Raw genomic sequence first — 72,089 nt, forward strand, 5'->3', positions numbered from 1 at the left:
CTAACCACTGCACCACTTCACTGCCTACAGCCTTTACTCTAGGTCAGTAGCATCACACTCAAATAGAAATGGGGGCCATTAAATACCTACGGGTCACATATTGACTTAGAAAAACCACATGTGTTTATATGTTTCTTTTTTATTAAAACATTAACACATCAAAATCTTATAGGAAGTACATTTTAATCTGGTTTGGGCTACACCCAGGAGTGTTGTGGGTCGTCACGCATTTGACACCTCTGCTCTAAATGACTTGTACTCATTCTAAATGACCAGCCCACCTTCTCTTCCAGTCATATCCCATTCCAGTCTTCTGATTTCAATTGTGAGAAGCTGAACATAGATTGAGATTCTCAATTAAAAAAAAAACCATTTTGGATGCAATTCAACTCCAGTGATAATGATTACTCACTGACCCTTGGACAAAGATCACAAATTAATAGCCCTAACAATTAAATTAATGTTTACAAATGGTGTGATTCTTAGCTCTCTCTGCCTGCTTTTTATTCTACTAAGTCATCATCACTATGGAAATAGTAATAAATAATAGCCAGCATTTATAAAGCCCTTACTATGTGCCAGGCACTGTGCTAAACACTTTATAAATATTCTCTAATTTCATCCTCATAACAATCCTGAAAGGTAGGTACTATTATTATCACCATTTTACAACTGAGGAAACTGAGGCAAAGAATCCATTTTGCTGTTGTTGTTCCTTCTTTGTTTTTGAAGAGGAGCACTGAGCTCAGGAGTGATGTCTTGACTTGCTGGTGAATCGGATTTGAGTGACACAGCTGTACACAGTGGCCAGCCTCACTCTGTCCTCCAGAGTCATCGAAGTCCAGTAACAAGACAGAAGTCAGGACAACTGGCAATGACCTGTGATGCAGTGGGTGACCTTGGCATCTTCAATGTCTGACCAAGCTTGAAGGGCTCCATAGTGCCTGTTTCAGTCACCTTCATGGTCATTGGAACAAATAGTTCTCATCTGCCCATTCCACCAGGGAAGTCTTCACATGCTTGGGGTACACATTCCCCTAATTCACCAAGGGGTCTGTTGGTTACCCTCAGCTTGGTTTCGCCCAGCTGCTGAGATGGTCTTACTGGGGTGCAGCCACTGTGCACGCTCCAGCTTCTTGGACCCACAGGTAAGAGCTGGGTGTAAGTAGATAGCAAAGGTAGATGAGCAGCTCTGAAAAGGACTTAGCAAGCTCTCACACCAGAGGCGCCTTCCTGAGCACCTCATACACCTCAAATAGTCCAGCTATCCAAAACTGGATTTGAACTCAGGTCTTCCTGACCCCTGGTCCAGCAATCTATCTGCTGTGCCACATAGCTACCTATAAAAGAGGGTTGTATAGAACAGAGCACCATTTTGTATTTTTATCTGTTTATGGCAAACAGATAGATAAACAAATAAGTAGAGAGATGAAGGGTAGGTAGACAGATAGAGCAATAGATATAGATAGATAGATAGATAGATAGATAGATAGATAGATAGATAGATAGATAGATAGATAAAAAATAGATAACCTAGTGGTCAACAACTGTCTGATAATGAGCCCTTTGCTAAGGGAGGAAGTATTGTCCAATGGAAAGAATGTTGGGTTTGGAGTCAGAAGTTCTGGTTTTAAATTCTCACTGTGTTGCTTACTACCTTTGTGAGCATGGGAAAGTCAAGTGACAAAGTCTCTAGCCCTCAGTTTCCTCATCTGCAAAATCAGGGTGTTGGACTAAAGGAATTCTAACGTCTTCCTTCTAATTCTAAACCTATGATCCAAAGATACTATTCATAATTAATTAGACTAGTTTTCAAATGGCAAAGACAGTCTGTCACCAAGATGAGTCTCAAAGCTTTCCCGTTTTGGTCAAACCTGCCAAAGCTTCTCTGTCATAGCCTTCAAGAGGCCCTGGTCACCTCCAACTATGAAGAGACATCAGGCAGGGCTTTTGTGGAAGCTGGAGGAGATCCAAGGCAGAGCCATAGCTAGAAGGTCCCTTACCCAGGAAAAGCACCATAAAGCAGATACAATCAGCATCATGAAAGACCTCCTGAAATACCAATTCAGCTAGGGCAAAGACTACCCAAGGATGCCACTGCCAACAAAGGGAACAGGATGAAAATAACCGAGGCAGTAACTCACTTGGGCCACTGGGCAAAGAAGGGAATCGGTTGTTTCCTATTTTTAACTAATTATTTTGTGCCAAGTGCTTGGCTCCTGCCTTCTGATGGAAGACAATACTATGTGCTCCCACTAAAATTCAGTGCCCTGGAGCAATGCCCTTGTTGTACCACTATCTCTATGGTTTTGATAAAAATAAATAAGACGCTTAAATAAGCCCCTGCCCTCGAGGCATTTAAAGTCTAGTAATATCATATTTATTCGTTTCTCCGAAAATGCATCTAAGACACTGTCTTGCACATAGCAGTCAATAAATCAACTCATTGACTGTCCAAGTCTTTAATTTCAGGTTCTTTCTCCAAGTATATTTGGATTTGGGGAAGGGAGGGAGGTTCGGGTGAAGAAGGAGAGAGTTCAGGAATAATAAGCATCTGAAAAGGGATGAGAAAGGGCCAACAAAAAATGACACACAGAGACTAGTGGCCAGGAAGATAAACTTCTTATATTTCAGTTTTGTGAATTGCTGTCTCTGAGAATTGGCTTCCAAATTCCAAACTTTCCTAGTACAATAAACTGGTTCAGGGGTATAAAACTGGTCTTGTTTATATTGGAAGGCAGTTAAAATTGATCAAGAGAAGTACTCTTCTTACACACAAACACCCTCCCCTCCCTAGAGGTACTGTCTGGAGGAAAGAGCCCTGGCTTTGTCACCAGGGAGCATCACAGCCCATCTCTGCTCCCCATAATCGATGAGCATGTCAACTCTATGGGCCTCAGTTTCCTCCAATTTAAGATGGGTAAGTTGGACTAAAGGACCTTTAAAGTCCTTTTCAGTTCTGCACGCATGATCCTGATCCCCAGAGAAGGGAAAGGGAGAGAGAGAAAGGGACATTTGTTCATTCCTCTTTGCTCAAAAGATTCTCTTTAATTATACAGATAACCCTAACCTATTTGATGGACTCTAAAAGCACTTTCTCCATTAAAACCTAGCATAGTAACCATAAAACCCACCTGCTCCTGTAAGGAAGGAGAATATCCTAGGAGATTTACAGCTGGTTGTCTCACGTAAAATGTGTAAGATGGAGCTTTCTCCCAGACTTCCTGGCTGCTTTCCATACTTGTCTAAGTCATGCTTGTACAAATCTCCAGCCTTTCTTTCTGGGTCTTGAGCAAAACACGCACACACGCGCGCGCATACACACACACACGCATGCACACACGCGTGCACACACACACACGCGCACGCGCACACATGCGCACATACACACACACACTCAGCAAGGATTAACTCAACCTTGCCAAGGCAGGGTACACCTGTAGCTTGTGTCTATGTATCAACTGGCTTGAACATTTTTGCCTTGCTTTTCTGTTTTTGTTTTTTGTTTTTTGGCTAGGCAATGGTGTTAAGTGACTTGCCCAGGGTCACAGCTAGTAAGTGTCTGAGGCTGGATTTGAACTCAGGTCCTCCTGACTCCAGGGCCAGTGCTCCATCCACTGCACCACCTACCTGCCCCCTTGTTGTTGTTTTTTTAATAAAATCTTAATTTCATAGCTCTTTTGCTTTTATATCAGGTTTACATCCAAATATATCACTCTCCCTTCCAGTAGCCACCTAGCCATCCCTTATAACAAAGATTTTAAAAGGAAACAAGCAAAAAAAGCAGCTGAGCAAAACGAACACATCTACCAAATATGACCATATATGCAGCATTCTGCATCCATAGTCCCTCACCTCTGAAGGTGGACATATTTTCTTAACTCTTCTCCAGGGCCCAGCTGGGTCATCAACATTACACAGCACTCTGTTTCAACTTTTTGTGGCTTTAACTATTTTGAATAAATTAGCCTCTAACTAATCAGTCACCTCTTACTAACAATTATTGGGTTGTATGAACCCATCAATTTAGCTCAAATCATCCAACTAGTCTGCGCTATAGATCCTATTCAGATTTGGTCAGAGATTTTAACCAAAGTGAGTTGCATGCCCCTACAATTGTGGTGAAACATAATGAAAACATTCCACATTGTTAGTCTCCAGGATATGGTGAAGCACTGGAAAAATCAGAGTTTGGGAAAGCGGGGGGGGGGGGGAAGGGGGGTGGCAGACAATTTTGAATGAATTGAAAAGAAAATACTTTTAGAGCCTTCTTTCAGAAGTTCAATCCAGTTCCAACTTTTCTTAAGGTTGGAAAAAGTTAAGCAAGCTAAGACTATCAGACTGGTGTTTATAAAAGGTTTTTCTCTTTAATTATTGTTTTTGTTTCATGAAAGAAAATCTCGTAAAATAAAAGCTCATTTTCAGTTCAGTGAGGCAGCAGAAATACTGAAACACCACAGGAAAGACTAGCCTGACTTTAGCCAGCCAGGAAGTACCAAAGACTTTTAAAATATATGTGTATGTGTGTATGTCTTTCCTAATCTCCGATCCAAAGTGCTCTAAATATATGTGGGACCTTTCAGAATCATCTCTGAACTTGTGAGAATCTCTCGTCCCTGGCAAGCATTCCAGACGAGTGGTTTCCCAAGAAGCCAAATACTAGCTAATGTCAACAACTGGAAAGCTGTCTATTTTACTATGGTAGATAACCATCTGCAGTCATTCTCACTGAAATTATAAATCAATATTTTTAATACCAGTGGCAGTCTCTCTTCAAGGATACAGAGAAAAAAAATCGAAACCCTCAACCACTGTTCTCTTTCATTTTTCAGTTGTACAGCATAGATCATGGGGCTAAAAGGGACCTTAATGGACTATCAGATCTAATCCTCTACCTCTGATGGACTTAATACTTTAATTAAAAAAAAAACATACCTACTTTCATTCATTCAATTCAACTCCACAAACATTTACTGGGCCTCATTGAGTTGCCCAGCATTTTTCAAGGCATTTTATGAGGTACTAAATAGTTTTCAAACATAACCCCTGCCCACAGCAAGTTTTCAATTTTATTGGAAAGACAAGAAAAAACATACATGGAATGATATAATTAGAGAACAAATACCAGGCAGTATGATTAGTGGGTCAGTTATGTATTACAGACAGTAAGTGTTATCAAGGGCAGTCAAAGAAGGGAGAAAATAATTTGAAACACAGCAGTGGAGAAAGGCTTCATGGGAGGAGTAAGATTTGAGTTGGGTCTTGAAGGATAGTCCTCTTAGAACTGAAAGGACCGGAGAAATGATCTAGTCTAACCACTTATCTGACATACAAATTACGTCTAAAACATCCCTGGGAAATGATCACCTAGCCTCCTGCCTCAATTGTTCAAATCCATGTCCCATATCCTCAACTAGATTGATAACTCCTTGAAGGCAGGAACTATGCCTTATATTTCTTAGTTTCCCACATTGAACTTAGCATTGTACATTATTTGTAGCTGGTGCTGTGCAAGTTCTATTGGCAACAATAATAATAAATAATCCTTCATTTCCCAGAGCTAAGGAAAAGCCAATGCTAATGAGCTCACAGCATGCGTTGTTTCTCATAGATTCGTTTCATGTAGCTCAATTGCCGTGCCTACTCTTATAGCATCTCATCACACCCTATTGCCAGGTTCTGCTAAGCACTTGTCAATGATGGAATATCTACTTAAGCTCAGGATGGTCTAGGTTAAGCAAGAAAATGTCATAGTGTTCTTTATAAAAGCATTACTTGACACGAAACTATCACCCTGACTTGGTAATTTCCACAAATCCCCAAATAGCTAAAATGCCAAGGAAAAGTTTGCATGAGCCTCTAATTAAAGTTAGGCTATGCATACACACAAGCTATCTTCACTGTTCTAATAAACTTGACTCAATTAATTTTTCTTTTAAATCAAAACCGTCAAAGTCTTTCAACACAACAGAATGCAAGTAATCAGTCCATTCTGAGTGGTTCATGTGCCAACTCTAGCCAGAAAGTGTGAAACCTGAAGTCTGTTCTACCCCCTCGTGATGTTTGGGGCAGCTAGGTGGAGCAGTGCACAGAGTGCCAGGCTGATAGAGTCAGGAAGATGCATCTTCCTGAGTTCAAATCTAGCCTCAGACTCTTACTAGCTGTGTGTCGCTGGGCAAGTCACTTACCCCTGTTTGCCTCAGTTTCCTCATCTAGAAAATGAGCTGGAGAAGGAAGTGGAAAACCACTCCAGTATCTCTGCCAAGAAAACCCCAAATGGGGTCACAAAGAGTTGGACACGACTGAAAAGACTGAACAGTAACGTTTGGAGAAGCTGACACATGGACAGATCAAGGCCTGCCTCATGATGATTTCATCAGGGAATGAGAGGCCAGTGACCTGAGAAGAATATTATAGCTTTTAGACCCAGCCCTAACACTCTGAAGGTCTACACAGCCAAAAGAGAGCCTTGGGCACGGGACGTGGATCTTCGAAACACCAGTCCAGTCAGTGCACAAAGGAAAAACTTGGGTAAGTAATTGGGTTGACTTTGGTCTACACAATGCAAAATAACAATTTAACTCACTTCCTCCTTTAGATTGGCTTATTGTTTTGACAAGTAAGTACAGACTGGATCCAAAAATCATCCCAACCCATTGCTTTATCTTCAGAGAACTCTAGGCCAATCTCCAGACAGATTTCATTTCTTTAAGGGGAGTGTAGACACTGCTCCAATTTCACACTCGTTTCTCAATACAGCTTTTCTTGGCCAGTGTAGATAGTCAGACACATCTCCTTATTCCTACATTTACAGCAACTGAGCTTTCTGCCAAAGATACAGTGTTTTATGTCGGATTTCCAGGAATAGTGAAGTCACAAATTTTATGCAGACACGTCCGAGTATGAAACAGCAAAGTGGGGGGTGGGGGGTAGGGTGGGAGAGAGACCTCTGGTCTCGGGGTATTAGGGAGGTTACAGGTGTTTGGGGTGCATTTTAATAATGGCAGGACAAAAAAAAACCATCCGAATGAAACCAGTCGGCATCTCTCTTTGCTTCTATAAACAAGTTTCAGGGGCTATAACTTCTTAAAAAAACTAGTTAGTATATTAGTTTTCCACGAGAGCCTCAGCACCAACAACAAGAAATGTGAATTCGACAACACGGCCGGGGTTCCTCTCCCCCCAGGGAACTGTTAAATACACACACATGGCTAATTGTACGTCGTGGCATGATGAGGTGAGCTTTAGAAACTGCAAAGTTTTCCACTGCCCGCATCTGCAGGTGGTGTCTGATGCCATGTATAGAATAACTCCTGTGGCTACAGAATTCCCAGGACCATGTCATGATTCATTCATGCTCAGACATTCTGGAATCAACGTGTTTGAGGCTGGCCAGAACAAAGTGTATGGGTAGGTGAGGAGGTTTGGGGTTATTTTTTTTTCCCAGGGTTTTGGGTTGGGTTTTTTCTTTTTTTCTGTTTTGGTCTTGGGGCCAAAAATATTCTCCACATATTTTTCATTTTTCCAAATATCAATTTACCTTTTATTCCTCCTCTGAAGGACTGAGTAATAATACTTATGTCTGGTCTTGAAAATTTCCAACTGAAATAAATTAGCCTGAATGCTTAACAGGAGCTGCCCAGAACAATAGCCAGAAGACCATTTGGCACTCAGAAAAAAAGGAGTTGGGTGTCTAGGCACCATAAGTCTAGGAGTATATTAAAAAACTCCACCGCAAGAGCTGGTATGAAATGTGCTGTCCAGGCAGTAGCACGGCTCATAAATTTAATTTTTTTTTTTTTTAGTCCATGGGTCACTTGTTTTTTGGCCCTCTGCTTTAATGGCACACACAGGAGAATATTTTTGGTTTGACCTTCATCTGTACAAGGTGGATAGTAAGTCTACATGTGGATCATTTTCCTCCTAGATCTGTGATTTCATTAGATTAGGAACTCCCATTGGGGAAATTCCTTTTCCCGGGGGTGGGGAACTCGTGGCTGTGAAGTTCGGGTTCAGTCAAAGGGCCATACTTGAGAACCTAGAGGGCCTCGAGGCCGGAGGTTCCCCATTCCTCCCTTTTACCACTACAGATCACCAGCTGCTCTGTAACTTAAAGAAATGCCTAGAGCACTGAGAGGCTAAGTGACTTGTTCAGGGTCACACAGGCACTATGTGGCAGAGGTGGGACTTTGACTCAAACGTCCCTGGCTTTCGATCATCTGAGCTGGCATTCTGCCTTTGTTACTCCCTGCCTGGATATGGAATATAGTAAAGAACACTAGATTTGGAAGCAGAAGATGTGCATTTGAATCCTGGCTCTGCTGTTTTCGCCTGTGTGACCCTTTCTCAGCCTCAGTGCCCTCATCTGTTTGGACTAGATGACCTATTAGGTTCCTTCTAAGTCTAAAGTTAGGATCCTATGATAATCCCTCTCCAGACCTCAGTTTCTATCTTTGTAAAATGAATCAGTTGGACTAGATGGACCTTTAAGGTCCTCTTTGACTTGAATGAGTCTTAGAAGAATGATGGACTGGGCAGGCAGAATTGAATTCCTAAGACCCATGATCTCTTTTCCTTCTGTGTTTCTTTTGCTCAAGCTTTTCAGCCTGTATATAATATCCTTCCCCTCTCCTCCTCCATGAGAGAAGCCTTCAAAGTCTTGCTTAGATGGTGGAAATTCATTCCTTCAGCCTGAACTAGGAGATCCTTATGGGAAGGGTAATACAATTAAGGTGTTTTTGGTGCTGTTCTTGTTCATTGGTTTTAGTTTTATCTAACTCTTGGTAACCCCATTTGGGGTTTTCTTGGCAAAGACACTGGAGTGGTTTTCCATTTCCTTCTCCAGTTCATTTTACAGATGAGGAACCTGGAGCAAACAGAGTTGAGTGATTTGCCCAGAGTCACACAACTAGTACGTATCCGAGGCCAGATTTGCATTCATGAAGATGAGTCTTCCTAACTTCACGCCTGGCACTTTATCCACATCATGGTGCCACCTCGCTGACTAACTAAGGTCTTCGTACCTATTAAATAGAGATTCTAAGGGTAGGTTTTGACAGAAGGAAGTAGGCAGAGATAGCATGAGGGACCTGAATATCTGAAGTAAACAAACCCATTGTGGTAGGGGAAGGGGCAAAAATAGAAGAGGAGGGAAAAAAGCTGGGTGCACTTTTAAGACTATTCCTTGTCTCAGGCTTAATTATTAAGCCAAGTAGTCAAGAATAATCATATTAATAATAATGGCTAATATGTTTTAAGGTTTACTAAGTGTTATATATATATACTCTTTGGTGCTCACAACACTTCTGTGAGGTTGATGTTATTATTATCCCCATTTTTCAGATGAGGAAATAGATTCCACGTTAGGCTAACCATTCCTCCAACCTACCTTTTGTTTCGTTGATAAAGACAACTCAGCAGACAAAACTTCCATGCCTGAGAATGAAGGTCTAACACAGCACAAACTAAGCCTGCAGAGTGCCGGCCCCCAGCCCAGGGCAGATGCCAGATCCACACAGTTGTCTGCAACATGCCTGGGGTCACATAAACACACCACAGGCACATGTTTTAGTGACGGTGCTTCCTGACAGCTGTAGTCCTTTTGCTCCACACAACCAGGCTCCCACTACAGGCGGTGCAGCAACGAGAATGACTCCTCTCTTGACAACCAGCACTTTTATTCACGAGCAGAGTAGATGGTGGCCTACGTCGTATGATTTAAAGGTGTCAAGAAAGGCAAAAAAAGCACGTCTCCTCTATCAAGCTGTCATTGATATCTGAAGCTCCCAAGACGGAAAAATGTTGGCTGGCTGATGATGCAGTTTCAGCGCATTCGTAGGTGGTTAAATGATGGCTCTCAATGAGTGCTGGTAGACAGATCTTTGGGGCATGTTCTTAGTGTCTGCCCTCCATTTTATTCAACGATTTTATTTTGAATCAGCAACTGGGATAAAGATATAATAGATATGAAAGGATCAAGGGTCCATGAAGATCTCAAAAGACTGAAATGATGGGCAAAAATGAACAAGATGAAATCACATAGGAATGAATATAAATCCTTAGGTTCAGGGGGGAAAAAAACTCCAGAAGTATACAAGACTTCAGAGTCTTAGTGGACTGCCAACACAATATGTCAGCATTGCCATATGGCAGCCAAAGGAACAAATGTGATCTCACATCACATCAATGGAAGCATAGCAAATAAAACAAAGAAGCAACAGCTTCACCATGCTCTGCTCTGGTTTGACCACATCTAAAGTATTATGTACAGTTCTGAATAACACATTTTGGGAGGAAAGTTGACAAATGGAAGTGCATCTAGAGGAGGGTAACTGGGATACTAGGGGTGTTGCAATAGGAGCAAAAAGGGCAGTGCCACAAAATCCCGTTATATGAAAATCAGTTACAGAAGCTAGAGTGGTTTAGGCTCAAAAAGAGAAGTCTGGTGGGGAGACAAGATTATTGTTGTCAAATATCTGAAGGGTTTTCATATGGAAAAGAGATTAGACTTATTCAGTGTAGCTTTAGAGAGTTGAATAATGGAAAGATAGTTGATTTAGAGTCAGGGGACCCAGGTTCAAATCCCAGCTTCGCCATAGACTATGACTTGGGCAAGTCATTTAAACTCTCTGGGCCTCAGTTTCTTCATCTCTAAAATGAGAGGATTGGAGATAACCTCAAAGATTCCTTCCAGCTCTAGATATACGATCCAAAGAAATAGACCAATGAACGGAAGGTTCAGGGAGAAAGATTTTGGCTCTAAATGAGGTAGAACCACCTGACAACTAGAGCTGTTCAAAAATGGAATGGGCTAGGGACAGCTAGGTGGTGCAGTGGATAGAGCACTGGCCCTGGAGTCAGGAGGACCTGAGTTCAAATTTGGCCTCAGACCAAACATTTGACACTTATTAGTTGTGTGACCCTGGGCAAGTCATTTAACCCCAATTGCCTCACAAAAAAAAAATGGGCTGACTAGGGAGATAAAGAGTTCTCCAGCACTAAAGGGATTTGAGTGGAAAGGCTGGAAGACCACTAGTCCAAAATGTTATAGAAAGATAGGGTCCAAGATGGCAGGATTCAGGCAGCAACTCAGCCAAACCTCCCAACATTTCCCTCCAAATAACTTTAAAATAACAACTCAAATTGAATTCTTAAGTGGCAGAGAGAACACAATGACCTCTGTCGGGTAAGATGTTCTTCCAGCCCAAGCCAACTTCGGAGTCCATGAGGAGACATCTGTGACACCAGGATGGAGGTCAGCCTAGAGCCCAGGACACGTGGTAGCAGCACCAGCAGCAGGCTTTGGGGATGTCTGATGGTGGCAGCAGCAACTTCAGGAGCTCTCAGCCCAGAGATGGGGAGGGCTTGGGACAACTGGTCAGAAAGAAATTACAGGGGAACCTTTGCTAGCACTAGGTGTGAGACCCTGTTGCGTTGCCCACGTGCAGTTCTGGGTTGTCATTCCAGGGCAAAGTGGAGTATCAGTGCACTAGCACTTGTGGCCACAGGGGTGAAGGGCCCTGGTCACAGTTCCAGGGTGGAGAAGAGTGCTTATAGTTCCTCACAAGAAAGCAGGGGCCTTGGTCTTATGGCAAAGAGCAAAGTTAGCACTCGTGGTTGCGGGAAAGCAAGAAACCTGGGCCCAATTCCAGGGCCTAGAGTAACATTAGCACTTACAGTTACAGGGGAGCAAGGTGCCTTCCTGTGTGAAGACCAGAGCACGGGCCAGCAGAGCAGTGGCCATATCTGTCTTTGGATCATACCACCTTGGAAGCACGAAAAACTTATAGGCCCCACCCCACCCCCAAACTCGATCTAAAAACAGCAGCACAAAACCCTGAAGCTTGGGACAGAGTCTCCCCGCCCCCTCCGCCCTGGAAGCAGAGCCCAACTTTAACATAAAGTTAAAAGTTTTTAAAAAAAGTTGTCTGGAAAAATGAGCAAGAAACAAAAAAAAGAACGTAGGCATAAAAGACTGCTATTTTGACAGAGAAGACACAAACTCAGAAGAAGTCAATGTCAAATCAGCTATAAGCAAAGCCTCAAAATAAAAATGTGAATTGGACAGAAGCCCAACAAGAATTCCTGGAAAAACATGAAGTAAGAGAGGTCAAGGAAACATTGGGGAAAGAAATGAGAATGGTGCAAGAAAATTATGGAAAGAGAGTCAGTAACTTGGTGAGGTAAAAGAGCCACAAAAAAATACTGAAGAAAACAATGCCTTAACAAGCAGAATTGGCCAAATGGAGAAAGAGGTACAAAAGCTCACGAAGAAAATCATTTCTTAAAAATTAGAATTGGGCAAGTGGAAGCTAATGACTCCATTAGACATCAAGAAACAATAAAACAAAGTCAAAAGAATGACGAAATAGAAGAAAGAAGTTAAGGAGATGAACATAAATTTAGAAAAACCAGAAATGATAGGCTTCTGGAGAAAATTGAATGGGAATAGAAAGGAGAATACCTTTTCACCAGCTGTACATGGCACCTTTGAAAAATTCACCATGTATTAGGGTATAAAACCTCACAAGCAAACAAAAGCAGAAATATTAGATGCATCTTTTTTTAGGCCAGAATGCAATAAAAAAATTACATTAAATTAAAAACTCTGAAAACATAGATGAAAAATTAATTTGAAACAAAATAATCAAGTCCTAAAGAATGAGTGGATCAAAGAACAAAATCCCAGAAACAAATAGTTTCATTGAAGAGAATGATAACAATGAGAACATACCAAATTTGTGTAATGCAGCCAAAAAAGTACTTAGGGGAAAATTTATACTTCTAAATGCTTACATCAATAAAATAGAGAAAGAATATATCAATGAATTAAATGTGCATATGAAAAATAAAATCTGAGTGGGCAAATAAAAACTTTAAAACCTAGAAAAATTAAAAATCATCAATTAAATACTAAATTGAAATCCTGAAAATCAAAGGGGAGAGCAAAAACAGAGAAAAAAAACTACAGACCAATTTCCCTAATGAATATTGATGCAAAAATAAATAAATAAAATACCAGTAAGAAGATTACAGTAATATAACACAAAGATCATGCACTATAGCTAGGTGGGATTTGTACCAGGAATGCAGGGCTGATTCAATATTAAGGAAACCGTGAGTATAATAAACCATATCAAGTTTTTTAAAAAATGAAAATCATGTGATTATGTCAATAGACAGAGAAAAGGCTTTTGACAAAGTACAACACTCATTTCTATTAAAAGACATGAGAAAACACAGAAATCAATGGAGCTTTCTCTAAAATAATAAGTAGTATCTATCTAAAACCATCACCAGCAAGCATTATGTATAATGGGGGTAAACCAGAAGCCTTCCCAAGAAAACCAGGGGTGCCCACTGTCACCACTATTATTCAATATTGTGCTAGAAATGCTAGCGATAGCAGTAAGAAAAGAAAAAGAAATTGAAGGAAATAGAATAGACAATAAGGAAACAAAACATATGATGGTATACTTAGAGAATCCTACAGAAACAACTAAAAAACTAATTGAAACAATTAATAACTTCAGCAAATTTGCAGTAGATAAAATAAACCCACATAAATTATGAGTATTCCTTATATTACCAACCAAATCCATCAGGAAGAGATAGAAAGAGAAATTCCATTTAATATAACTGAACAATATAAAATACCTGGAAATTTACCTGCCAAGACAAATACAGGAACTATACAAAGACAATTACCAAACACTTTTCATGCAAATACAGATCTAAACAATTAGAGAAATTTCAATTACCCATGGATAGGCCGAGCCAGTACAACCAAAATGCCAATTCTATCTAAATTAATTTAACTTATGCAGTGTCATTCCAATTGAATTACAAAAAAAAAAAAAAACTTTATAAGACTCGAAAAAATCATAACAAAATTCATCTGGAAAAACAAAAAGTCGAGAATATTAAGGGAATCAATGGGGGAAAAAAAGTGAAGATGGCTTAGCAGCACCAGACCTCAAATTGTATTACAAAGCAGCAATCGTCAAAACACTCTGGTACTGCCTAAGAAGCTGAGTGGTGGATTAATGGAACAGATTAGGTATAAGATATGTAGTGGTCAATGACCATAATAATCTAGTGTGTGACAAACCCAAAGAGCCAAGATTTGGGGACAAGAAATCACCATTTGACAAAAATTTCTGGGGAAACTGGAAAGCAATTTGGCAGAAACTAAGTATAGACTAAAACAGGTCCACGATTTAGACATAAAGGGTGATATCATAAGCAAAAATGGGGGAGCATAGAATGTTTTACCTGTCAGAAGGGAAAAAGTTATGGTCAAACCAGACATAAAGAGCATTAGGTCATGTTAAATGGATAATTTTGATTGCAATTTAAAAGGTTTTGCACAAATAAAACCAATGCAGCCAAGATTGTAAGGAAAGTGGGAAACTGGGAGAAGGGGGGGAGATTTCACATTTTCTCCTACAATTTCTCTTGTAAAAGCCTCGTCTCTCAAATACGCAGAGAACTGACTCAAACTGATAAGAATATGAATCATTCCCCAATTGATAAATGGTCAAAGGGTATAAACAGGAAGTTTTCAGATGAAGAAATCAAAACTATTTGCAGTCAAATGAAATTACTCTAAATCATCATTTATTAAATGCAAAGTAAAACAGCTCTGAGGCACCACATCACATGTAACGGATTGGCTAATATAACAGACAAGGGAAGTGACAGATATTGGAAGTGATATGGAAAAATCAGGACACTAAAAGCACCGCTGGTGGTGTTGTGAATTGATGCCACCATTCTGAAGAGCAATTTGGAACTATGCCCAAATGGCTATAAAGCCACAAATACCCTTTGGCCCAGCAATAGCACTATGTCTGTATCCCAAAGAGATTTAAAAAAATAAATAAAAGGAAAAGGACCTATATGTACAGAAATATGTATAGCAGCTCTTTTTGTGGCAAAGAATTGGAAATTGAGGGGATGACCATCAATTGGGAAATGGCTGAATAAGCTGTGGTGTGACTGTGATGGAATACTATTTATTGTGCTGTGTAAGAAATGACCAGCAAGACGCTTTCAGAAAAGCCTAGGAAGACTTATATGAACTGATGCAAAGTGAAGTGAGCAGAATTAAGAGAACACTATACACAGTACAGCAATACTGTAGTATGATTAATTGTGAATGTCTTAGCTATTCTGATCAATACAATGATCCAAGAAAATTCCAAAAGACTTATGGAAATGCTACCCACCTCCAGAGAAACAACTGATAGAGTGTGAATTTATTTACTTTCTTTATTTTTCTTGGGGTTTCTTTGGGGGTTTTTTTTGTTCTGTTTTCTTTCACAATGTGACTAGTATGGAAATATTTTGCATGACTGTGCATGTATAATCTATATAAAATTGCTTGCCTTCTCAATGAAGGGGCAGGGGAGAGTGGGAGAGAATTTGGAACTCAAAACTTTTTTAATGAATTTTTAAAATTGTTTTTACATGTAATTTTAAAAAACAAAATACAAAATTTTTTTAAATTAAAAATAAAGAACTGATGGAGTCTGTAGTTTGAAGCACACTTTTTCACTTTATTTTTCTTACTGTTTTGCAATATGGCTAATATGGAAATATGTTTTACGTGATTTCACATTAATAGCTGATATCACATTTCTTGCTTTCTTAATGGGTGGGAGAGGAGTGGGAGGGAGGGAACTCAATTTTTTTAAATGAATATTAAAATACATTTTTTTAAAAAAAAAAAGAATGCTGTAGAAAAGAATCATACTTCAGAGAAGGGGTCAAATTAGATGACCTCTGAGTCTCTCTCAACTCTGAGATTGCGTGATTATATAATTAGGCAGTGCTTTTATAATAATCAAAGTTTTCCAAATGATGATGATGATGATGGTCCCAAAAAGAGTTCAATGGAGGACAGGGAGGAAGTATTTCCAGAAATTATTATGATCTAGAAACAAAAACTTACTTTTAAAAATAATAAGAATTAAAGCTATACGTCAGTGAAAGTGCTGCCTCACGAGATAGCAAGCTCCCTGTCACTTAAAGTATTGAAATGGAGGCTGGACGACCTCTTTTTGGGAATGTAGCACAGGAGATTTCTACCTTGGGTAGTGCATTTAGGTAGCCTCCAAGGTCTTCACAACTGCAAGATTCTCTAATTCTACGACCTTTGAAAGGCGGGGCAGCTGGGTGGCGCAGTGGATAGAGTGCCAAGCCTGGAGCCAGGAAGACTCGTCTCCCGAAGTTCAAGTCCAGCCTCAGACACTTACTAGCTGTGACCCTGGGCAAGTCACTTCACCCAGTTCGCCTCAGTTTCCTCATCTGTAAAATAAGCCGGAGAAGGAAATGGCCAACCGCTCCAGTATCTCTGCCAAGAAAACCCCCGACGGGGCCACGAAGCGTCGGACACGACTGAAATGACTGACCAATGAAACAACAGCAACAAAATAACTCTGTGATCTGTGAAACTCGGTCGCGCCGACACGTGAGCGGCTGGTAACGGTGCTGGGACCGGGTAGGCGGAGCCCTGACACGAGCCCTGACACGAGCGCTGTCACTGCCTCTCCCTTCCCCTGGACCAGCTCGCAGCTGTCTCTGGTGTTTCTCAATGACAGCAGACCCTCCCCTCTCAAGAGGAGGGGAGGAAGGGACGCAGAACAGATTCCACAGTGCGTGTTCTCTAACCTTGGTGCGAAACATGGGAACGGAGCCGGTGCGGATCAGAGAAAAGAGCTCCAAAGGTGGCATCAGAAGACTTGGGTTCAAGTCCTGGCCCTGGCCCTGGCTGGCTCTGCCACTCAGTAAATCTGAGACTTTGGATGTGTCAACTGACATTTTTAAAACATGGTTTTCTCAGCTGTAAAGTAAAAGGATTTAACCAGGGGAAGCTAGGCGGCGTAGCAGACAGAGAGCCCTGGCCCTGGAGTCAGGAAGACCTGAATTCAAATCCAGCCTCAGACACATGACACTCACTAGCTGTGTGACTCTGGGCAAGTCACTTAACCCCAACTGCCCTCACCAAAAAAGAAAAAAAGAAAAAGGATTTAACTAGATGACCTACAACATCCTGTCCAGCTCCAAATCTATGATCAGACGATCTCTAGCGTGGAGCAGCGCTATAAAGTTGCCCCCTGGAGACAGCTAGGTAGCTTAGCGGATAGAGTGCTGGGCCCAGAGTTCAAATCCAGCCTCAGACATTCACTAGTCATGTGACCCTGGGCAAGTCACTTAACCTCCATTTGCCTAACCCACTAGAGAAGGAAATGGCAAACCACTACCATATCTTCCCCAAGAAAAGCCCCTACCAGTCACAGAGAGTCGAACAGGACTGAATGACTGAACCACAAAAAGTTGCCCCAGCGGCCCCCTGGTGATGTCCTGTCTAGCCTCCAAAGCCTCCTACCCCCATGATATACCCTCAACCTTCTTTCTCTTCAGACTCGTCCTTGCTGAGCTTCCAGGAAACTTGTATCAAAGTGAATGGCAGAAGGTCACAAAGCAGTCTGTGGCTACTCAGAAGAGCTTCCTGGAGGAATCAGTTGGTTTCCCAGAAAATGTTTTTGGTCAAAATCTTTTCTGTGACTCTGTAATGTATTACAATTGAAGTGCTTCAATCACCTTCACTGCGGCCACCAAACATCTATGGTTGACATTTGAAGTGTTTCCACTAAGAAAAGGCCCATCCAATCATCTCGGTGCTTTGGACATGGCAAGGCCTTCAACTATGCTCACTAGTGGCTTTCGGAAGTGCCTCTGAGCTGCGGAGAAGCTGTTCCTCAGTCTCAGAGAAGTGGAAGAGCATGGTCCTGAGTGTCTTTGGACCTAGTGTTAGCTCTGCCGCTAGAGCCTTGGGCAAGTCTCTGGGCCTCTCTTGGCTTCTATCTGCTGCTCTGTAGAACGAGAGGGCTAGACTACATTATCTTCAAGGTTGCTTCCACAGCTGACCTTCTATGATTCCAGTAGAATGCAAGCTCTTTAAGGTTAAGGACCGGTTCGTTTTTGTCTCTGTGTCCATGGCATCTAGCACAATGTGCAGCACACAGCAGGTGCTTAATAAATGTTTACTGTATTGCCAGGTTTTATAGAAGTCTCTACATATAGGCTTCCTCTTTGAGAAAAATGATAATTTATTTCATATTAATAAACAATATAGGGGTGGGGGGGATCCGGGGTTTTTTTTTCTCTTTCTATTTCCTCATTCACAGTCCAGCATCTCAAGGGCATTTCTGACCCTGCCCAAAGAATCTGTCCCACCCAGACCATCTCATCTAGATAGAATTTTTACCCTACCATTGTTCATTGTTCATGGACTGGGGGGGAGGATAGATCCTTTTGTACAGATTACCCAGAGGTGAGAGTGGTCTGGCTTGAGATGAGTCATGTGATCAGAATCTGATTTTCCCCAGCCCTTCATTAGCATAGGCCCACTTTCCATTATAATATTCATTCTCTCATTGATTGTTAACTAATCAGAGTTTATTTCAGCCTGTTGGGAACGCCCACTCTTCCAAGGATACATAAGCATTGAGCAGCCTCCATAATTACCTTTGGTTATGAGAGAAAGCCAAATGACCATCATTTTATTAATTAACTGCTAGCTATAATTAATAAAAATTGATTGTTAATTACCCAGAAACTGTCTCTTGAACTTTTTATTCATCACACCTTCAAATGGCTCTTGTGAAAAAGCTCTCCTTGAGGTATTTTTTTTTATGACTATGGAGAATTTTTAACCAAACAAGGGATAGAGATAATGAAAAAAAGTCAAAATAGACCATTTTGATTACATAAAATTAAAATGTCTTCACATTAGCAAAATCAATGCAGCTACTTCTAGGCATTTAAAAATGGGTTTCATTGAGCCTGGATAGAGCTTCTGTCTGTCTCAACTTGAAAGTTCCAGAAATAACTAGAGAAAAAGGACAGAGCCAGATCTTCTTATAGGGTAGGATTGATGGTCTTACAAACCACCATAAGCCCCAGCCATTAAGAGGATAAACTGATAACTAAAGCCACTGGCATAGTTAATGTTTATTCCGAAAGCAAATAGTTAGGGTAGGCATTGCAACAAACCCAGCAAACTTGAGAAGACAGGATAGGTCTAACCTTATCACTATTTAAACTATAGTATAAGGCACTGCTTTCTGATGAACCAGGCTTGACCATGAGTTAGCCTTCTTAATCACAGTGTTTGTGTGGAGCGGGACCTCATGAAAACCTACTCATCTTTTGACACTCTCTATGCTGATCACTAAAGGCCTGCCCAGGGCACATAGGAAAACAATGATAGGCCTTAGGTCAGGGTTCTGAAATGGTAGACCTCCATCTCCCAGGCTCCTTAGCAGTTAGCAGTTGTTTATACTTTAGTGTGAATAAGTTTATCAAGCCAGAGAATTGTAGAGCTAATTGATAGAGAAACAGAAGAGAAAGCATCTGCAAATATATGTATTGTTCCCGTGTGCTGGTAAAGGTGGCCCATCCCATCCCTGACGTCAAATGGCTAAAAAATATGTGTGGTTAGGCTTATTGTCAAAGATCTCTTTTGGTGAAGGATATAAACAATGATTTATGAACAAAATCTCATCAGTCCAACTGTTAAGATCAAAGAGCTCTTCAGAAGACATAGGCACAATCTGGGTTTATGAGCATATTGGTCACAAATGGTTTCATTATTTCTTTAATTCAGATCTTACTAGGTCAACAATAGCTAATTACCATTAATAAGTTCATCATCTGAAGGGATTTTCAGATAATATAGAGGGCCATATAATTTATCATCATAAATGTGTCAGTTATTTTTATCATGGCAGAATAAAGACCTCTTTTCTCATTTTCACCAAGCTCAGGTATATTTTAAATACTTTTTTGTTTCATAAAATGCATTACAAATGGTTAGGGATAAATCAATACAGCTAGAATTCAGAAAGCAAATTGTCAATTGAGAAAAAAAAAGTCAGGATCAAGTAAATCTGAAAAATAATCTGATTTCCTAGATATACAAGAAACTAACAAAATATATGTGACCAAAATTATTACCCAAAATATAAATGGTAAAAGGACATGATCAAACAGTTCTCAAAGGATAGGAAAGATTTTTCCAAGTCATTGTTAAGAGAAACACACATTTTCTATAAAAAATGAAGTTTTACCTCACTCAGAAAATTGACAAAAGATGACAATAAATGTAAATAGTAAATGTTTCAGGGATTATGAGAAAATAGAATCACTGATACACTCTTGGTGGAGCAGTGAAGCAGTCTAGCCATTCTATTGTGCTTCTCTGAATTCTCTGAATGTGTTTATTTCTTACTGCACAATAACCATTCTAATGGTTCGACTGCTTTACTGTTCTACCAATAGTGCATTAGCGAATTACAGAACTGGAGAAACAATCTGTAATTATGGCAAGAAAACTTAACTAAGTTCACATCTTTTGACTCAGAGATCCGGCTGAAGGGAATACACATAAGGATGCCAAATATTGAAAGAAAGCCTCTCTATATTCCAAAATATCCATAGCAATACTTTCATGTTAGCAAAGAACCAGGAAAAAGAGATGGACAGTTGGGGCAGCTAGGCGGCACAGTGGTTAGAGCACTGGCCCTGAAGTCAGGAGGACCTGAGTTCAAATCCAGACTCAGACACATGAAACGCACTAGCTGTGTGACTCTGGGCAAGTCACTTAACCCCAACTGCCTCACCAAAAAAGAAACAAAAAGAAAAAGAAATGGATACTCAAAATGACTAATGTAATGGAATTTTATTATGGTACAAGAAGCAATGAATAGGAGGAATTCAGAGAAACATAGGAAGACTCTCACAAACTGAAATAGAGTGAAATAAATGAAACTAGTAAAATAATGTGCACAATGTCTAAAATAGTGTAAAGAAAAGGAAAAATGAAGATGAATGCTGTATAATTAGGGCAGCTATGTGATATCATGGTGCTGGGCCTAGAGTCAGGAAGACTCATCTTCATGAGTTCAAATTCAGCCTCAAACATTTAGTAGCTGTGTGACCCTGGGCAAGTCATATCACCCTATTTACCTCAGTTTCCTCATCTATAAAACGAGCTGGAAAAGGAAATGACAAACCAATCCATATCTTTGCCAAAAACAAAAACAAAAAGAAACTTAAAGGGGATCATGAAGAGTCAGACACAACTGGAAAGCACTGAACACCAACAATTATATAATTGTAATGACCTGTCTTGGCCCAGAGAAAAGATGAGGAGATCTGCTTTCCTCCCCCGGGGGTGTGGGACAATGATTTGCAAATGCTGTCAGATTTTTTTATTTGTACTCACTGTCATTTGCTCTGCAGCTTGGCTTTGCCCATTTTTATTTGTTACAATGAAAAGCTTACTGGCTGAAGACAAGGAGAGAGTGAGGGGTATATTCAAAGGGGTATAATCAGAACAAATTATTATGATATGAGAACAAAATGAATCGATATTTTTGAAGGGCAAGAAAAAAATCACATCTATCGAGTCTTAAAACTATTACTCTTTTCCTCATACAACAACCTTAGAGGTCTTTATTCTGCCAACATAAAAATAACGGACACTTTTATGATGATAAAGTATATGACCCTCTATATTATCTGAAAATCCCTTCAGATGATGAACATATCAATGGTCATTAGTTATCGTTGACCTAATAAGACCTGAGTTAAACAAATGATGAAAAAGCAAACTGTTGGGATGGGAGGTAATTAGATGAGTATGAGATATTGTCAATGAAGGCATATTCTGACAAGGTTGCAGCCGTGATAGGGACTTCATGAGCAGGGAATTGGGAAAGGAACCCCAAAACCAAAGTGTTCCTACTTCCTAATCTTGTCCAAAGCCTTCCCTACTTCAGACTTCTGCAGCCACGTAGACAAGCCTGGGTTTTCCAAAGACCTCAATTGCCCTGCCCACTTGGCTATCCCCAGACTAAAGCTGTCACCTTTTATGACATCAGTGTGATGGGATGAGGCTCCTGAGTGAAGGGAAGCTTCAGGTGGTCTTGAGAGGGAACTCAGTCAGTGAGATGGAGTTGGCAAGAAGTCTAGTTGAAATGATTTGACTTCTTAATATCTTTACCTAAACTATGCAGGTTGGACACGAGGGCATCGTCGGGGAGAGAAAAGCAGACTCATCCGGAAGAATCGTCAATGCTTCTATAAACAAAAAACGGGTGAGATCAGCCCATACCTATCAGCCCCGTCTCTGGGCCATGTGTTACTGTGTTTTACTAGTCTCCAGGGCAGGTAGGCGGTGCATTGGATAGAGTGCCTAGCCTGGAGTCAGGAAGACTCCCTTCATTTTACAGATGAAGGCACTGAGGCCCAGAACATGGGGAGTAACTCACCTAAGGTCGCACACATATGATTACAGGATCCAGAGCTAATAAGTAACAGGGCCAGGAGTCTAAATCTGGTCCTCTGATTTTGTCTTCAATATTATTTTTTAAAATAAATTTTTATTAGTACCTTTTATTTTTTATCAGTCATACTCTGCTCTCTACCCTAACCCAATTCTCCAGGAATTGAACCCTCTTTCGAAACAAAGAAAAACAATTAAGCAAAAGTAATTTCAACACAGAGATCACATAATCAATGTATGCCACATTCTGCCCCACAATCCTCCACTTCCCTGTCAAGGAGAAGGAGAGATGCTTCATAATTTGTTCTCCACAATCGTAGGTAAATGGATTAGAGAGAGAGAGAGAGAGAGAGAGAGAGAGAGAAGAGAGAGATGATTTTGAACATTTCTTTCTGTATTTAACCACCTTGGGGGGGGGGGGGTATACACCCAGTAGTGGGATTAAAAGGCATGAATTCAGTGTTTCCCTAGCATCATTCCAAATTGTTCTACTGAATGTTGCTATCAATTCATAGCTCTACTTGTAGTGCATTAGTGGGTATGTTTTCTCATAGCCTCTGAAACAATGTATGTTTCTGATTTTTGTCATCTTTATCAATTTTCTGGGAATGAGATAAAACCTTATTTTTTTAATGTGCATTTCTCTTGTCAGTGATTTGGAGTCTTTTTTTCATGAGGTCACTGATAATTTATAATTCAACTTTTGAAAATTATTCAAATAGAATGTAAACTCTTTGAGAATAGAGATTATTTCATTTCAGACATTTCTATCCCCAGTGCCTCACACAGTACCTGGCTCGTAGCAAGGGTTTAATAAATTTCTGTCAATTGATTGATTAATTCTTTAACCAATTATCTGTTGGGAAATGGCTCTTGTCATATATTTATGTTATTTCCTAAGTATCTTGATAGCACCCCTTTATTAAAGATACGTCATGGAAAAAAATTTTCCCAATGCAGTTTTTCCTTACTCTATGCATTTTGTTCATAAAAAAGTTTTTCTTTATTTTATATACAGTAATCAAAAAGTCTGTCTTGTCCTTTTTGATCACCTCTTTGCCATGTTTAGTACCATAAGTAAAAGAAGTACCTCCTTCTGCCTTCTTCTAGTTGTTTTGTAATGTGATCTTTTATATTCAGGTTTCTTAATCCATTTGGAGCATATGTGGTGCAAAATGCTGGCCTAAACCTAATTTCTACCAAACTGCTTTCAAGTTTCACATTATTGCTTGTCAACTATAGAGTCTTTGCTTCCCTGCTCTATATTCTTTAGTTTATCAAATATTGGACTTCTATCTTTGAATGCCTCTTTCTTTATGTACATTCCACTAATGAACATTTTTGTTTTTAAATCAGCGCTCAAAAGATTTTTTTAATGATTACTGCTACATAATACACTTTGAGATCTTGTAATGTCACTCTACTTTCATTACTACTTTTTAAAAAATCATTTCCCTTGAAATCCCTCTAAATAAATTTTGTCACTATATTGTCTAATACTATAAAGTATCCATATGTGAATGTTTGATTAGTACAGCACTAAATCTGATACCTCATCCACTACTCATTCCATTATGACTTCATCACTCAACTGAAACTACTCTCTACAAAGTTACAATAGTCTTTTTTTTCTTTTTGATTAGGTAAATGGAGTTAAGTGACTTGCCCAGGGTCACACAGCTGGTTAGTGTTATGTGTCTGAGACCTATTTGAACTCAGGTCCTCCTGAATCCAGGGCCGGTGCTCTATCCACTGTGCCACCTAGCTGCCCCCCTGCAATAGTCTCTTAATTGATTAATCTTATAGTCTTTTCATATTCTTATCCTTCTTGACCTATCTGCCACATTTGATAATTTTGGCTACCCTCTCCTCCATAGGTATGCTTCCCTCTCTGATTTTTGGTGACACTATTCTCTCCTAGATTGCCTCCCACGTGTCTGATCACTCCTTAGTCTACTTTGTCGGATCGCCACCCATGTCATGCCCCCCAATTGTAGGTGTTCCCCACAGTGCCGTCTTGGATCCTCTTCTCTTCTTTTCTCTCTCTGTACTCTCTGTGACTTCATCATCTCCCATGGATTTAATCATCTCTATGCAAATGACTGATCGATCTTCTGCCCCATTCTCTCCCCTGAATTTCAGGCTTATATCACCAGTTGCCTATTGGACATTTCAAACCCCAGAACCTTCTCAGACTCAAGACATGCAAAACTGAACATGCAAAACTCCTTTCCCCCAAAATCCTCTCTTCTTCCAAACTTCTCTATTTCTATTCAAAATATCCTTCTAGTCTCTCAGGTCTTTAAGCCTTGACAATGACCTTGACTCTATACTCTCCTTCACCCCAATATCCAATCAGTTGCCCAATCAATCCTTGATTTATTTTAGCTTTTGCCAATTTCCAAGGTTTAAATACTCATGCTGAAAATTTAACAACTGGAGACTTTCAAGCTTGCTCCAGCACACATCTGAGGAAATTTTAGATTGTTTAAGCATAAAGTCTATTTTTCACTATTTCATGTGTTCATCTTATCTTTAAAATGAGATTACAAATTCCTTAAAGGCAGGGACTATGTCTGTACTTCTTTATATTCCTATAGCACCTAGCAAAGAGTCCTATATTGTAAATGTTCAACAAATATTTATTGATTTGAACTAATTAATTTGTTTTTTAAATTCAGTTTTATTTTATTTTCAATTTCAAATTCTCTCCCTCTCTTCTCCCTCTCACCCATTGAGAAGGCAAGAAAAAAAAAACATTACAAATATGTATAGATAACAAATTTCTGCATTAGCCATATTCCAAAATAATGATGATGATGATGATGATGATGATGATGATGATGATGAGAAGACAAGAAAAAGAAAGAGAAAAAACATATGCTTCACTTTGTACTGAGTCCATCAGTTCTCTGTCTGGAGATAGAAAGCAGGTTTCATCATGAGTCCTGGGGTGGGTCATTGTGTTGATCAGACTTACTAAGTGTCTCAAAGTTATTGCTGTTACTGCATAGATTTGAACTAATTAATTTGGTACTTGCTAAATTCTCATTGAAAGTACCATACTTAACTATGTGTTGGAAGTAATGCAGCAGTAGATGGGTCTCTGTCCTCAGGAAACTCTAACTTCTCTTCTTGCCTCTCCTCCTTTCCCCCATTTCTCCACCCCGGCCTGCAGAGCGTCCTGATATCGCTGATTTTGTTCCTGTACGTGGCCATGTGGTTAACAGGTAAGAGAGCTTGAGCTCCCTGAATGTCCCTGTGGAGGAGTCCAGGGAGCAGGTGAACAGAGGTGTATTTGGGGAAGAAGTCTAACTTAAGGCATGGTCACCATTCCCTCTCTCTCCCCTCTCCATCCTCCAGAGTTGGGGCTGGAATGAAGGAGAACCACAGGCAGGAATGCCCACTTCTTGTAAAACTGAATTGCAATGTTTGTGTCTTGGTTTCAGGAAAAAGCTGGGAGACCTCAGAAGGGATCAAAGAATGTAATTACCACCAGAATCATGACACTTCCAAGGTACAGAATCAGAAAACTAGTTCTGAAGTAACCATTCACACAGGTCTCTTGGACTGGCAGTTGTACCCTTAAGGATCCATGTACAGGCCATACTCATTCCCATTGCTCCCACTGGCCTACCCTCTCCCTTTGTCACTATCCAAATCCTACCGGTCCAGTTCAGAGATGACCTCTTCATAAACCCTTCCCTAAGAACTTTAATATGAAATGATCTCTACCTTTTTCAACTCATTTCCCTCTTATTTATTATCCACATCATGCATTCAGCATGTCTATATTTTTCTACCATTAATTTATCCTTTTCTCAGACCTCTTTCTTGCTCACTCTATCGTGTGTGTTGGTATCATCTTCCCTATGGAACAAAGTATTTGTTGAGCATTTACTATATATAGGGCTCTGTAGTAGGTCTATAGGGGCACAAAGAACTACAGAAAGAGTCCCTGCCTTCAAAGAATCTGTATTTTCATTTTAAAGAAACTATAAACTCTTGGCAGAGTGAAAAATATATATTGTGCTTGAATAATCTGAGATTTCCTCAGGTGTGTGCTGGAGCCAGTCAGACTATCTCCCAAAAGCTGATTGTTAAATTTTCAGTATGGAAATGGTGGGCAGGTTATATACTTGTTTTAGATCTCATGGTGCCTGTATTATATCTTAGACATAATAAATGCTTAATACATATTGGTTGATGAATTAATAAGAGCCAGGGAAGAAGAAAAGAGGTAAGTGACTTTTCTTGGCATCTTGGGGTATTAAGGACAAAGTAAATGAATAGGGTAACAGATATGACTCTTCTTTATAAGAAGAAGGGAAATAACGTCTTGCTTTTATGTAGTGCTTCTGCATTCTGGAAGCACTTTCATAATCATTATCTCATTGAATCTCACAAATCTTGAGCAATAAGCAATCCATATTATCCCTATTTTATAGATAAACTGGAATGCAGATTTGCTGGGTGGCTCAAATTTACACAATTCTGTTGGGGTTCCCTTTGGGATGAGGTACTAAAGCAATGTGGATCCTTGGAGAATGGCAAGTGAATGGCCAAAAAGAAAAAAAAAAGCACAGTATTTTGCACATAGTTAACACTCAATGAATGTTCATGGACTGTGTGAATGGTGAAGGTAACACTTTTGATCATATACCACGAAAATGATGGAAAGTGTTCATTACAATTTGTTCAGTTATTTTTTCAGTCATGTCTGACTCTTCATGACCCCATTTGGGGTTTTCTTGACAAAAATACTGGAGGAGCTTGCCATTTCCTTCTCCAGCTCATTTTCCAGATGAGGAAACTCAGGCAAACAGGGGTAAGTGACTGGCCCAGTGTCACATAGCTGGTAAGTGTCTGAGGCCAGATTGGAACTCAGGGGGATGAGTCTTCCTGACTTGAGGCTCAGTGCTCTATTTACTGTTCTGCCTAACTGCCCCCACATTATTAGAAACAAATACTTAGTTCACTCCAGAAACAAAAGTTTAGCCACTGTCATGACTGCAAAAATTAATGTTATGCCTGTAGGAAGATAACTTAGAAGACCATTTAAAGCTTGAATGGACCTCAGAAGTCATCTAGTTAAGACTTCTCCTTTTGTAGAAGATGGAGCCGAGGCTCAGAGAGAAGTCATGTACCCAAAGTCAAACAAGCCCTCAGTGGCAAAGGAATTTGAAACCAGGTCTTCTTACTTCAAATCTAGAACTCTTTCCACTATACCAAGTTGTCTACCTCTTTGGCTGGGAAGATCAGAATCTGGCTCATGGCTTTGAAAAGAATCTTCAGGGGCAGGTAGATGGCGCAGTGGATAAAGCTCTGGCCTCAGAGTCAGGAGGACCTAGTTCAAATCTGACCTCAGACATTTGGCATTTACTAGCTGTGTGACCCTGGGCAAATCACTTAACCCCAACTGCCTCACAAGAAAGAAAGGAAGGAAGGAAGGAAGGAAGAAAGGAAGGAAGGAGAAAAATGGCAAGAAAAAGATTTTCAGTTCTCCTGAATAAAGGCTTTAAAAAGAAAAGAAATTTATTTAATTCAGTAGCCAACACAGAATTGTGTCCAAGCCCTTAGCAAAGCAATAAAAAATGTGCCACACAAGAGGCAACAGGGTGTATAGTGGTTAGAGCACCAGACCTGAAGTGAAGACAATTCAAATCTCACCTCATCTCAGGAGCTTAGTAATTTCTTTAAAATTTTATTTATTTTTAATTCATGTAATAAAACAGGCATTTCCATAATTAGTATAATAATAATTTTAAAAAGTTGATTGCACATGAAACTGCAGACCTATTATGTATGATTTGCTATTCCTTTAAATATGTAATAAAGTTACCATGCAAATTTATTTTTTCCTCTCCTCCCCCCCAAACCCCATTCTAGAGATGGCTACCATTAGATACAAATATGTGTTTGTGTATGCATGTAAAATCATCCTAAACATACTTCTATTCTTTCTCTGGATGCAGATAGTGTCTTCCATCACATGTCCTTTGCAATTAATTTGGGTATTTATAATGGTCAAAAAGACTTAGTCACTTAAAGTTGTTCTTAAAACAATACTGCTGGAGCTTACTGATTTTATGGCCCTGAAAAAGCTGCTTAGCCTCTCTTTTTCTCAGTTTCCTCATCTATAAAATTAGGGGGTCAAACGCAACAGCTTCTAAAGTCCCTTCCAGCTCTAAGGCTATGATGCCATGATGGTGCCTAGAGGTTCAGGTGATAGTCCTCTAAAACTCACAGCATCAATTAGGGAAGTCCTTGCCTCATGAGTAGAATTGTCCTAAAGTCAATGCCACATTCTGTCTGGCACTTCTCCTTAGGCTGTCATGGATGTGTACGATTTGGTTGCTCTACAGCAGCTCTCACTCCTAGTCTGCATCTCTGTAAAGTGCTGGGGATCCTGAGGGTTTCCTTGCTCCCACTCTGTGCGTGTCTCAGCATAGCACCAAGATTATCTCCCACTCTGGCCCATCATCAAGCCTCATTCCTATACTCCCTTGGCATAGCCCTCTCTCTACCTCTAGGTGTCCTCTTCCATTCCTTCATAGCATCTTAAACCCACTCCCAATCTTCATGGTGGCCAATTGAAGAGTTCTATTCTCTCTTTTATGACCACATCTTCAGAATTTGCTTTTATCTGAGGCAGGAAGGGAAGAGCTGCTTCAGTTCCTATCAGGGCATGCCTATCATGTCTAGTCTCACACACTCACATTCCTTAAAAAATTAGTGGTCTCTGTAAATTACATTGGATGCAAATGTACAGTACTGAAGTACAGATTATACATTCAAGTATACATTGTAAGATATCCATAAGCCACAGACATAGCATTACATTTATAACCCACTCCCTATTGCAGGGAGAGGTGGTGGCGGTGGCAAGAGGTGGGGGAGGGAGACAGCTCTGTGCTGTTTTTGGATTGTGATTCTGAATTAATAGAGAGAACCCACATTCTGGCAGCCCTGCCCCTGTGTGACTGCATGAGGGGCAAAAATTGGTTCAAGACCTTTGGGGAGAAGACACCTTTCTTTATTCCTGCTTTGGAAGAGGACTCCTATTTCCAGACTCTTTTGAGAACCAATTCAAGATCCATGGGGAAAGACAGACAGACAAATAGACAGACTTTGGAAGCCATGTAGGCAAAGCTCTCTCTTCGACTTGTCCGTAATTTCCAGCTTCTCTTCCTAGAGACTTCAGGGAATTTCCCCTTGAGTGAGATCAGGTCCTTTCTCTTGCTTGAGCCAAGATCTCATCTCTCTTTTATCTAAAAAGTTTATTCACTCTCGGGTATTTTCTTGCAATTCTCATCTGTATAACTTCTCTGATTTCTGTTCACCATTTTTTAGATAAATGGGTTCACTCACTATTCATTATTCGTGACGGTCTTTTGCATAACTAACTTTCAGTGGTAAGGGGCCAGGCTGTGGGTATAAGCTTGAGGTATTCTTGCCATTCAAATGATACTGACCAGGGAAGTTGGTGGTGATTTTTTTTTTTTGCACATATAATAAGATTATGTGTTACATATTAAGTTGTGCATATCCATCCGGAATGCCTAAACGTATAGACAGGCAGCTTGAATGGAGACATTGATAGATATTTCTGGAATCTTGCATACTTCTCTCCAAGGGGTACTATGATCCCTGCCTAGAGGGAAGCAAAAGAAGGGGCACAAGGCTGGTCAGTCTCTTCTTCTCTGAGAAAAAGGGTTTCTGTCATATCTGAATTTTTGTGAGCCTATCTGGGGTTTCTGAGCAAACATACTGGAGTGATTTGCCATTTCCTTCACCAGATTATTTTACAAATGAGGAAACTGAGGCAAACAGCATTAAGTGACTTGCCCATGGTCACACAGCTAGTAAGTGTCTGAGACTGGATTTGAACTGATGAAGATTAATCTCCCTGACTCTAGGCCCAGCTCTCTATCCGCTGTGCTACCTAGCTACCCTGAGAAATGGGAAGAGAGAGGAAGGGCAGCCTTGATACATATCCTCTGTGGATTGTGATCCCGGATTGGTGGAAAGAATACTAATGCAACCTGAATAAGGGGGTAAAGTTGTTGTAAGAGTTTTGGGCAAGAAAGATTTTCTCCATTCCTGCTTTGAGAGAGGGCGCTCATGGTTCTAGACTCTCTTGAGGACTGATTCAGAACTAAAATGACATCTATCTCCTTCTGCCCCAAAATAGTTCTGATCTAGGGGCACAGTTTTTAGGTTCAAAAGCAAGGGGAAAAAAGCCATTAACTTTCCTGGTTGCTTTCCCTTAAAAAGAGGACGTGTACTTCAAGCTTACCCTGACAGCTTGGCTCCTTTTCACCAACTTCTAGTTTAACAAAAAACCATCACAAATGGGGAATAGTGAGTGAATCTGTTTATCCAAACAGTGAGCAAAAATCTGAAGTTACACAGATTAGAATACACAAGAAATACACCAAAAATGAAGGCGCTCTTTACATAAGATCAGGATGAGATCTTGGCTCAATCAAGAGAGAGGCTTGATCTCACTCAGGGGGAAATTCCCTAGGGAAGCAAACTGGAAATGAAAGACCTGTTAAGGTGCCAGCTTTGCCTACATGGCCTCCTCCCAAAGTCTGTCTTTCTCTTCTCTATATGTCTTGAATCAGTTCCCGAGAGAGTGTAGAACCATGAGCGCCCTCTCTCAAAGCAGGAATGGAGAAAATCTTTCTTGCCCAAAACTCTTACAACAACTTTGCCCCCTTATTCAGGTTGCATTAGTATTCTTTCCACCAATCCAGAATCACAATCCACAGAGGATATGTATCAAGGCTGCCCTTCCCCTCTCTCCTTCCCTAATTTGAGAGATGGGTTAAACATGCAAAGCACACCATATATTTAGGTCCTATATAGGAATCAGTAGACCACTATTGTGCCCCTGGTCCACACTTCTCTGTGTGAAGAAAGTTCTTGAAATGAGATTGCAGAGAAATAGTGTCCTTCTGAGTAATGCCTTGAGCACAACATTACCCAGTCAATGCAAGAAAGCTTCCTAGAAGCCTTAGAGGGTGGTATGTTCCTCTGGGTTCCCTCACTCTCTTTTGCTAAATTTAGATTGGGAAGGAAAATGGTGATGTCATTTGTGTTTAAGTATACTGGATTTGAGGTTGACAGAGCAATCATTGTACCATGACTGGATGGGATGGGGAGAGGCTCAAAGATATTTGTAGACTGATGAGATTGGGAAACATTTTAACATCCTGCCTTTCAGAACCTTGATAACCAGCTCAAGGACCAGCCAAAGGAACCAGTCAAGCCTATGGGACTATGGTTGAGAGAGAGCCTGGATGTCCTTCAGGAGAGACTGGAGCAAGAATTAAGGGCCCTGGAACAACGGGTAAAAGACCTGGAAGAATGGTTAGATTATCACTTAAAGGATCTGGGGTCAGAAGAACAGTGCGTAACCCTCACGAATCACTTTGAAGCGTTCCGGAGATAAGGCTGGAATGGCCTACAGGGAGGGACGGCCGATGGAAACATTTCTGACTATAATGCAATATGACATTGTGAACAAGATGGAGCTTGGATACTTGAGCTATGTGGTAAAACAAAAAAACAAAGTAATTTGAAAACCAAGCAAAACACTTGCCTCCCTGGGTGATTCATTAATCTTGATTGCCATCGAAGTTACAGGAAATGCAAATCAGGGTAGGACTCCAACCTTGGAACACTAGAATAGAAAAAGCCACTTCCAGTTTTGAATACAGAATTCTCCCCTCCCTCCCCCCTCCCCCCCCCAGCGTGTATCAAAAGGAATAGATGTTATTTCATTATTTATAGCTATCTCAGCATAGGCTAAACAGGAGGGAATGAGAAATCAATTCAACCAGCCTTTATTAGTTACTTGCTGTATTAGGCGGCAGGGACGCAAAGCCCAAAAAAAAAAAAAAGGTTTCCTGACCTCAAAGAGCAGATGGTTAGTCATGGGAGATGAGGGAAACTGAGGAGTTGATAATGACTGCTATTGCAAATTTAAATGATTAGAAGGATGGTGGTACTTCAACAAGAATATAGGAGAAAGGGTAAATGTTTGGGGGGGGGGGAAGATAACGAATTTTAATCTGGACATGTTGAGTTCAAGTTGTCTATAGGACATCCGATTAGAGATATTATAGGTAGGAGATAAAATGCTAGAGTTGGAGTCAGGAAGACTTAATTTCAAATCCAGCTTTACATACGTACTGGCTGTGAGATCCTGTTTGCCTCAGTTTCCTCAACTGAAAAATGGAGATAACAATAGCACCTACCTCACAAGGTTCTTGCTAGGATCAAATGAGGTAATATTTGTAAAAAGTACTTAGCACAGTGCCTGGAATATAGTAGGTGCTATATATAAGCTTTTTCTCCTGCTACCCCCACCTTTAGAAGAGATAGATGGATATATTAGATAGATAGCTATAGATTAAGACATATATATATATAGATATATATATACACACATATGTTTATATCTATATATCACCTAAAGGTATAGGACTTTAACACTATATCATCCTATAGCTCCTTCTAGTTGCTTGAATAAATGTTTAAAAAACATTACAAGAAAAATAAATGTGAAATAAATATTACAAATGCTTGAATAAATAAATATTTAAAATAAATAAATGAATTGCTCAGGATTCATGTTTTTATTTCAAAGTCCCTACTCAGCTCTGGTCTTTTTGTCAGAAATGCTTGAAAGTCCTCTATTCCATTAAAAACCCATTTTCCCACTGTAGCATTATATTCAACTTTGCAGGGTAAATTATTCTTCATTGTAAGGCAGTATCTTTTGTCTTTTGTAATTCTAAGATCTCTAAGATCTCCAGTTTTTAGTAAAAGCTGCCAGGTCTATGTGTTACCTTGACTGCACTTTCTTGATACTTGAACTGCTTCATTCCATGTGTTTCTATGTTTTTTCTTTAATTTGGGAACTCTGGATTTTGGCTATAGCATTCCTGGGATTTTTTCTTTGGGGATTTCTTTCAAAAGGTAATCAGTGGATTCTTTCAAGTATTATATTGCCCTCTGGTTCTAATAGACCTAAACAGTTTTCATTTACAATTTCTTGAAATGTATTGCCCAGGTTTCTTTTTTTTTTAATCCTGGTTTTCAGGAAATTTGATGATTCCTAAATTATCTCTCCTTGACTTTTTTCCAGTTTTTTTTAGTGTCAGACATCCTACATTTTCTTTTCTTCTTTTTCTTCTTTTGACTTTGTTCTAATATATCTTGCTGTCTCATGGAGTCATTGATTTTTTTTTTTGGTCTATTACAGTTTTCAGGGTATCCATTTCTTAGGTAAGATTTACCCTTGTTTCTTCTAAGCTACTTATTCTCCTTCCAATTTTTCCCTCAACAGCTCTTATTTCTTTTTTTTTTTGTCTCTTGTTTCGTTTCTTCTAAGTATTCATGTAGTCTTTGTGGGAATTTTTTTTCTTTCAGTCTCTGTCTTAAGTTGCAATAATTTTTTATGCTGCATGGTGTTTTCTTTGATTTACTTATTCATCAGCATTAATTCCTAAATTGAGGCTTTGTACCAAGGCCAGCCTCTACCCCAGCTATATTTGTGGGTGGGTTTGAATGAACCTGCTTTATCTCACTGTGGTGCCCCTGTGTTTTCAGACTGACCTCCACCTCTCAGAATTCAAGCCTCTTGGATCTTAAAATGGTTCAGGATACAGGATCTTCTGGGGCCTCTCATGTATTTCAGCATGGAGCATGAGGGACCTAAAAGCACTTTGGCCTGTGCTATCCCTGTCTGAGCCCCAAGGCATCATGCTGCTCTGGTTAGTACCATGCTGGTTACTGCCTACTCTTACTCCCTGGGGCCTCCAAGGTCAGAATGATGAGGTGGGATCTAGACCCCAGAAAGGAAAAACCCTGTACTTTCCCACACGGCCAAATCTCTGGCATTTGCCTGAAACTATAATCCCATCAACTGGCCTTTCATTGTGGCTACACCCAATCTCCCAATTCTGTTACCCTTAACCTAGCCTAGCCCTCTCTATAGCCCCCCGCCAATAGGCTCATTGTCCAGGTCCCAGGAGTCCTGTTCACCCCATCGTACTGGCCACTCCCATTCAGATCCACTCTTAGATGCCTCCCACAGTCTTTCTGTATATTAGGTCCATCTTGTCTCCATTAAGATGCTCAGATTCTTATAATCTAGCCACTGCTTATATTTTCACAATCTATCCAAAAGCCCACAGATGCTCAGATTCCTTAAGAGTCTAGCTAATGGGGCAAATCTTCAATACACCTTGTTTTTGGCTGAAAGAAGGCTTGGGTCAAATTCTTTCAGGCAGAATCTGCATGATTTTGGGATTCCAAGACCTCTCACCTCTAGACCTCATCAAGAGGAGCCTTCCACTCTTGCTGCCTCCAGCTACAAAGTCTCACTTGCTACATGCGTGAGGTCACCGTGCCCTGGTACTTGCTGGGGATGGGTGTGAGGGTTTGTGGTGGTAGTATTCGTTGCTGACTTGGCATGCAGTTCTAGAAAGGAAGAAGTCACTTAGTCTTGGTGTTCATTGGGTTTCTTGATCCTTATTCAGTCTCATATGAACTTCTCAGTGCTGCTGGAATAGGTATGTGGGCGCTGAGGGACCTGCCTCCTGGTACGTCTTCCTTGAAAAGAGCGTAGCTATCTCTTTCAAATTGATGGGACTTCCAGACACAAAATCAATTACCAGAAATGAGAATTTCTCCACCTAAAGCATGAAAGGCACCAACTCATTCAACCCCTTCACTTTACAGATGAGGCAATGAAGTGATTAGCTCAAAGTCATGTCGCAGATCAGCAGCATGACCAGGACCAGAATCAGTTGCCTTGATATGAAGGCCAACGCCCTCACCACATTGCCTCAAGAAGGATACTCACATTTGGCCAGCATTTCAAAATATAAGAGATGGGTTTGGGAGTGGGACAATTCTAATACCTAGCAATAGACATTTCTAAGTCTGAGGTTCTCTGGCAAGGTCTTACAGATATGGTGTGTCAGAAAAGAGCCCTGCACATGGATTTAGGAGACTTGCATTGGAAACCCTACTCTGACATTTATCAGTCACATAGCCTTGAACTTGTCAGTTCACTCCTCTGAGATTTGGCTCCCCTTCTTTAAAGCACGGGGTCACAGTAACCGTTAGAATGTAAACTCCTTGAAAGTAGGGATTATTTCATCAATTGTATTTGTATCTTCAGCATCTGGTACTTATTAGACTTTTAAGTTTTTAAGGACAGATGGATGCATAGATGCATGCATGGCTGGATGGAGAGATGGATGGACAGATGGATGGATTTACAATCTAGTTGGTGCAATAGATATAGCACTGAATCTGGTGTCAGGAAGATATTAGTTCAAATCCAGTCTCAAACATTTACTAGCTGTGAAACCCATGAGTAAGTCATTTAACCTCTATCTGACTCAGTTTCTTCATCTATAAAATGGAAGTAATAATAGCACTTACTTTCCAGGGTTGTGAGGATTAAATGAGATAACATTTATAAAGAACTTGCCAAATCACAAAGTGCTATATAAATTCTGGCTATTCTCACTTTGAGGCTGGTTTTGAGTAAAGCACTTTGTAAACCCTATAGTGCTATTGAAATGTGAGCTGTCATTCCAGGAATGCATCCTGGAGAAATGATCTCTTCCACTGACGCTTTGGGGAGATAATGGTACTAGTTTACAGAGAGAATTTCCCGTCGGTAGTGGAAATCTTTATCATTATCTACTTTTAAAAAAAAAGCCATCTCAAATATTACAGCAACTGGAGCAGTATTTTTTGTGAGTTTTTTGTTTTTTCTTTTACCATTAATGAAGACTTTTCCAGTGAAAATACCATCCTCAGAGACGAAGGGGGAAAAAGAGAAGGGACCTGGTTTCAGTGTCTGTCGCACACAAGCCCTGGAGGAAGGGATAGGACTGGCCTTCTGTCTCGTTAAACCCTGTGGTGAGGAAAGAACAGTCATCGGGATTTGGAGGATCTCAGGGCTCCTAATTGTCAAAAACTTCTTTTCTTTGTCTCAGGCATTTAAAAAACAAGCACAGCGTCGCAGTCCATTAAGACATGTCATTAATTTCACGCTCTGTCTTTAATGTTAATAGATGTTTCCATCTGTTCTCTTCTTTTAACCAATGTATTTGAGGTCGTCAAATATATTTGTTGTTCTTACTGTTGCTCCCCCAGGCTCTCTTTTGCCAGCCTTGACTCCATCCTGGGCTGGTTTTCAGGTTTTGTTTTTGGCCCTGGGTTTGTTTGTTGTTGTCGTTGTTTTTCCCTCCCTTCATCTCAAGCATTCAGTGAGATCCCACTGTGTCAGAATCTGCAATATGAGGGCAAGGGGCTGACCTTTACACTGCCTATGATCAGCAAATTGAGCATGTGAAAACACAGGGGCAATGCCTGAACTATCTAGGAGAAGAAAGACTGGGTCAGATTGTCAGGTTGTTGTTTTAGGGGAGGTTTAGAGGATGGGGAGGGGACTGAGAGAGGGGTCTCTAAGGGATGCCCACTTCTGTGTCTGGCTGAAGTAGACTAGAGGTAGAGGTCCCGGGGTTTGAGAAGATTGACGAACAGGGATGCCAAATTAATAAAATTGTAGGCATGGAGAAAGCTGCTGTTACCTTCTTGTGAAGACAGAGGACTGCTTTATTTTTATTTTTTGCATTCTTAGCACCTATCTCAGTGCCTAACACAGAGCAAGCAATAAATTCTTGACTGAAGGAATGCTGAAGGTACTCTACCTCCTAGGAATGTCTTGGACAGTAAAACTAACTAATATGAGAACAAAGGCAATTTCTTCTCCCAAAGCCCTTCCCAAGAAACCTCCTACACTCACACAAAATGCCTAAGAGGTTCCCACCTACCTTAAGTACTGATGGGGCTTATTGTGAGTGACATAGATAATACAGAGACTCCCAACTTACCAAGAACCATCTAGCCCAAAGCTAAGAAGATTCACCCCAGGCTGAGGACAATAGGCCAACTCAAAAGGACCTATCTTCATTGCTAGTCGACCTCCATTTAAACTAAGCCTATCAAAGAATATTCCTCCCTGAGATGAACCATAACTAAAAATTTAGTCCTGGGAAAACTTACTCATGCTGGGGCCTGGGGACAGGGGCATCACAGTGTTCAAAGTGGGCAGGGGTGAAGAAGATGGTGAGCCAGGAGATAAAATTATTGAGGAAACTGTTGCATGGCTGTGGGTTGTCCTTCATTCTCAAAGAGGACCATGACATCAGGGAGATGACGACATGACTTGCAACTGACTTTGATTTGAGTGAGGGAGGGCTGTGCAAAGTCACCAGCCTCACTTTCTCTTCCACAGCCACCTGGGCCCAGTGGCCAGATATCCATCAGGACAACTGGAGATGGCCCAGAATGCAATGGGAGACCCTGGCCCTTTTAAACTAAGGTCTTTCCAGGTTCTCAATTTGAGTGAGACAATGCTCATTCAGTGAATGGGCCCCTTTAAGAAGTGAGTCAAAGGATTGCCTCTAATTAAAAAAAATCAAACTGAAGGACAAACCACATAGTGTGAGTCATCCAAACTGTCTAAATGGCAACCCAGCTGGCCATTCCAGTTGGGCAATTCAATTCATCCTCTTCTCCCCTCCCCTTACTTGAGGGTGTTCTGCCCAAAGGAGGGTAAATTTTGATGGCTGAAAGCTACCTAGTTAACTTGGGGTTTTCTGGCTAGATTTCTTTCCCAAAGACCAGGTTCCTAAGATCCCCAGTGTAACAGGGTCAGTCTGTCCTACAGGGAAAACAGAAGAGGAATAGGTGTGAGTTGATTCTACTCCAAGACTTTTCAAATACTTCAGAAAATACCCATTCAACTCCAGACAATTAGCATGTTAATTACATTATTTATCAAGTGAATTAACATGTATTTGAGTGTGTAGTCACACACTCCTAGGCTAAGCAACTGGAGACTATAGAGAAGAATAATACCTAGCCCATGCCTTATATAGTTTATAATTCAGTTTGAGAAATAAGGCAAACCTCTTCAAAAACTTCAAAAGATCTGTGATTCCATCACCAGAGGGTCCAGCCTCCGGCCATGCAGGTGATAGCTCTCCTCCTTAACTTGCTAAGGTAAAAATTATACACCGTTCCATGATGACCCTCTCCACATTTAACTAAGCTGCTCCTCCTTGGTCATACAGACACAGGCTGTTGCTGGCCTATACTCAAAGCCCTTCCAGCTTGGTAGGCCCTGGTAGAGTTTGGGGTCCACTGGTATAACCTAGGATTACTCCTACACCACAGTGAGGCATAGGGGTTATAGCAGAGATGATCATATCAATACATTTTAAGATAACCCCTTAAAACAATATGTAAGAAGTTATGAGGCCATATGCAAAAAGAACAATACATACTGTTCAGGCTAGATGAATTTTTCCTTCTGTAAGATACTGATCCTTTATTATATGGATATTTATTTGCTAATGGGGGCCGAAGAAGGACTTTTGTGAGAGAGAGAAAAATGCAGCTTGAAGACAAATATTGTTTTGAAGATCAGAGAAAATATAGACCCTCGCATAGAAGTGCCTGAGTGGAAGCAGCTCAGAAGCAAAAGTACTACCTGGTGTTGGAGATAGCCGTGAGACATTGTCTCTGAGAAGCTAATTTGATTATGACAGGTGGCAGAAACAGAGTATCGGAGTCAGAAAGACTTGGGTTCAGATCTAGCCTCAGACACTTACTAGGCATGTGACCATGGGCAAGTCAGGGCACCTCTCTTAGCCTCAGTTTCTTCTTCTGTGAAATAGGAACAGTGGTAGCGTCTTCTTCCAAGGATTGCTGTGAGGGTCAACTGAGACATCATAAGTGCTTTTCAAAACTTAAAAGTGATACATAAATGTCAACTATTGCTATTGTTGATATTCAGAACTTTGGGTCATAGAACTGTTTGGGGGCTATGGAAAAAAAAATATTCCTTATTTGTATTCTGTGGATTTAGGGGCCTCTCAACCTAAGATAGAGGTAGGTCACTGCGTATGAAGAGGCCTTGATGTAGGCAAGAGAGTGAATGAGAAGACTGAGCCAGAGAAGCCACTGGAGTAACTACTGACAGAAGCCAGTAAGAGATGATGCTTCTAGAAGACAAAACAGAGAAGCTGATGGATAAGCCAGAAGAAAAGCTTAGGGAAGAGTTGATGGGAGTCTAGTGTAGCTGAGAACAGCTAACTGCAGACAGGCTGGCTGTGCAGTTCTTGCAGGGAGCTGATCTGATTGGAGGAAAGCTTTGGTGCTGGTAGCTGATCTGGGAATCAGCATCCTGTGCTGGATAGGGAAAGGCTGCCTTGGCCTTTAGTGCTGTCTACACTTGAGAGCGAGGAAATTCCTCATATGATTGCCTCAGTTGCCCTTTGCAGCCCTCTCTGGATCTAGAAGAAAGAAACCCTCAATATCTACAAAAAGTAGACCTGAATAGTTCTGCACATCACAGGATGAAATGGAACTGCTCCACTCAATCAGATCAACTACTCAAATAAACTACAGAGACTGACTCTCTTTAATCAGCTGTTGTTATTAGCTGTGCTTATCTCCTGTCAGCTTCTCAGCTCTATCCATCTCCTATGTTCTAACCACTCCAAAGCTGGAGCTGATTGAGATTCTGGGAAGCACGAAATGTTGCCGGACCCAACCAAATGACCTTATCCCTTGGGTGTAACATAGTGTCTCTGTATCCAGACGAAGTGTGAGGTATTGAAGATTAACCCTAGATTTGTAGTCAGAAGACCTAACTTTACTCTTGACCCTCTCACTCTATGTATGATCTTGGGGAAGTCTCTAGGTCCCATTTTCCTTATCTATGACTAGATGGTTTCTAAGATTCCTTCAATCTCCAAAATCCTTTTCCTTATCAGACTGTGGAGCAAGTAGAAAAACAAAAATCATGATCTTTAATATAAACTCAAAATTCATATTCAACATTTAATGGCTTCCAAATTGCTTAAATACAAGTGATTCATTTAATTTCTTTAGTAGTAATAGTTGGTACCAGACAGTTTACCAATGTTGTGTGTGTATATGTAACATATATACACATATATGCATATGTGTGTATATATATATTATATATGCCATTTTGTTCCCTGTTATTTGTCTAATTCTTAAATTGTCAACTAAGTTATTATCTCCTTGAAAGTAGGGATAGTATCATGCCTAGAGTCCGTGTAACATAGTTTGGTATGGTGTGGTGTGATGTGGTTTAGTGCAGTGGAAAGATGCCTGGACTGTGCATCAGAATAACCATATTCAAACACTGATTCTATCATTTGTTTGCTGTGTGACCCTTGGCAATTCTAAACTTCTCTGAGGCTCATTTTCCTCATTTATAAAATAAAGGTAGCTACAGTAGACAGAGAAACATCCTTGAAGTCAGGAAGAGGTGAATTCAAATCCAGCCTCTTACAAGAACTTAGAGTCAGAAACACCCGGATTTGAACCCTACCTCCCACACTTACTAGCTATATGGCCTGACTGAATCATTTAGTTTCTCAGAGCCTCGGTTTCCTCATCTGCAAAATAGGGATGATAATAATGCTTACCTTGCAGGTGTAATTGTTGTGGCCATCAAATGAATACAGCTTGGCCCTAATTAGCGAAAATAAGGAAAATCACTGAAGTGTTTGAATGCATTCACATTCACACTATTCAGAGTTTTAATTGTGTAAAATATGGTTTTTGGTTCCAGCCCAATGGAAATATGCAGTGCAAACTCAAATAATGAGACCACTTTAGGGATTCTTTACTTGCCCTAGTCAGGGCCTGACTAAAGTATAAGTAAATCATTCTGTAAAACTTCAAGTGCTGTATAAAGTTCTTCATATGAATAACAGCTTAAAAGAGGACCCTTGTCACTGTCTTACCGCTTTTAGATGGGATCTCAAGTGATGAAAACATCATGAGTTAACAAAGATCTTATAGTCTAAACGCAAAGCTACCAGCAGCATGGTTAGCTAGAAAGAATACGGAACTCGAGTCCTAACACCTGTGTTGGAAAGCCAACTGTGCCATTGGGGCTCTCCTCTGTGCCTCAGTTTCCTCATCAGTAAAATGAAGGCATTGGTCAAGATCCCTAAGGATCCCTCCAGCTCTGTATTCTATAGCTTATGCCTACCAGAACATTCTATTGGAATGAGGTAAATGTTGGAATTGTGTTCCTGGCATGCCTTGTTAGAGGCTGGGTTTCTACTCTGTAACCTAAACCCCATGGTCCCAGGTCTGTTTTGGAAGGGCCTCATAAGGACCACCTCTGATGAAGTCAGGTAACCTTTCCTGCCTAACTGGATAATGTAAATACCACAGGAAGTATTCTTTCTGCAGGCCAGGAAGGCTCATGTCAAGCCTTTATTTGGGATGGTGTCAAATTAAAATCTGTGTTTGGTTTGTCCCTTTTATCCATTAATTTGCTAAACAAAATTGCGAAATGCACTAAATTTAATTTGGCCCAAATCTCGGCGTCACAAGAACAATTGAGGGTGGGGATGGATGGAGCCAAAATTGACATTCTTCCTCCAGGCACCTAAATATCTACTGCTGTGACTGTCACCACTAATGATTTGTATCCTGTGCCTGAGGCGAAGGAGAAGGAGGGAGACACCAAGAGAAAGAAGGGTTTTAATCTCTAATCTAGGGCTGCACTCCTCTTCCCCCATTCCTGTCGTTAAAGGCAATGCGGACCTAATGGAGCTTCCATTCAAGCTTGTTTCTCTTTTCTAACAGCCCAAGGATCTTTCCATTAGCTCATTTAATTCACAATAGATCATAGATCATGTACCGTCACAGGTCAAAACACCAACTAGTTTTAACTCTTTCGTTTTGTAGATTAGGAAACCAAGACTCAGAAAGAACCACCTTACCTACTTTTAGGCTATCTGCAAGTATCAATGGGTATGTTATATCATCAACCTGGGCACTGCCTCCATCGGTACAGATCTCGGCTTTACATCATGTGTGATTCTCGTCCAATGTCTTTCTGCAAATCCTGAAAAGAGAATCTACAAAATACACAGGAGGCTTTCACTTTGTCACTTAATATTTTGTTGATACTAATAAAATTGAGGTTTATATATTGCTTTAGTTTGCCGGACACTTCACAAACATTATTTTACCAGAGTTACACAACAACCCTGAGTTATTACCCCCATTTTAAGGAGGAGAAAACTGAAGAGTTGTCACCTGCCCACAGTTCTTTGGCTATTAGGTATCACAGGAGGGATTTGAACCCAGGTCTTCCTGACTCCAAGCAGAGCAGTCTATCTCCTATACCCTGTGAGTAAAACATCAATATTCAGTATCTCCATTAGTTATGCCATTGGTCTTAATTGATCAAGTGATCAATCTCATTTTTAATCTGTACATAGCTTTGATGACATCTTTAAAGTCACTTGGGATGATAGGAGGGGCAACTAGGTGGCACAGTGGATAGAATGCAGGGCCTGGAGTCAGGAGGACATGAGTGCAAATGTGGCCTTCAACACCTATTAGCTGTGTGACCCTGGGAAAGTCACTTAACCCTGTCTGCCTCAGTTTCCTCATCTGTAAAATGGGGATAATAATAGCACCTAACCTCCCAGGGTTGCTGTAAGGATCAAATGAGGTAATGTGTGAAAAGCACTTTGCAAAGCTTAAAGCACTACATAAGTGCTAACTATTATTATTATCTTTCAAAGGATGCTTCGGGCATACATGCTGAATGTGTGAAAGATTCAAAGAGAAGAAATGGGCCCAATCCAATATTCTCCCAATTTCCACAGTAAGGAGAAGAGGAAGAAAACTTTAAAATTAATTAATTAATTAATTAAAATCAAAAATCAAAAATCTGAATTTTTCTTTAAAAGGAGAAGAAGAAATCCTTCTAGGATTTCTTCTTTTCCTTCGGCATTTGACACTTTATTTTTCCTTTTTTCCTCCCGTCTTCTGTCTTGAACACTCTGATATCTTGCTTCTCTTACTCTCCATAAAGTTCCCCATAGCTCTAGTGATGGGTGCTGTATAAACACAAACACAGGGGGAGACATGGCTCCACATCATTCCCCAACACAGGTATAGCATCCTGGGTACATTTTTTTCTTCCCAAGCTGAACAAAGTTTAATTCATAATTTTACATTTTTCAAGCTGCCTAATACTGGTAAAAACAGAAAGCTTTCAGTAACCCCGATTCGGTAGCCAAGAATTAGCAAGGAAAACACTGTTTCCCATTTTCTAATTGATGCCTACGCCAAAGGGCCTCAGGTATGCAGAATCCTGAACAACTGTCTTTGGGGAGTTGAAGTCTCAGGAAACATATTCTCTCGGGCAACATGTGGTTTCCTGTAGCTGGTAGCTCTTTTGCAGCATACTAGATGTTAACTTTCTTAATAAAAAAACATTTTTCAAATGAAAAATGACTTGTTAAACCACTTCTGTGTCACTTTTTCAGTCACACATTAAAGTAAACAAATGTGAGATGAAAAATGAAAAAGCTGCCCACTGCACCTGCAGGGTTTTACCAGCTCACATTACAAAGTCCTGTCTGAAGTGGTCCAAGAGCTGTTTCCATTACAAACAGCAAGTGTTCTTGAAAGTAATTCAAAGAGCCAAATTAGGCAGATTACATCAGGGTCTATTTCCCTGCAGCCTAAGTACTTTTGAAACACCTGCCTGACATATTTCAGACATACACCAAGGGAAGCCGGGTCCTTTGTGGTTTCAAGAATTGTTGAAGTCTCAACAAAAACTAGTGTTTGGGTTCTACCAAAATTAAAACTTGGTGATATGCCTGTGCTGTAATTTAAGTGGATATCGACCCGCTTCCAGACCATTTTCTTTTAGGGACTTTTAACCAACTCCTCTTCTCTTCAATATTCCACCACACCAAACCGTAGCTGGCCACAGCTGCTCCAAATGAGTATTTGCTCAGAACGAGTAAATTATTGGGTAAAAGAGTTCATGGTCAGCAGTCTCTGTCCCAATGAACAGATGCTGAAACCTGCTTCCCTCTGCGTGGTAGAGAGGTAGGAGGTGACAGGTGCAGAACGCTGTCCAAACTTATCAGACATGGTCCTTTTCTTGGTCAGTTTTGCCGAATTGTTTTTTCTTTGTTCCTAGGGAATGTTCAGTGAAGGATGGAAGTACAGGAAATTACTGCTGTATAAAAAAAGCATTAATAAACTTTTTTCCCCAAAACCAACCAACATAAATCATCAAGAGATTAACTGAAAATTCTCCTTCCCAGGGCAAAATGTGTTGGGTGCCTGAGCAAGGTCTGTCTGCTTATCTTATTGGCAAACAGAAATTTGAGCTTCTATCAATTCAGCAGACAGATAAAGCTCTGAAATCTCTCCCACTTGATTTAATTCAGCCTCAAGCGCCATTGACCAAATTGTCAGCAGAATCCCAAGTGCAGAATTTTTATGACTAGTGATGATGTAAGACAGAAAAAACACAGCTGGGTTTTCAGATCCTGCTTCAAGTTTATAAAACGGGCAGTTGGGAGAATGATCATTCCTCTCTCAAACAAGAAGACTTGCTGTCATTCAATATCCCTCAACTAGATTTGAGCATCATGATCTCTGCTGGCCTTGGAGGGTTGCTGTGAGTATCCAATAGACGATGGATGCATATGAAAGTATTATACTAATGTCAGCTCTAGATGTATTAACTTCTTGGAGGTTAACTTCTTTTAAAAGGCTCTCTTGGTCTCCAGTCTCTACTAGTAGACAGCTAGAGGAGGCTTGATCACCATGTCAGCAGGCCATCAAGTGAGCCACTCAGTCAATAATGAGAGTTGGTCATTCATTCATTCATTCATTCATATATTCTTCAGCTAGTCAGTCAGTCCTTGATTTCACCTCCATTCCAAATCTTTGCTTGTGTCTGTAGCTTGCTTCACACAAAGATATGTGGGAGTGATGTCATCACATCATGCAGTACTATGTGGTCCCTCGAGTTCCTGTGAAGTTGCTTCTTCATAATCTTGTCTGGCTACAGAACCAAGGCAAAGACTGGGACGTTCTCCCCAAACAGCTGCTACCTGGACTGCATTTACACAAGACCAATACAGACATGTAAAAAGTGAAAAATTCAGGCTAACGACCAGTTCTCTTGGGGTCTGTATTACTATCACATACACACACACACACACACACACACACCACATAAATCAGACTTGTGATTTCATTGGCATAAAGAATTCCCTAGCCAGGAAAACTCCCTCTATCATTGCAGGACAACATCTGCTCTGCAGTTTAGAGAGTCAGCTATGACATTGAGAGGTTAAGTGACTTGCCCATGGCTAACATGTATTAGAGGAAATTCCTGGTGTCAAACACACAACTTGGAGGCCAAGGCAGCCCTTCTGAGTGCAACCAAACTAGATTAAAATGTAATTGGGAAATATTGAAAGAGATCAACAAAAATACAATAGAACATATGTAATATTATTACATGGTTTTCAGTATGCACCCACAAGCCTCCTTATGTAAGGTTTAATGGACCCATTTCTAATTGATTTTGACATCACTGAGGGGAAGAACTTAAGCCTAGGTCTTCCTGACTTGGAGCTTGGCTCTCTCTCTACTATACCACACTGTCTCTGCATCGTGTGTGTGTGTGTGTGTGTGTGTGTGTGTGTGTGTGTGTGTGCGTGTATTGTATTTCCATGAAATTTCAAGATCAGCTGTCTTAACTGAATAACCAACTTGGCTGATTTTGTTTTTCAACAAAAACAAAATCTGGTTGTATCTATGTCTATATGATGCCAAAAAAAAAAAAGGTCAATAATTCATTCTGTTCAATCATTCAGCCATTTTAGTGTGGGCCAGAGGATGATGGTAGTCAAGATACTTACTTGGACCTTGAGCAAATTACTTAATCTCTCTGAGCCTCGGTTTCCTCATCTGTAAAGTGAAAGATTAGACTAGATGACTTCTGAGTTCCTTTTCAGCTCTAAATCTGTAAGTCCGGGTAAACTGACCAGTTTGGGGGCTGATCTGGCTAAACTTGGTTAAGACATTCAATTCAATGACAACATACCCATTGACACACTCTGAGTCGGTCAACCCAACAATTACTTTGGCACTGTGTGGATGTGTCCTCCATCTTCCCGAGCTTTAAGAGACTAGATCAAATTAAAGACTGGAGTTGTGCATGATCCTTATTATGTAATGAATCCCAGAACTTCATGGGTGCTTTCATCTTCTTGCTGGAAATAGTTATTTTCAAAGGCCTCTGAGTTGTATTATGTAAGAAGCATTAGCCCATGTATAATGAGGATGTCAGGGTAAAAAATGTCATTTAAAACATTGCACAAGTTTTAAAATTAGTGCTCTACAAGTAAACTGTTATTTTTAAAGAGGAAAAAAAAATAATGTATAAGCTTAATCGGGTTTTTATTCAAGCCAAGGAAGTAAGAAAGAAGAAATCAGATGCTGTTGAGCATCCCAGTATGCTGCATCCCAGTACATATAAAGCTTGGATCTGGAGCCTTCTGGCCCTGTATCAGAAGCAGGTAAGGCTGCGTTCTTAGTAATGCTGACCAATGAGTTCTTATTTAAAGTCAAAACAACCCCACGTGATCCCCCCAAAAATTGTCTTAATTTGATGCATAGGTAACAGATAACCCTAACAAGGATTAGCTGTATCAATTCCATTGATTTCACAAGAATATAGTAATCATTATGTACCCAATAATGTGATTATTGTCTCCATTATCATGGAATCCAAGAAGTAAAAACAGATGATGATGCTTTGAGCAGCTAAATATTCAACCAGGCTCCAAGTGCTCCAACCATCCCAACCCTTCTCTTCTCTCCCAGATTCTTCACACCGACTGTGAATTATGTAAATGGCTTGGCCGGAATCCATTTCTTTTCCCAAATGCAACTTGGCATGACTGCCAGAGTTGGGACTAAGGGAGAGAAGGTAGGGGGCCACCTAATCCCCAAATAGAGGGACAGGACCAACAAAGGACATTTTCAAATACTGCTTTTTTACAAACTACATATATTTAACACCAGAAAATTCCCTTCTCCCTGGCATATACATGCACTTCTTTTACGATGAGTCGTGTGGCATGTGTCACAATACAGGCTCAAAGCCTTCACCAGAGAGTAGCAAAGAGGCAACGTTCTCAAACATAACGAGGCACAATTTTAAACCTTTGCATAGAGTGTGTGACTATATTATTCCAGGCCTACTGCCTGACAGTTTGCAGCCAAGCCTATACTGCCCACTAAGCTATGAAGAGAAGTGGAATATCAAGCTGAACTGTTTGACTGAAGCACCTCTAAACCTGCCTGTTTTACTGTCACAAACAATAAGACGTTCATGAACAAATAAGAAGACATACATAGGAGGAAGGCATTCTAGAACCTTCAGAGGATGCAGTGAAAAACAATAAGAGGTCCAAGAAAAGGCAACAGGGGGAAAGTCTTCCAGATTTTCTGACTTAATAAAAATCATTCCAGATTTTTATGTGAACAGGACACAAGAGGTGGACAATACAACTTGTTGAACTTGATCTGGCCTTCTAGACTCAGGGTGGGCAGGTCAAATGGCATTTGGGTGATTGAATCCCAGCCACAGAGTCAACGTGGATATTTCTAGTTCTTGTGTCCCTCTGTGGCTTACTAAGCCTCACGTTCACACATCCGTGTGAGTACTGACACCAGTCTTGATTGTAAGCTCCCTGAGGATGAAAAACATTTCCTAATATGTTGGAGAATTGCTCCAGTGTGTATGCAAAGTGTGCATTCACAACACTCACAGTATTCACAGTAAATCAAACAGACCGACCGTGGACTTGAAAAAGAGAGAGACGTCCTCTAGGAAAGTTATATGTCAACAGATAAATCATAAGATTAAAAGCAGTGCTTCTGCTTTTGTTGCATCTGTTTTTGTTAAGGCTTTTGACTGCATCGATGGGGGTTTGGAAAGACTGGTTGCTGGGTACACTGCCTAGAGTCTCTTGAATTTAATGCTCTGACCAAGTTTAAAGAACATTTCTCACCTTTTAGCTAAGTTCTGCTCTATGTCCTTGGAAACAATTCTTTGCTAGGGCTCAGTACCATGTGTGTATCTGTGTGCATGTGTGTACAGTGACAGAAAAGCCGAACCAAACTTTGCTCCATCCAAGATGATCCAACAGGCTCCCTGGCACCATTTTACATTCTTCCAGGTTTCAGTGGTGACAGAAATGCTACATTTGGCTGAACAGAGATGGTTCTTGAAAAGTGAAAATGAGGAGGGAAGAAACGAACCAGTCAATTCTGATGCTAAAAAAAAAAAATTCTCATTCACTCTGAGTTGTAAAAGAGCTAGTCGATCTATTCTTATCCCAGTCTGCTTTGTGTTGCTTCATAGTTTATAATATAAATTTTGAGCTTTCTGAATGATGCCTTTTTGTTTTTTAAATTTTTTTAATCAACAAAATCTACCTTCTCTCCCTCCCCAAATGAGAAAGAAAAAAAAGCAAAAATATTAAAACCCCCGTTACAAACATATGTAACCAAGGAAAACAAACTCTCCCATTGGCCATGTTCAAAAAGAAACGCTTTTTAATTTGCATTTTGAATCATGAGGCCTCTGGAATCATGGTTGGTCATCATCTTCATCGGTTATAACATCTTTCAAAGTTATTTGTCTTTACAATAATGTTGTTATTTTATAAATTTTTCCTAGTTCTCCTCCTTTCACTCTGCGTCTGTTCATACCAGTGTTCCCAGGCTCTTTGAAACCATCCTTTTCGTCATTTCTCATAGCACAATAGTATTCCATTACATTCATATGTCATAACTGATTTAGACATTCCCCACAACTAGTGGTTGCCCCCTCAATTTCCAATTCTTTGCCATCACAAAAAGAGCTGCTATAGATATTTTTTTCATTGTTGTTGTTCAACCATTTCAGGCACGTCTGACTGTTCATGGCCCCAGTTAGGGTTTTCTTGGCAAAGACACTGGAGTGGTTTCCCATTTCCTTCTTCAGCTCATTTTCCAGATGAGGAAACTGAGGCAAGCAGGGTCAAGTGACTTGCCCAGGGTAACACAGCTAGTAAGTGTCTGAGGCCAGATTTGAACTCAGGGAAATGAGTCTTCCTGACTCTAAGCCTACACTCTGTCCACTGTGCCACTAGTTGCCCTATTCATAAGGATACTTTTCCTCTTTCCTTTATCTCTTTGAAGTACAGAATTTTTATTATTATCAATAAGTTAAAGGGTATGTACAGTTTTATAGCTTTTGGGGCATAGTACCAAAGTGTCTTCCAGGATGATGGAATGAGTTCACAGTTCTACCAATAGTGCTTTGATATACTTGCTTTCCCACAGCCCTTCTAGCACTTGTCATTTTCCTTTTTTTTTTTTTGTCAACTCTATCTACTGATGGGTATGAAGGAGAACCTCAGGATTCTTTTAATTTTCCTTTCTCTAATTATTAGTGCTTTAGATAATTTTATCTTTGGACTATGGATATTTTGGATTTCTGCTACGAAAAGTGCCTGCTCATATCCCTTGACCACTTACCAGTTGAGAATTGGCTCTTATTCTTATAAATTTAAATGAACTCCTACATACGTCAGAAATGAGACCTTTATCAGAGAAACTTGCTGCAAAGATTTTTTTCCTCTTAACTAGATTTTCTTTTATTTTTAGCTGAATTGATTTGGGTTGTGAGAAAACTTTTTAATTTTATATAATCAAATTGTCCATTTTACTTCATGTGATCCTTTCTGTCTCTTGTTTAGTCATGAACTCTTCTCCTAGCCATAGATCAGACAGGTAATTTCTTCCTTGTTCCTCTAATTCGTTTATGATGTCACCTTTTGTGTATCCATTTGGAGATAGAGAACTTATTTTGGTATATGGAGTGAGATGCTGGCCTATACCTATTTTCTGCCATTCTGCTTTACCATTTTCTCAACAATTTTTGTTGAATATTGAGTTCTACCCTCTCAAGAGCTGGAATCTTTAGGTTTATAAAACACTAGGCATTATGCTAATTTACTTCTGTATATTACATACTAATCTGATCCATAATATCTAGAACATATGCGTATGGCAAAGGGCTTTCCCATATATTGTCTTCTTTGCTCCTCCCAATAAGTGGAATAAAGTAAGGTTGCGAGGTGGTATAATGGATAAAGTGCTGGATTTAAAAGCAGGAAGGTGCCAGTTTGAATCCTGTCTCAGACACTTGCTAGTTACGTAATCCTGCACAGATCACTTAACTTCGGTGTCTCAGTTTGGGGATTCGAAGGAGTGTTATGAAGATCCAATGCGATGACATATCTTTTTGGTTTTGTTTCGCAAATTCATAGTGCTACAGACATGCTATCTCATATTATTACTAACTACAGGAACAGAGGATTAGAGCAGGAAGGAATCACAAATATTATCCAGTTCAGTTTCTTCATTTTGCACAAAAAGAAACTGATGCTGAGGAAGCTTAAGTGACTTATCTGAAGTCTCACAGCTTAATAACAAAGCAAGGGTTCAAACTCAGATCCTCTGATACCAAATTCATCGGTCTTTCTGAAAAACAATTTTTTATTATGACCTTAATAGCAATAACATTCAACATACTAAAACTAGAAAAAGAAAATTGTGTATGAAGCTGTGAGCTTCTTATTACATTTAAAATAATAGTTTAAAAAAACCTTTTGTGGTGCTTGTCTATGTCCCCTTATCTTTGCTCTGTTTATTATTGTTTAATGATTCCTTAATGTCCTTTTCTCTTTTCTTCTCTTTTTGCATCACAATCACTGCTTTGCAATTCCCCGCCCCCCTCCACCCCATAGAAGTACTCACTTGTACCAGATAAATATGCTTAAAGTTTATTTTTTCTTAAGACTATTCCTTCTCTAGTTCCAGTCTCTCTCTAAAACTTCCCTCTCTCCTTTCCTGTCCCCATCTATTTCCCTGCTGAATTTTCTACACCAAAATCTAACCAACCCAACCCTCTTTAGATGTCTATCTCCTATCCTCACCACCTTCTTCATGTTCATATACTCTTATTTGGGCACACTCCAATTATGAAAATATTCTTCGGTTTTTTCCTAGTGTATTCCCATTTCCCTCCTATTTATTTCCTCTCTTAAAATCAACACGACAGATCCAAACCACCTCTGGCCTATTGGACTGAAACCATTTGATCTCCAGTACTCTTCCATTATATTATAGAGCTTCTCTTATTATCTCTATCCTACACATGGGGTAATAGAGTTTCACTGAAGTTAAGTGATTTGTCCAAGGTCACCTAGACAATAAAAGAAGGGCCAAGGCTAGAAGCCAGGTCAGAATCAAAGAATCATGAGTTTTCAGAATTTGAAGGAATTTTCATGTCTCTCACCTTCAACTGACACCCTCAAAAGAATCATACTGCAACACACACAAGAAATGGTCATCTAGCCTCTGCTTGAAGACCTGCAAGGAGAGAAAATCCATACTCTCTTAAGAAAGATTATTCCACATATCAGGATCTCTAATTGTTAGGGTTTGTTTTTTTTTTCTGATATCAAACCCAAAGTTGCTTTTTTGTGTCCTCCACTCATTACTCCAGGTTTTACTGTAATAAATCTAATCTCTCTTCCATAACATAACCTTTAAACTACTTAAAATGGCTACCATCTCCCATTGATTCTTCTCTTCTCCAGCTAAGCCATGCCCAATTTATTCAACCAGTCTTCTACGGCAGGAGTTTAAAGCCCTTCACTATCCTGGTGGCCCTCCTTTGAACGATCTCTAGTTTTTGTTTTTTTAGTTCCTCTTAAACTGAGGGTCCTAGACCTGAACACAGTTCTCCAGATGTGGTCTGACCAGGGTAAATTGTGTTAAAACTATCACCTCCTTATTCCTGGAAGCTATGGTTTTCTATTTGATGCAGTCCAAGACTGCATTAGTGTTTCTGGCTGCCATATAACACTATTGATATATATGGAGCCAACTCAACTTGCAGTGCCCTGATTACAAGTCTGTGTTACTGTATCAGACTTCTCAAGTTCTTGGATTCTGCTTTCTCTTTTCTTACTGTAATTATAACTGATTCACATCTTTTTAGCCTATTGTGCAAGTCTTTTTTTATTCTATGTTTCTATTACTATCTTTTATTTTTATATCACCCTCATTTCTGAAAGTATCCCTCCTTCCTCCTCTACCCAATGAGCTACCTGTTGTAAAAATAACAAAAAGAATGAAGGGGAGAAAAGCAGCTGAGTAAAATGAACCAATGTATTAACCAAACATGGCAATGTACACAATGTTCCATATCCAAAGTCTCTCCCCACTTCTGCAGAAAAAGGAGGAAAATGCACTTTATTCTCCATGGGGGGGCGGGGCAGAAGGGATAAGCATAAATATTATAATTATGCAATATTGTTTCAGTTTTCCTTAAAACAATTTTTTAAATAATCAAGTTTTCTTTTCCTTTCCCTTCTCTCTCACACATAGGAAGAAAGGAAAGAAGGAAGGAAGGAAGGAAAGAAGGCAGGGAGGGAGAGTGGGAGGAAGGAGAGAGGGAGGGAGAAAGAAATCCTCTATCATATGAGTTTAGTCAAGCAAAAAAATTTCCACATTGGCAGAGTCCAAAACAGCATGTCCATCTCCCTATCCCAAGACGGGCATTGTTCTTCTGTATCGGTCCTCTGAGATATGGGTTAATCATTTACTTGCTCAGAGTTCTTAACACTTTCAGAATTATTCATTTTTATAAAATTGATATTATAAATTATTTTCCTGGTTCTGCTCCCTTCAGTCTGAATCAGTTCATACAAGTCTTCCCTGGTCTCTCTGAAGTCACCTTTTTCTTCATTTCTTATAACACGATAATATTCTATTGCATTCATATGCCATAATTTGCTCAGCCATCCCAAAACTGATAAGCACTCCTTTCATTTTTTGGTTCCTTAAAACTACCAAAAACAAAAAAAAGAGCCACTATAAATATTTTTGTATATAAAGGAGTTTTCCTCTTTCTTTGATTTCTTTCAGGTATAGGCCAGCAGTGGTATTGCTGGGTCAATGAATGGTCACACATTGTTAGTGGAGCTTTGAACTGACCCATTCATTCTGGAAAATAATTTGGAATTATGCCCCCAAAGTTACTAATCCATTCTATTTTTGTTGCTGTTTTTGTTTCCACTAATAGTAGTCAGCACTTATAATGTTTTCCTGGTTCTGCTTGCTTCAATCTGCATCAATTCCTATGTCTTCCTTTGCTTCTCTGAATTTTTCATGTTATGGCATGGTAATATTCATTTATCACACAGTAATATCCCATTACGCTATCTCAATTTTGCTATTTTGTAATCAACGAGCTCCTATTTCATTTCCAGTTCTTTGCTACTACGAAAAGTACTACTACTATAAACCATGCCATGATATGTTGGTGCATATGGAGAATTTTTTGTGTTTTACCTCCTTGGAGTCTATGCCTAGCAGTTGTCTCTCTGGGTTAAAGGGTATGGACATTTTCATCCTAATATGCAATTTTTACAGTCATTAAAAAGGCCCATCCCTTAGTTGACCTCATATGTGTAGGGCATGGAGGCCTGGGCACTGTGGTATAGAAAACATGCTGTATCTGACGTTAGAGGGCAAGGGTTTGAATTCCATGTCTGCTGCTGGCTACTTAAGTAACCCTGGACAAGAAGGGCATTTAACTTCTCAAGTCTCCCTCCTTTCCAATCCTCCTTTCACATAATTGCCAGTGATTGCCTAAGTCATAGGTCTGACCACACTGCCTTCTCTTACTCAGTAAACTCTAGAGGCTCCCTATTGACTTGAGGACCAAATATTATTTTATCCTGATCTCATCCTCTTAAAAATTTCTATTTTTGTATGTCTTATAATGTACACAATGATTACTATAGCAGTATATTTATAAAATTTATAAATAAATAACTATACAAATATTGGGGGTGTACACGACAATTCTTTTTTACTAATGGGGTATCCAATAAAGAAAGTTTAGAGACCATTCTGACCACTATCAGAGATTGCTATTATTAATGGCTTGGAACTGACCTGTCTGGCAACGCCCATGGAAAGACTATTCAAACCCCATCAGGGAAGCTCATTGTAAAGAGAATGAGTGGCTGGCTACTAAATACAGCACTTGCGCTAAGTGCTCAAGTGTAAGTATTCTAGCCAGCCTGGTCCCTCGGGCTCTACAGCTTAAATCAGAGCCTAAAAAGGCAAGATCCTTTGTTTCAGCATGGAGCTGAATTCAAACACAGGGGAAACAAAATGTCTTTCCTTTGAAAACATATGATGATCATACACATACAAATACACTCACACACACACACACACTCACACACACACACACACACCCCACATCCAGAACTAGAAGATGTAAGTTCAAATTCCAACTACGCTACCTATCAGCTGTGTTATCTTGGGCAAATCACTTCCCCCCCTCTCAGTTTCAGTTTCCTTCTTTGGGAAAACGAGGGAGTTGGAGTAGATGACCTTTAGAGTACCTTTCAGTTCTACACTTCTATGGTCTCAAGATTCTATGGCCAAGACATTGACATCATTGGCTTTCTGCAGACAGAGCCGTTGGTAGAGATTTTATGTCTACTGCTGTGTCCCCTCCAACCTATGAGATATATCCTGAAGCCAAAAATCAGTAATCATCAAGGAAATGGCAGAGTGCAAAGAGCATTCTTGCATGGAAGGTAGAGAGATTGCATTAAACCCATATGACTGCTAAGCCTCCACCTGCTCAAGATCCTGTGATTCGATTATTCCCTTAATGGAATTTAATAGTTCACACTGACTGGAATAGATTAGGTACAAATTACATTATAGTAAACGACCATAGTAATCTAGTATATGATAAACCCAAAGATCCAGGCTTTTGGAACAAAAACTCATTATTTGACAATAACTGCTGGGACAACTGGAAAATCGTGTGGCAAAAACTAGGTATAGACCAACATCTCACACTATATAACAAGATAAAGTCAAAATAGGTACATGGTTTACACAGAAAGGGTGACACTACAAGAAAATTAAGAGAGCATGGAATAGTTTATCTGTCAGATATATGGATAAGGAAAAAAATTAGGACCAAAGAAGACATAGAAAGCATTACAAAATGGAAAAATAGATAATTTTGATTGTGCAAAATTAAAAAGCTTTTGCACAAACAAAACCAATGCAACCAAAATTATAAGGAAAGCAGAAACCTGGGAGAATTTTTTTGCAGCAATTATCTCTGATAAAGATCTCATTTCTCAACTATATAGAGAACTGAGTCAAACTCATAAAAAATACAAGTCATTCCCCAATTGATAAGTGGTCAAAGAATCTGAACAGGTAGTTTTCAGACAAAGAAATCAAAGCTGTCTATAGTCATGAAAAAGAATGTTCTAAATCACCATTGATTAGAGAAATGCAAATTAAAACAACTCTGAGGTACCACCTCACACCTATCAGAGTGGCTAATATGACAAAAAAGGAAAATGTTGGGGGTCAGAGGGGATGTGGGAAAATTGGGACGCTAATGCACTGGTGGAGTTTTGAACTGATTCAACCATTTTGGAGGGCAATTTGGAACTATGCCCAAAGGGCTATAAAATGACATATCCTTTGATCTAGCAATAACACTGCTAGGTCTATATACCAAAGACATGAAAAAAAAAGGGAAAAGGACCCATTTGTACAAAAGTATTTATTGCAGCTCTTTCTATGGTGGCTAAGAATTGGAAATCAAATGAATGCCCATCAATTGGAGAAAGGCTAAAATACCTGTGGTATGTGATTGTAATGGAATAGTATTGTGCTATAAGAAATGACAAGCAGGATAATTTCAGAAAAACCTGCAAAGATTTACAAGAACTGATGCATAGAAGAACATTGTACACAGTAATAACAATATTATTTGATGAAGAACACTGAATGACTTAGCTATTCGCAGCAATGCAATGATCCAAGACAAATCTCAAAGGATTAATCATGAAACATACTATCCACCTCCAGAGAAAGAACTGATATTGAGTACACACTGAAGCGTGCTATTTTTCACTTTCTTTCCTTTTTTTCTTTTATTCGAGTCTTCTTGAACAAAATTACTAACACAGAAATGTTTTACATAATTCCACATGTATAACCTATATCTGATTGCTTACCATCTCAGGAAGGAGGGAGGAGAGGGAGGGAGGAAAGGACAGAATTTGGAACTCAAAACTTTAAATAAAATCATTTAAAAATTGGGAGAAAAAAGACAGACTACGATAGGGACAGAGGAGAAATACAGGCATACTTTCTTTCATTGCACTTTGCTTCATTGGTCTTTGCAGATATTACGTTTTTGATTTGTTTGGTTTTTTTGACAATTGAAGGTTTCTGGCAACTTTGTGACAAGCAAGTCTTTTTCCAACAGCACGTGCTCTCATCATGTCTCTGTGTCATATTTTGGTAATTCTCAAAATATTTCAAACTCTTCGTTATGATTATATCTGTTATGGTGATCTGTGATCAGTGATCTTTGATTATGAGGGTTACTCTATTTCTTCTAAGGTAGGGATGAGAAACCTGCCACCTCGAGGCCATAGGTTCAGCACTCCTGTAAAGGGATTCTTGTCCACACTAGTGTATGTAGTGATCATCTGAATCTGAAACTTCAGTGGCTCCCCATTATTTCTAGGATTAAACACAAAATCTTCTATTTTGCTTTTAAAATCCTTCATAACAGGGGGCAGCTAGGTGGTGCACCAGCCCTGGAGTTAGAAAGACCTGAGTTCAAATCTAGCCTCAGAAACATTTATTAGCTGTGTGACTTGCGGCAAGTCATTTAACCCCAATTGCCTCACCAAAAATAATAATAATAACAAAAAATAAAATAAAATCCTTCATAACCTGGCCTCTTTCTACCTTTCCAGTCTTCTTATACCTTACTTTCTCAATCCCACCTCCTCCATTCTCTGCTATCTATTGATACTGACTTCCTTGCACATGACATTCCATCTTCTTACAGACATTAAGTGATAAGGTCATACAGTTAGTAAATGTCATAGACAGAATCTGAACCCAGGTCTTTTGATTTCAGACCTTCCAATTCAGTGCATTTTCACCAATGGACTTCCATGCCTTAAATTCTCTCTTTCCGCAGCCCTACCTCCTGGCTTCCTTCAAGTCTTAGTGAAAGCCCCACTTTCTGAAAGAAGACCTTCCCATGCCTCCTTTATCTTAGTGCCTTCCTTCAGAGATGATCTTCAATTTACTCTGTATCTAGCTTGCTTGTTTATAGTTGTTTCAATGCTGGCTCCCCATTAGACTGTGAGCCCCTTGAGGGAAGGAACTCTTTTTGCATCTCTTTGTAACCCTAGTGTTTAACACAGTGCCTGGGACATTGTTATTGTTCTGTTGTTTTCAGTCATGTCCGACTCTTCTTAACCCCATTTGGGGTTTTCTTAACAAGATATATCGGAGTGGTTTGCCATTTCCTTTCCCAGTTAATTTGATAAATGAGGAAACCAAGGCAAAGAGGGTTAAGTGACTTGCCCAGCATCACACAGCTAGAAAGTGTCTGAAGCCAGATTTGAACTCAGGAAGATGAGTCTTCCTGACTCCAAACCTAGCATTTTCTACACTGCACCATCTAGTGGGCCCTTCTGGTTCATAGCAGGTGTTCAGTGAATGTGTGATGACTGACTGATTAAACACTGAAGCAGCATGGTATAGTAAGGAAAGCAATGGTTCTGAAATCGAAAGACCTGGGTTCAGATCCTGTCTATGACATTTACTAATTGTATGATCTTATCACTTTCTTGCTCTTGAAATTAGAGGCCTGGCTGGACTCTGTGGCCCCTTACCGCCCTAGATGGGTAGTCTTATGGTCTTATTTATTGGTCACATCCTTTCTAATGTGAGAAAGAAGTTGGAATAGATGAGAGCTCTAAGGCAGCCTCAAAAGGAGCCGCTAGGTGGCGCCATAATACACAGAGGCCCTGGACTGGAGTCAAGAAGACTCATCTTCCTGAGTTCAAATCTCATCTCAGACACTGACTAGCTGCGGGACTGTGGGTCACTTAACTCTGTTTGCCTCAGTTTCCTCATCTGTAAAATGAGCTGGAGAAGGAAATGGCAACCCCTCCAGTATCTTTGCCAAGAAAACCCCAAATGGGGTCACAAAGAGTCAGATGCGACTGAAAAACTATTCAACGACTGACTCAAAAATTCTAAGAATCAATGACTATTTGATTACGGTATTTTTCTGAAATAAATCAAACGCATACAAAGCATTTGGAGTCAGAAGATCTGTGTTCAAATCCTATCTGCCATTACTTCTTTTGGTCAATGGGCCTCAGTTTCCTGATCTAGTAAATGATCTATCTGTCCTCTGATGTCCATTCCAGCTCTAAATGTGTGGTCCAACAGTCTAATGTATTTGCCATGTCCTTTCTGATATAACAAGAGCAAGAAAGAAGAGAAGGACAGCCTGAGTGGTACTTTGGTTTCCAGGCAAAGTTTAAAAAAAAAAACTCGACACAGAGGAAGGCCTCCAGAATGCTGAATGGCTTGTCTATGGAGAATTGATAAAAGGACGTGAACAAGAATCACATGAAATGAGAAAGCATGGATGAGTGTTTATCTGTACTGGTGGAGAGAATGCTCTCACTAATGAGGTCACAGACCCAACCAAGCATCCTTCTGGTGTTGTTGCCTCTCTTATCCAACTAGTTGTATATTCTCTTAGTTTCAGTTTCCTCATCTGTAAAATGGGGATAATAATAGCACAAGGTAGTTGGAAGGGTCAAATGAAATAACATGTATGAATCACTTTGCAAATCAAAGTGCAAAATAAGTGCTATTATTATTATTATCATTGCCATACTTCAAAGTCTCCCTCTGCTCTGAAGTCTTCCCTGACTACTCCAACCCACAATGATCTCCCTTCTCTTGTAGTTCTAGTCTACATTGGAAAGACAGATTTAAAATTGGAATGGCCTTCCCCAACTGATAGATGGTCAAAGGACATGAACAGACAATTCTCAGATGAAGAAATTAAAGCCATCTATACTCATATGAAAAAATGCTCTAAATCATTATTGATTAGAGAAATGCAAATCAAAACACCTCTGAGGTACCGCATCACACCTATCAGATTGGCCAACATGACAAAACAGGAAAATGATAAATGTTGGAGAAGATGTGGGAATTATTGGAACACTAATACATTGTTGGTGGAGTTGTGAAATGATCCAACCATTTTGGAGAACAATTTGGAACTATGTCCAAAGGGCTACAAAAATGTGCATACCCTTTGATCCAGCAATAGCACTTCTAGGGCTATATCCCAAAGAGATCAAACAAATGGGAAAAGGATCCACATGTACAAAAATATTCACAGCAGCTCTTTTTGTGGTGGCAAACAATTGGAAATTGAGAGGATGCCCATCAATTGGGGAATGGCTGAGCAAGTTGTGGTATATGAATGTAATGAATACTATTGTGCTATAAGAAATGATGAACAGGCTGACTTCAGAAAAACCTGGAAAGACTTGTATGGTCTGATGCTGAGTGAAGTGAACAGAACCAAGAGGACTTTGTACACAATAACAGCCACGTTATGTGATGACTAATATTGTTAAACTGAACCCTTCTCAGCATTACAAGGATCTAAGACATCTCCAGAGGACTCGGGATGGATAATGCTGTCCACATTCAAAGAAAGAACTATGGAAGTCGAATCGCTATCACTTAAATTTTACCTTTTGTTGCGTTTTGTTTCATCTTTCTGATGGTTCCTCTTATTGGTTTTAATTTTTACTTACAACTTCACTAATGTGAAAATATGTTTAATAGGAATGTAAATGTAAAGCCTATATCAGATTATGCACCGTCTTGGGGAGGGTGGGTGGGACAAAGTGGGAGAAAAATTTTCAACTCAAAAGCATATGGAAGTGATTGCTGATAAATCAAAATAAATTAATAAAATCAAAAAAATAAAAATAAAATAAAATAAAATAAAATTGGAATGGCCGTCATCAATAATCTACTATAACCTTCTCATTTTACAGATGAGGAAACTGAGTCCTAGGGATGTTAAATGAGTTGCCTAAGCTCACAGTCAGTAACCACCAAAGGTAGAATTTAAACCCAAGAGATCCTTTGACTCTAGCCAAGACTCTTTCCACTCTATGTTGTCCACAGTCATATTCAAGTCAATTAAATGCTCAATAAATATTCATGAAGTCCTTATTGTATACAAGGCACTGTGCTGGCAACTGGGGATACAAGATTGAAAGATGATTTAATACCTGCCTTTGAGAATCTTACAGTTCTCTCAGACAATGGCATGCATATGGACGAGTTGAGTAGGATGGAGACAAGAAAGTGATCCAGACAAAGTATTCCAGGAAAATTTGGGGAGGAAGAAGACAGTTTGAATCCATTACATTGGTTCCATATGTAGAATATTTTCCTAGCTACAGTGTAAGTCCCTTGAGGACAGGAACAATTTCTTGCATTTCCCTTATATTTCTTTACTGTATTTAACATAATATTGGGCAAAATTGAATGAATTCAATAAAGACTTATTACTTGAATGATTAATTGATCTATTTGCCACTGATATTTATTCTAATTGACACTGTCATCTGTAGTATAATGAATAGAATGCTAAACTTGGAGTTAAAAAGATCTGGGTTCCGATCCCACCTCTCTCCATCTGTCAGTCAATAAGTACTTCTTAAGCACTCACTTGTGTCAATGACTTTTCCAAAGGAAATCCTTAGGAAAGAAGGTGCTACCGGCAGCGGGGGGATCGGGAAAGATGACGTAGAAGACGGTGTTTGGACTGAATTTCAAAGGACACTGGGAATTTAAGAAGCAAAGGTGAGGGTAGAATGTGTTCTATACGATGGCTGACTGACCTTGGCAAGTCAACCGCCTGTTCGCCTTTATTTCCTCCTTGATAAAATCTCTAAAAATCAGGATAATAACATGTGCAGCACTGGTTTCACTCACAAAAATCTGTTGTGACATTCAGATAAGAAAACTTACATAAAGCACTTTGAAAATCTTAAAGCCCTAAAGATGTGTTGCTGTTATTTTCTTTTTTCACTTGAAATCAATTATGCAAAAATGACTTCCAATCAGCTAGTCATCCCACTGAACAGTAACTTCTTTATTTCTTCTTAATATCTAGAATGTGGACAGGGTGACATAAAGGAAACCTGTGAGTCAAAAACATCTATGGTAGGAAAAATAAAGGTGACCTATAAAGTACTTCACCAACTTTCCTAGAGACAGTTTGTACCTTATAAATCATGGAAGTTTGTTCCATAATGGCTTTGCCAAACATGCTACATTGAGCTGAACATCTTTAAGAGCCATGGTGACACAATGGCTTTTTGATGGACTGGGGTGTATTTACACAAAATTTCCTACATCAATCTTGGTATACAAATGAAGGTGATGTAATAACACTGAGAAACAGCTATCATCTGCAGAAAAGCCAAAGCAGTCTCGGGAATGGATGGTCATAGCCATTTATTAGAAAGTTTTCTACTGATTATATTCTACTAAGCATTTTTAAAATTTCATTACAAGAATACAAACGGAGAAAATAATTGACTAAGTAATTCATGGATCAAATACATGACTGAGATCAGGAGAGTTTTATCCTTTCAGCATAGTAGAGTGGAAAAAGCATCGGATTCAGAGTAAGGAGATCTGGGTTTGAAGACTGGCTCTGTTACTTGCTATCTATGTGACACTGAACACTGAGAAACTGGGTCTCAGTTTCCTCATCTGTAAAGTGAAGTAGGTTGGACAAGATGATTTCAAGATGAACTAGTTCCGAATCCCATGACCCTATGTCAGCTCTACTTATGTCATGATATTGGAAGTGCCGAGATTAAAGTATCCTTTAATCTTCATTTTTATCCAGTTACAAAATGGGAAAAATGATACCTGACCCTCCCTCTGCACATAACCACAGTAAGAAAGGCCATATTTTGTGCCCTGAATCCAGGCTTCTACCCATGGCTGAGGCAGTAGCAAGCAGTTATGGCAGAGAAGATTCTCTGATGGAATCATCAGACCATATGACCCTAGATTTAGGACTAGAAGGGACCTTAAAAGCTCTCTAGTTCAACCCCTCATTTCACAGAGAAGAGAACTGAGGCCGAGAGAGGTAAAATGACCTTCCCAATGTCTCACATTTAGCAAGTGGCAGAGCCAAGTTTCAAAGCCAGTTCCTCCGACTCCAGATCCAGACCTCTTGCCTCTGTACCATCCTACAGTCCAGAATTACACACTGATTTGCAAATTGCCATGCATTGCTTAATAAATCAATATGCTTGGAAGACTGAACCTTTTGTTTCCTCAGTCATTTCATCTTTTTGCTACCATAATCGTTCAGGGAGCTCCTATACTAGAAGCTTCTCTATGCTAATGAAATCAAAGATCATTTGTATTTTGTATAAATGCCAGTAATTATTAAAGGCAATAATTTTAAATTGTCTTTTTAAAAAATATAAATTCCTTTAGGTCAGGAATTATCTTTCTTTTTGCTTGTATTTGTATTCCCAGTGCTTAGTATAGTCTCTGGCAAATATTAAGTGTTTAATAAATGCTGGTTGACTTGATTTAAAATGTAGCTTAGGATTAGCTCCCACCCCTACATCCTCCACGTACCACATCAAATCAACCAGATATTCAACAAGCAATAAAAACAGTTAAAATCAGAGAAAAAATAAGTAATTGATTGCAAGTAATCTTTAAGGAAAAACAGAATACTACTTCACTAATACCATTGCTTCTGGCCCTGATTATGCCTGGTACCTTCCTAACCTACTGCTACACTGCTGTGGAATAGCTTCAGAGTCTCTGGCCCCTCATGGGTGCTGCACTGTTAGGCATAAAATTTTGGAATACGTTGTTCAGCAGTTTCCCAGCTAGATCTCATCTTCTGGGCAGGTTTAAGCCTGTGATTTGGACCAGACTCAGGGTTAAGGTTAAAGGAAAAGTACCAATCACAGAGGAAAGTGGAACCCATGTAGAAGAAGAACCCAGTTACAAAGGACTCTGGGACTTCACCTTCTGAAGTAGATTAGCATCTTTGAATCTGACCAACCCTAAAGGAACAACCTATGAAGGAGAGCTGGTGGCTATGAAGGAGAGAAGGATATAGAAGTATAAATGTATTATGACTACATATAGCAATAGTATTGAGATAAAGGCAGAGAAGAAACATAGTTACAGAGGCTTCTTAGATCCTCTTATCAGTGTCCAAGGGGTCCTTCCCCATACCCTTTAATGGTTTGGGGTCCATGAATCCAACCATTCCCTAGGGTCAAGCCAGGGGTGGAAGAAACTTAGCTCCTGAGAAAAAAAGTGATGCCCAGAAGAGGTAGGACAAGGAAGTGCTGGTGAGATATGAAGAGATGGTGTGGGATGCAGTAGAAAGAGTGCCAATCTTCTCACTGAACATGGAAATGACTTTGAATCCCAGATCTACCATTTAATACTTCAGTGACCTTGTGTAATTCACAATCTCTCTAAGTTTCCTCATCAATAAAATGAAGGAATTAGACTCAGTGGCCTCTAAGATACTCTCCAGCTCTCCCTCTAAGATCTATGATCCCATGAGTAGCTCAAGCTACAGTGGCCCTTCAAAGACTTCCTTGTCATGCCCACACATTGAAAACCACAAATCTGGACCAACTCTGGTGGTCTAGATTAATGTTAAGAAGGCTGATCATAAAAAGGACATCACTGTAAAACGTCAGAGACATTGGTAAAGAACATGGAATAAAAATGGATAAAGGAGGGGATATGACAAGCAAATTATCTAGGAAAAGAGTCAAGACAATCATTACATTACAGTAAAATCAACTGAGTCAAAGATGATCAAGAAAGATGAAAGTATTGTGATAAATTTTGCAAAGCTGAGGAAAACTCTAAGAACCTTTGGAAACTGCTCAGAACAACAGAAGAACTAAAGGGGCAGATAAAACAAATAAAAAGAAGAAATTACAAGTCTAAAAAGAGAGCAGAGAATTTAGACAAACAATTGAGACACTGAAAATAGCAGATTCTCTTTTTTAAAAGAAACAATAGAAATAGTACATAAAAATGCAGAGGCAGAAAGAAAATTAAACTAAAGCAAGGGACAAAGTTGGAAGTACATGTGAGATTTCTAAAAAAAATATTAAATTTTAAAGTAGAATGTAAAAATAAAATCTAAAGTTTCTAAATTTTGAAGGGGAAAAAATGATGAAAAAAGAAAAAACCCTAAATGCCGCATATTAGCCAATCATACAGAAAAAATTAAAAGCAGTTGGTAAAGTACAGATAGAATCCACACAAGAGTAGAAGAAAGAAACCTCAAATTTAATTCACCAAGAAACATAATGGCAAATTTACAGGTTGTAATATAAAATAGCAAATATTACAGACAACCAAGGGAGTGAAAAAAAACCTTTTTCACTCCAAGAAGAATCGATCACAATAACCAACGGCTATTCTTTCTTTATGCAAATTAAAGGAAAAACTGACACAAAATATTTTGAAAAGCAAAGGAGATCAGTTTATACACTGCCTCCAAAATAATTTATCTTTCAAAAACAAGCCTAATTATCAATGGGAAAAAAAGGACAGTCAGTAAAAGAGAAAAAAAAAGAGTCATTTCTTCAAAAGAAACCAGAGGTGTGCAGGATTTTTAATAGTACAAAATAGAAGGAAGACCAACAAGTTCAAATCACATAGAAAGACCTACAAAATTAAATTAATATTTTCATGCATCTAAGGTCATACAAGGCTATGAGCACAGTATTTTTTTTCTTTCCTTTTTTTGGGGGAGGGAACATTGTCTGAGAGTCACTAAAATAAGGAGAAGAGTATAAGGAAGAAGGGAAATAATATTTCTAGCACAAAAAAACCATGTTCTCATTAGTGAATCAGTATTTTTGATGGTGAGATAACAGAAAATTTTCTCATGGCTGTGAAAAGGAGAGTGGAAATGGGCTATCTGGAAGATTAGTTAAGACTTGAGAGGACATGAAAACGGAATTACCATCAGTACTATGGGAAAGTATAACTAGATCATTAGGCAATAAAAAGGTCACAGGAAGAGGAGTAGAAGTCAGGTACCACCAATGGTAGAGAAATTTTCTGGCACTAGGGTGAAGGGATGACCCATAAATGATAGTGGTGAGATAGCAGTCTTGCAATGAAGTCCATTTGAAGAGTTTTGATACAGAATGTAGAGACAAAGTGCTGACTTAAAATGGGAGGAGAGGAACAATGTAAAAGAGTTGAATGGAAGACAAGACAAAAATGTATAATCCTATATGTGAATGGATTAAATATCCCAACAAAAAGAAAGAGAAAGAAGTAATGATTTAAAAAAAAAACACCAATTTGTTGAGCACAAGAAAAGTGTAGACACATGTGGAGTGAAAATGAGAGGAAAGAACAAAATTAATTAAGTTTTAAGCAACAAAAAAGCAGGAGTTGCTAGCAAGTCAAGTTAATAAGCATTTACTAAATGCCTGCTGTGTATGAGGTATGGTGCTAACTTCTGAGGAATCAAAGAGAGTCAAAAAACAAATAACAACAAAGCACCAGTCCATGGTCTCAAAGAGTTCACAGTCTATTGAAGGAGACAGCAGTCAATTTGGTGCAAACAAGATATATACAGTATACAATGGAAATAACCAATACAGAGAAGGCACTAGCATTAAGGGGGATTGGAAAAGGCTTCTTACAAAAGGTAGGATTTTAAGTAGGACTTTAGGGAAGCCAGGAGACAGAGAGTATGCAGGAGAGAATTCTAGGATGGGAGTCAGTCAGTGAAAATGTACATAGTCAGGAAATTGTCTTGTGTAAGGAATGAGAAGGAGGCCACTGTCACTGTATCACTGTCACTGTATCACAAAGTACATGGAAGGGATTAAAGTGAAAGAACTGGAAATATAGGAAGGGGTCAGGTTATACAGGCTTTAAAAGCCAAGCAAGATTTTACATATGATCCTGGAGGTAATCAGGTACCACTAGAATTTGTTGAATAAGAGGTAACATAGTCATACCAGTACTTTAAGAAGATCATTTTTGTGGCTAAGTGCAGAAAGGACTAAAATGGGGAAAGAATTGAGTCTAGGAGACAAACCATCAAGCTATTGCAATAACCCTGGCAGAAGGTAATAAGTACCTACACAAGGGTGGTAGCAGTGTCAGTGTTGAGAAGAGGGCATATGGGAGATGTGTTGTGAGAGTAGACTCTACAAGACTTGGCAACAGATTGGATATGGAAAGTGAAAGAGAATGAAAAGCTAAGAACGATGCCTAGGTTGTGAACCGACATGACTGGGAAGATGGTAGTATTCTTGACAATACTAGGAAAGTTAGACGGTTGCGGAGGGAGAGAAGATTAAAGGAATGATAATGAGCTCAATTTTGGACATGTTTAGTTCACAATGTCTATAGAACAACCATTTCAAGATGATTTCAAATAAGGCAGCAAAAATTAATGTTGACAGAAAACTATTATGCTTAAAGGAACCATAAATAATATTTTTTGAAAAAACATTAAAAACATATGGGCCAAATGTCATAGCATCTAAATTCTTAAAATAAAAGTTTAAAAAATTATAAAAAGACATTGAAAGAAGTAGCAGTAGGAGAATTCAATATTCTTCTGTTAGAAATGAATAAATTTAAAAAAACAGAATTGAATAAATCAAACAAAGATAAATAAGAAGGACAACAGAGAGGTCAGAAGGTTGTTGGAAAAAAATAGATTTGCATGACCTACCATAACTCTTACATGGGTATATTAAAGAATTTACATATTACTAAGTATCCTTACAAACAGTGATAATGCACTAGAGCATATAGCAACTAAAAACAAAAGCATAAAGGCAGAAATTATAAATAATCCTTTATAGACCATAATGCAATAAAATAGTAATCAACAAAATAAATATGGACAAAAGATACGGTCATAGATGAAGATAAAGTAAAAGCATTATGAACAATTAGTCAGTGAAATAACAAGTCATAGAAACAACAAACAATTATATCAAAGAGAATAACATATTACCAACAATGATTATTGTTTCAGTGATGTATCACTCAAATAATCAAAAAGATACTTTATAAAACTTGATAAAAAGAATAAAAAATTTATTTTGAAAAATAAAAGATTTAAAATATCAAATGAAATAACGAGGGGAAAAAAAGATAAGAGTGAAGGGGGAATAGCACTTCCAGACCTCAAATTATATGATAAAACAGCAGTCATCAAAATTATTTGGTGTTAGATAAAAATAGAGAGATAGATCAGTGAAAAAGACTAGACAAGGGAGAATCCAGAAACAATTAAGAAATTACTAAGGAAAGAACTTCTATTTGACAAAAAACTTCTGGGAAAACTGTAATGCATTCTGTCAGAAATTAGACATAGACAAGCACATCATGCCATATTTAATGATACGTTGTAAATTGATAAATGACCTTAATATTAAAGATGAAATTCATCTAAAAATTAGAAGAGAAGCAGGCAACATGCTTTGCACAGCCATGTACAGGAATACTGATATCTTGTTTCATTATTATCATTTTATTTTACATAGTTATTAGTCACTTCTATGTTTTGTTCTTTGACCCATTCATTATTTAGTATTTCAATGTTAATCCTCCATTGGATCTGTCTCTTTTATTTGTGGTCCCTGAACCAATTTCTGTTCTTGTTGCATTATGGTCTATAAAGCAGGAATTAACTATTTCTGCCTTTTTACAATTGCTTGCAATATCTCTGTGCCCTAGTACATGGTAAATTTTTGTAAAAGGTCCATATGATGCTGAGAAATATGTATATTCTTTTGCAGTCCCATTTAGAAGATACCATATATCTTTTTATCTTAGTATCTCCAGAAATTTGTTCGGTTCCATATTTTCTTTTTTGTTCATCTTTCTATTGGACTTATCCAAAACTGATAGAGGAATATTGAAGTCTACTCTCATTATTGTGTTGCTGTCAATATCTTCTTGAAGTTCAAATATTTCCTTTATGAATTTGGATGCTAAGGCATTTGGAGTTAATAAGGTTATTACTACTGTTTATGGTTCCTTTCAGCATAACATAGTTTCCTTATTTATCACTTTTTGTTTTTTGAATGTTTGTTTTTGCTTTGTTTGATAGCATGGTGGCAACTCCTGCTTTCTTGGATTCACTTGATACATAGTAAATTTTTTTACAACTTCTCAGTTTTATTTTGTGTATGTCTTTGTGTTTTAAATGTTTCTTGTAAGCAACAGATTGTAGGGTTTTGTTTTCTTATCCAATCTGTTGCTCTTTCTTTGTTTTATTGGATTGTTTAATCCATTCACATTTAAAGTTATGAGAGGTTTATATTTTCCTCCATCTGTCTCTAAAACTTTTTTAAGTTATGATTTTTCCCTCTTCTGCTGTAAATACAGTATTTTGTTTCTTCAGGTAATTTCCATTGGCTCTCTTCCCCTCACCATTGTTCCTCTCTACTCAGTTGTTATCTTCAGAGTTCTGTTTATTAGCTTCTCTCTCCTGCTTTTATCTAGTAACATATTTCTTCCCTTTTTCCTCTCAGTTAAATAGATTCCCCCTTCTTCTCCTCCCCCTTAGTCCTGCTCATTCGTTTTTTAAAAATTATCTTTTTTTGTGTCTCTTTCCAAAAAAGATTTCTCTCACTCATTATCCATCACTTTCTGTTTACTCTAGACTCTCATTCTCTGATTTATGATCCCTATAATCTTCTGGTCCCTCTCCTTTCTCTGTATTCTTTATATAATCAAAGCTTTCAAGGTATCCATTCTAGAATCTCCTCTTTAGATGCATTCTGCCACTGCCTTGTAGGGCTTACCCCATGCATTCCCTTTTCCACTGTGCCTCATTCCAAGAACGATGCCAATTATTTCAGGTGTCAGGACACTGTCCTATGGTAGGGGCCCTCCCCCATCGCTGATCTCTGTCCTCTTTTGTTGACTTTTTGTTTTCTACATTTGCCTGGAAATATCCTCCCTGGGTCCATACTCTCCCACTCCTCCATGTGCCAGTTGCTCCCGTGGGTTCCAACTCCCCATCTCCCCCAGGCTTCATCCGATATAAGGGTCTCATCTCCCTTTACCCACATGAGTATTTATCAGTGGAGCTCCCTCCCACCTCTAAAGTAAGGCCTCTTTCTTTCCTCCCTCCTCCTCCTCATTTACTCTCCTGTAGGTTCTTCTCTTTCCCACAGAGATCACCTCACCCTCATTTCTAGCCCTTGATTTGATCCCAACGCATCATTCATTCCTCTCTGTCCCTGTGCTCCCCTTCCACGTTTAGTGCTGTAATGTAGTTCCACTAAAGAAACATTCATCTGTAGGCAGGGTGTCAACATGTTCTGTCCATAATGTTCTCTGTCCATCTCTTCAATGTTACCCCTTCCAGATTTCCGCCATCACCCCCATCTCCTGATCATTTAGAAAGAAGTCTTTACTAGTCTCCATTATCATTCCTTGCCTGATGCTTTTATTCACTTCTCCTGCATTTCTATTGTTTGGGGTGTTCAAGAAGCAAACAATCTCTTCAGTTTTGGTTTTCTTTCTAAAAAATGTTTCCAACTCTTCTGTATTATTGAATGTCCATCTTTTGTCCCATTAAGCTCAGATTTTGCAGGAAAGATCACCCTGGGCTGCATCCTAAGCTTCAATGCTTTTTTGGAACACATTTTTCCATTCCCTTTTCCCTTTTCTAGTGGGTGCATAATAGTTTTACATTATTCAAATGTCCTTGCTTTTGCACGTGAAAGTTTTTCTCCTGACAGCTTGCAGAACTTAGTGTCTCTGAATTGATTTGTTAAATTTAATCACTGTGTCTTGAAGTTTACAGCCTTGTACACCCCCCCCCCCGCAGAGGTAATCAGTGAATTCTTTCCATTGATATTTCATTTTCTTTGTTCAAAAGTTCTGGAAAGTTATGTTGCATCATTTCTTGCCTTATAATGTTAAGGTTTTTTTGCCCTGGAATGTTCTTTGGGGAGACCTATGACTCTTCGGTTGTTTCTGTGCATCCTGTCTCTGAGATCAGTACATTTTACTTGCATAATGCACTTATTTTCTTTTAACGTTATTGTTTTTCACTTCTCCTCTTCTAGATTGTCCTTCACTTCTATGTATTTGTATTCTTTATGTATTGTTCTCTCTTTTGTTTCTTTGGTGAGGCTTGCCATTGCAGATTTGTTTTTCTGTTCTGCTCACTATTTTTGTTGTGCGGTAATGTATAAATTCTACTCTCAAAATTCTCATTTCTCTTTTAAAAAAATCAGGAACAACGTGTTATGGTTGCATGTTCTCAAATTCCACAGGTTCTTTGTCTCATCAAGTGTTGAACTATTCTCCTTTATTTTATATTATTTATGCATAGATGTCTGAACTCATTTACTGGATATGGAGGTCATATTTAGTTCTTTTGTCACTGTTTTTCCTGTAGATTTATTTATTTATGTTCAAGGTTTTTGAGTTTTCTTCTCCTGAAATCTTTGGTATTTCCAGTCTCCCCCCACCCCTTTATTTTCCTTATCACTCACTTCCTAAATTTCTCCTCTAAGACTGTAGTTTCCTTGGGGTCTGGATCTCAAAGCATCTCAGTCTCCACTCACACTAGGCAATGCATGGTTCACCAGGCTAGGAGTGCTGGTCCTGGGGTCAGGAAGAATCATCTTCCTGAATTCAAATATGGCCTCAGACACTTCCTTAGTTGTGTGACCCTGGACAAGTCACTTAATCTTGTTTGCTTCAGTTTTCTGGTCTGTAAAATGAGCTGGAGAAGGTAATGGCAAACCCCTCCAATATCTTTGCCAAGACAACACATAATGGGGTCGTAGGGTCAGACATGACTGAAAATGACTGAACGATACATATATGCATATACTTACATATATACATGCATGTACATACACACATATGTACATATGCATATATGTATTATACATTTGTGCACATGTGTGTGAAGGAGAGCAGCTTTTGTGCCTATATATGTATGTGTATATATATGTATATGTATACATATATAGCAACTTTTGTGGCTAGATAAATAATTTGGGGGGATGTGTGTGTGTGCTTGTGTGTGTGTGTGTGTATGTGTGTAAAATCAAAAATTATCCCCAGCATCAAAAGATATGAACTATTCTCAAAAAAAGAATTGCAAATTCTGAGCAATCACATGAAAGAATGTTTCAATGACTAATAACAAGAGAAATGCAGATCAGAACAACCCTACACACTGCAAATTGGCATAGATGACAAAAAAATGAGAATAGTCAATATTGTAGGGGTTGTGGGATGGTAGGTACACTAATATATTTTTGGTGGAGCTATAAAACAGTATAATCATTTTGCAAAGTAATTTGGAAATACACAAATAAAATAAGTGAAATGTTCATATGTTTTAACAAAGGATTCTACTACCAGGCTAATACCACAAGAAGGCCATTGATAAGAAGAAAGTCTTCATATACACCAAAATAGTTACAGCACCATGTTTTTAGGATAGCAAAAAAAAGTAATCCCACATTGATTGGTGAATGGCTAAACAAATCGTGGTACATGAATACAATAGAATATTATATGCTGTAAGAAACTACAAATATGATGAACACAGAGAAGCATGAAAGATTTATGCACATTTTTCAAAGTGAAGTAAGTAGAGCCAGGAAAACAATTTACACAATGTCTACAACAATTTAAACGGAAA

The 72,089-nt window shown here is 39.2% G+C and overlaps 1 protein-coding gene across 1 annotated transcript; it reads left to right on the forward strand.

Moving 5' to 3' along the window:
• The first annotated feature begins 21,970 nt into the window (after nt 1-21,970).
• Nucleotides 21,971-31,950, forward strand: SMIM23 (small integral membrane protein 23). The gene is made up of 4 exons (XM_020992410.1): nt 21,971-22,169; nt 25,536-25,587; nt 25,807-25,874; nt 31,590-31,950. Exons 1-4 carry the CDS (start codon nt 22,083-22,085, stop codon nt 31,815-31,817), a joined length of 435 nt encoding a protein of 144 aa, XP_020848069.1. The 5' UTR covers nt 21,971-22,082; the 3' UTR covers nt 31,818-31,950.
• Nucleotides 31,951-72,089: the final 40,139 nt, after the last annotated feature.

This window comes from Phascolarctos cinereus, unplaced genomic scaffold, assembly GCF_003287225.1.
Source record: "Phascolarctos cinereus isolate Bilbo 61053 unplaced genomic scaffold, phaCin_HiC Scaffold_2;HRSCAF=192, whole genome shotgun sequence".
Taxonomy (NCBI): Eukaryota; Metazoa; Chordata; class Mammalia; order Diprotodontia; family Phascolarctidae; genus Phascolarctos; species Phascolarctos cinereus.

What these genes read in the sequence shown, in the direction of transcription:
- SMIM23 (XM_020992410.1), top strand. Translation starts at nt 22,083, where the DNA reads ATGCAGGTTGGACACGAGGGCATCGTCGGGGAGAGAAAAGCAGACTCA. An exon ending in CGTGGCCATGTGGTTAACAG is followed by an intron (nt 25,588 to 25,806) that starts GTAAGAGAGCTT and finishes TCTTGGTTTCAG; the next exon opens with GAAAAAGCTGGGAGACCTCA. An exon ending in AGAATCATGACACTTCCAAG is followed by an intron (nt 25,875 to 31,589) that starts GTACAGAATCAG and finishes CCTGCCTTTCAG; the next exon opens with AACCTTGATAACCAGCTCAA.